This window comes from Ctenopharyngodon idella, chromosome 15, assembly GCF_019924925.1.
Source record: "Ctenopharyngodon idella isolate HZGC_01 chromosome 15, HZGC01, whole genome shotgun sequence".
Classification (NCBI taxonomy): Eukaryota; Metazoa; Chordata; class Actinopteri; order Cypriniformes; family Xenocyprididae; genus Ctenopharyngodon; species Ctenopharyngodon idella.
Window position 1 is genome coordinate 17,548,717 of NC_067234.1, and position 60,948 is coordinate 17,609,664.

The 60,948-nt window shown below is 38.0% G+C and overlaps 4 protein-coding genes across 6 annotated transcripts in view; 1 reads left to right on the forward strand and 3 right to left on the reverse strand.

The window, feature by feature from the left end:
* msi2b (musashi RNA-binding protein 2b) overlaps window positions 1-9,622 on the forward strand; it is a 337,078-nt gene extending 327,456 nt beyond the window's left edge. The window contains exon 12 of one of the 2 annotated variants that reach the window (XM_051861145.1): window positions 8,632-8,652. In XM_051861145.1, the coding sequence (XP_051717105.1) occupies window positions 8,632-8,636 (5 nt within the window). In that variant the 3' untranslated portion in view covers window positions 8,637-8,652. Of the gene's footprint in view, window positions 1-8,631 lie in introns of both variants that reach the window. The other variant, XM_051861147.1, reaches the window with a different exon arrangement.
* Window positions 9,623-24,529: 14,907 nt separating this feature from the next.
* Window positions 24,530-28,487, reverse strand: mrps23 (mitochondrial ribosomal protein S23). 2 transcript variants are annotated; one of them, XM_051861148.1, is made up of 5 exons: window positions 28,240-28,487; window positions 27,808-27,987; window positions 25,320-25,397; window positions 25,114-25,237; window positions 24,530-25,036 (listed from the first exon to the last, which is right to left on the reverse strand). In XM_051861148.1, the coding sequence occupies exons 1-5, from the start codon at window positions 28,281-28,283 to the stop codon at window positions 24,890-24,892; spliced, it is 573 nt and encodes a 190-aa protein (XP_051717108.1). In that variant the 5' UTR covers window positions 28,284-28,487; the 3' UTR covers window positions 24,530-24,889. The 2 variants fall into 2 exon arrangements, with proteins under 2 accessions (XP_051717108.1, XP_051717109.1); XM_051861149.1 differs by having other exon boundaries at window positions 24,530-25,033; window positions 28,240-28,420.
* A 1,733-nt stretch (window positions 28,488-30,220) lies between these two features.
* On the reverse strand, window positions 30,221-41,874 carry nos2b (nitric oxide synthase 2b, inducible). Its single transcript, XM_051861126.1, has 26 exons — window positions 41,691-41,874; window positions 41,438-41,519; window positions 41,257-41,358; window positions 40,917-41,065; window positions 40,548-40,710; window positions 40,376-40,467; window positions 40,134-40,275; window positions 39,400-39,539; window positions 38,552-38,726; window positions 38,356-38,457; window positions 37,108-37,302; window positions 36,907-36,989; window positions 36,596-36,740; window positions 36,317-36,421; window positions 36,077-36,126; window positions 35,817-35,991; window positions 35,598-35,718; window positions 34,383-34,461; window positions 34,004-34,194; window positions 33,757-33,923; window positions 32,283-32,493; window positions 32,063-32,150; window positions 31,832-31,953; window positions 31,604-31,752; window positions 31,220-31,414; window positions 30,221-31,074 (listed from the first exon to the last, which is right to left on the reverse strand). Exons 2-26 carry the CDS (start codon window positions 41,498-41,500, stop codon window positions 31,036-31,038), a joined length of 3,243 nt encoding a protein of 1,080 aa, XP_051717086.1. The 5' UTR covers window positions 41,501-41,519; window positions 41,691-41,874; the 3' UTR covers window positions 30,221-31,035.
* A 2,727-nt stretch (window positions 41,875-44,601) lies between these two features.
* Window positions 44,602-45,538, reverse strand: lyrm9 (LYR motif containing 9). Its single transcript, XM_051861150.1, has 3 exons — window positions 45,200-45,538; window positions 44,973-45,065; window positions 44,602-44,884 (listed from the first exon to the last, which is right to left on the reverse strand). The coding sequence occupies exons 1-3, from the start codon at window positions 45,326-45,328 to the stop codon at window positions 44,867-44,869; spliced, it is 240 nt and encodes a 79-aa protein (XP_051717110.1). The 5' UTR covers window positions 45,329-45,538; the 3' UTR covers window positions 44,602-44,866.
* Between the last annotated feature and the right edge of the window lie 15,410 nt (window positions 45,539-60,948).

The following is a 60,948-nucleotide window of genomic DNA, read 5'->3' on the forward strand; positions in this document are numbered from 1 at the left end:
CACATCCACCCCACCCGCCGCCAAAGCTTCCCGTGGCACCCCCCTCTGTACCCCCGCCTTTGGCTCGCTGCTCTGAAGAGGAGGCCACAGGTGATCATCAAGAGCCAGACGGCCTGCATTACCTTTATGAATAGAATATGAATGCGAAGCTCTGGCTTTGCGGAACAGATGTCTCCGCTTTTCTTCCAGGGGTGACGCTGTGCAACAAGGGTCAGGGGAGTTATCCTAACCCTGATCTGATTTAATTTATAGATTTTGGCTTTGTACAACCAAAATACTGCACTTAAAGTTATTGTGCAATTTAAATTATTGGTAACACTTTACAATGAGGTCTCATTTGTTAACATTAGTTAATACATTTGTTAACTTGAACTATGAGCAATATACACTGCCCGGCCAAAAAAAAAAGTCGCTGTTTGGATTTTAATAGGGAAATACTTCAGAGTCTATGGATGGATCATTATTACAGTGATTATTATGTTTCTAGCATGTTAAATGTTTGGCAACGGTTCTTTTTACCCTTAAAGATGGAGTGTGCAGCTTTTCATTTCTTAAACAAACATGTTTAAAGATGTATCATGACCATAGTCCAGGATGACAATGTCAAGATTCATCAGGCTCAAACTGTGAAAGAATTGTTGGGATTGAGCATGAAGAATCATTTTCACACATGAATTGGCACTGACCTTAACCTCAGTGTAAGTCTTTGGGATGTGCTGGAGGAGACTTTACAGAGTGCTCACCTCTTGCATTGTCAATACAAGATCTTGACCAAAAAATGATGCACCTCTCGATGGAAATAAATGAGGTGATGTTATTTCCATCATTTTTTGGTCAAGATCTTGTATTGACAATGCAAGAGAAGTGCACTCTGTAAAGTCTCCTCCAGCACATCCCAAAGACTTTCAATGAAATTAAGGTCTGGACCCAATTCGTGTGTGAAAATGATTCTTCATGCTCTCTGAACCATTCTTTCACAATTTAACCCTGATGAATATTGGCATTGTCATTCTGGAATATGGCCATGATGTGTCTTCCTACATGGTTGTTTAAGAAATGAAAAGCTACACACTCCATCTTTAAAGGGGACCTATTATGCCCCCTTTTACAAGATGTAAAATAAGTCTCTGATGTCCCCAGAGTGTGTATGTGAAGTTTTAGCTCAAAATACCCCACAGATAATTTTGTTAAAACATGTTAATAAACATGTTAAAATTGCCACTTTTTGGGGTTGAGCAAAAACGCATCGTTTCAGTGTGTGCCCTTTAAATGCAAATGAGCTGCTGCGCTCGGCCTAAGAGGGCGGAGCTTCAAGAGCTGATTCTCCAGTGTCAGGAGTCAGTCAGGACGCACTATAATGTCAGAAACTGTGAATATATGCTGCATGGAGATAGAACAGGTATAGTTTAGTTTAATTACAGTTATAACTTATATTGTCTTCTTGTTTTTATCCACTATATTAGTACAAGCCAGATTACCGATGAGTTTTATGATGTTTATTGTACTTCACACAAAATATGAAGCGTCTGTTTTCACTCTAGAAAATCTCTGTAAGAGCTTAATAAAACACAGTGCAAGTGTGCATTAAAATATTATCCATAAACTCTCTCTCTCTCTCCCTTGCATTATCATCAACATACACAGCGAAGTACACAGAAACACTCGTTACAACTAACAGTAAACAAATATATAAAGACCTTATGCCTTTTTCGGCTGTGCTTAATAAACTGGTAAACTTTATATCCATAAATCAACTCCAATGAACTGTAATAAAGTGCTCTCACCTTCATTACTGCCGTATCCAGTATCACTCTGGAGGCTGTAAGCTGGATCACAAACAGTTTTCTGATCTATCCTTGAGTAATGACTTTTTAGCACAACCTCTGTTTTGCATTGTCCCTTTGTATTGACATTCGTTCACAAAGCAGTCTGGTGTGAAATGATTCACGCAGAATTGAGGGAGAATTTTCTTTAAAAACAAAATGAATCCACCTCGTCTTCAGCGGCTCAGATTTCAGGAGTAAATGGAGAGAGCTATGTGGATTAATCCATCCAGCTACAGAACACCTAAAACTCTCAGGAGACGTTCTCGTCAGTGCAGTAATGGCGGACTGTACAACTCGCTGTGAACTCGCTCAGGGCGGTTCTATGTTAAAACGGCAGTGTCTGTCAACATTCATGGGCGGGGCCTATGGCTAAAGTGACGTCACACTGCCAGGGATCTGGAAACGACTTGTTCTGAGACACTGCTTATGATTTATGGGGATTAAAAAAAAAGGAGTGGTTGGACTTTTATCATTATAAGGTGGTTGTGTACACACACTGCCAACACACATTTATAACCAAACACCCTGCAAAAGTGAATTTTGCATAATAGGTCCCCTTTAAGAGTAAAAAGAACTGTTGCCAAACATATAACATGCTAGAAACATAATCACTGTATTAATGATCCAATCATAGATTCTTAAGTATTTGCCTATTAAAATCCAAACAGTGCTTTTTTTTTTTTTTTTTTTTTTTGGCCAGGCAGTGTATTTTTACATAATCTCTTAACCTTTGTTGATGTTAGTTAAAAGAAAAATACAGTTGTTCATTGTTTGTTCATGTTAGTTCACAGTGCATTAACTAATGTTAACAGATGCAACTTTTGATTTTAATCATGTATTAGAATGCACACTCTAAAAAAAAAAAATGCTGGGTTAAAAACAACCCAAGTTGGGTTGAAAATGGACAAACCCAGCAGCTGGGTTAAAATGTAGTTTTATTTAACTCAACTATTGTTTAAAAATTACTGTATTGCTTGCTTAAAATAAACCCAAAGTATGTTGGAAATTAACATTTATTAATATGTTTGAATGAATAATGAATAATAATTAAACAATAAATATTTATTTAATTGCTTATTAATAAATTTTCACCTTTTGATTATTATTGTTGCCTCTAATTATGTGTCTGATTTTTAATTTCCAACCTATTTTTGGTTCATTTTAAGCGACACTCTAAAAATGCTGGGTTAAAAAACAACACAAGTTGGGTTGAAAATGGACAACCCCAGCAATTGGGTTGTTTTAACCCAGTAAATGTTTGCCCAACATGCTGGGCAGTTTTATTTAACTCAACTATTGTTTAAAAATAACTATATGGCTGTCTTAAAATGAACCCAAAATAGGTTTGAAATTAAAAATCAGACACATAATTAGAGGCAACAATAATAATCAAAAGGGAAACGTTTATTAATAAGCAATTTAATGTTCATTTATTAAACATATTAATAAATGTTAATTTCCAACATACTTTGGGTTTAAGCAAGCAATATAGTAATTTTTAAACAATAGTTGAGTTAAATAAAACTACTTAGCACATTGGGCAAACTTTCAAAACAACCCAGTCGCTGGGTTTGTCCATTTTCAACCCAACTTGGGTTGTTCTTAACCCAGCATGTTTTTAGAGTGTACCATTTTATTTTATTATTTTTAAGCCTGTATTTTCCATATATGCACTTGTTGTGCTCTAACCACTAGGCCATCCATAACTTACACCATACTCTAAGCATTGCATTAAATTTGATATCAAAATATAGTAATTGGATTTTAAAAAGTTTGTATTCTATGTAGTATCCAGATATTTTAGTTATCTTGCATAAAAATAGTGCTGCAGGACATGAAATGATTAAGGTTCAAGCTGCAGATGATTTGAGGACTCAATTACAGTCAGGCTCATTACAGTTAAGAAAATGTCACAGGTACAGAAATTAACATTAAGATTCAGTGAAGTCAAACATGTTCTTCTTTTTGAACAAATACTCCTGCTGTTGCTCCATGGAATTCAAGCCAGAGCCGGACTTAAAAAGGGAAAAATGTATTCCCAGCTCAGCGTAGTGTGTCGGGCAGACACAGGTCAAGCACTCATATTAATAAAACCCAAAGGGCTCTTGGCACCTCTCCTCCCCTACTCCACCCCAAGGCCAGAGCAGCAATGTTCGTGCAAGAGGGAGAGCAGAATATCTTTGCTAAATCTGATCTTGTTAAAGGCCACATTAAATATTGATCAACCCTGAAGATACTCAAGGAGTCTAGTTCTGCAGTCTGCCGGTGTGCTCGTGCCAGAGCCGGCGTGAGTTATGATCGGATATGATGGGCTGGTTTCCGATCCTGCGTGGAAGTCTGAGGAGAGGAATTGCAGTGAAGATAACAGTCAAACCACAATAATGCATGCTGACAACTGGAGACCAACCCTTTCTGGGCCATTTCATGAAGAACACTGTACAGCTTGTGAGTCTTTATTTCAATTTAATGGTTTTGCTTAGTCTTTAATTAATTTCTATATTAAGAATATCTATAAAGGGAATATTCCAGGTTCAATACAAGTTAAGATCAATCAGTGTCATTTGCAGCATAATTAACTGCATAATTACCACAAAAAGACATTTTTGACTTATGCCATGTCATTAAAAAAAGCGCAAATGGAGGTTACGGTGTGTCACTACTGTACAATGTAAGTAAATAGGGTCAATTTGAGAGAATTGGAGAATTTACAAGCATAAATTTGAATCTTTTAATGTTATAAATACATTTATATGAACTGTTCTGTTAAAACATTATTTGAGCTGTAAAACTTCTCATTTTGAGGGGTTATGAGGTAATGACGGCAAAGTTGTAAAATTGGATATAACTTTACACAGATAACTTCAGTACATGATTTTTTAAATTCATGTTAAAATCATGTTAACAGGCATATTGTTTATGTCTTGTGGCTATACTATGAGAGCGAGTATTGTAACGTTTACTGACTCCCTTCACTTCCATTGTAAATGCCTCACTGCATCCCAGATTTTTTCTTTTTTTAAAGAAAAGGAGAGACGATTTTTGTGGTAATCAACATTATATGCCACAAGTGCGGTCAATTGAGCTCTATTTGTATTGAACCCAGAAAATTCCTTTAAGCAATTGTGGTTTTGTAAGCTAGAAGGGAAACTTCTGAGCCTTAAATCAATCCTCCCACTCATAAAAACTTCTTAAAACATGTTTTGCTCAAAGATAAGAAAGAACAAGTTCAAGCTCAGAACTCATTTCCTCCTATAACAATACAGCACACTGATTTTCTTGCTTGTAATATACCATTGAAGCCCAATATATGAATCCAGCCACCCACATATGTATGTAATTTGTCCCATATAGCTGGGTTAGCAGAGTAAGCTCCTCATCAGACTAATGGGAGTCTGGGCCCCTCAAGCACCTCCAAAGAGCAATCAGAGGGAGATGAACACCACACTTTAGCTTCCCTAATGAAGGAAACAATTCTCTCAAGTGAGCCCAAAATTAGTTTATGTTCAGTGTGCAAAAGAGTGTGTTTTTTCCCCGGTTAGCTGAGCGACTCTGTGACCGAACCTGCTTCCACACCTGGTGATAAACACTCGAGACACTAAGAGAAGCATGAGGAGAGTAAGAGAAAGAGTGGAGAAAAGCTCTCTAAAAATACCTGAAAAGTCCTCCTCAAGTTGCAGCTGTGAGTGAGTTTGTCGTGAAGCTGCACATTTTTCCAGACTCATTTATCACAGTCAGCGCTGAGGAAGCGACCGGAGGCCATGTTGTGTCTGCTGTATTAGCAAACACACCCTCGTTTCACACCTTCCCCAGATCGCTTTGTCCTTGTACTTCCTAAATGAGAAAAATATGGTAAAAGACTGAGATCTGGTGCTGTATTCTCTGGTAATATGATGCAACAAGTTCTTTTCATGTCAGTAATGTCAAGTCAAATACACTGTAAAAAGTAATACGCTATATCTACTCCATAAAATTTTGGCAACAGATTACAAGCAATATTATTAATTAAATTCAACAAATAGAATTAATCAAATGAATTCCTTAGATGTCAACCATTTAAAATGAGTAAAATTTAAGTCAAATTTAAACAAAAATAACAGACAGACATTAAAGATGAATTAAGAACTCTTTATTTTTTATTGCCAACATTGAAGACACCTGATGATAACGAGCAGAATCACTGAAGCAAAGAGAAACACAATAATTAACAGAGGTTTAGATGTTGATGTTGATTTGATTGAAAATGTTTGGTCACTATTATGGTGATCAGTGTTTCATTTAGTCGGCTAGTTTGACTCTTTGCTTTTTATGTCAGTTTGTGGGTTTTTGTAATGCTGTTTGCTAATTTTGCACATTTTAAATGGTTGACTTTTAGGGATTTAATTTGATTAATTCTAACTTTTTTTTTATATGTTGAATTTAATTAATAATATTGTTTGTAATCTGTTGCTACAATTTTATTGAGTAGATAGAGCATATTTACAGTGTAGTATTATGTAACGTTTGGCAAACACTACAAATGATCTCATGCAACATTTAAAAAATTTACATTCAAAACATTAATTCTTCTCAATTCATGAATTCACTGAGAATAAATCCCATGACCTTGGTGTTTGCAGCTTTTTTGACCTTATATTAATTGAGACTACATCGAATACTTGTACTTTTGAAAATTCCACTTTAAAATGAGCTATTGAAGACAAAAAAGGTAATTAAAAATGAAAAAAAAAGTTTAATTATACAACTTAAAATGTATACATTTATATTAGTGCTGTCAAATCGATTAATCGTGATTAATTGCATCTAACATAAAAGTTTGTGTGTGTATATATATATATATATATATATATATAATATATGAAACGGTTAGTTGCTGTCCTTGATTCTGATTAGTTAAATCTGTGTTTTATTCATTTATTCATGATAAAACACGGCTATGACCAACCACTAGCAACCACTCTTAGTAACGTAAACTATACGTTCTCAATTGATATTTTCCTTCAGGTCAGTCTTATGTTCATAATAAAAAATCTGTTTAAATGTCCGATGTATTATCCTGTCCTTTTAACAGTTAAGGGGTTTTCCCATGACTGACAGCGCTAGTCAAAGCATTTGTCAGTTGCGTCTTGTTCCGTGTTCACAACAATTCAGTCTTTTCAATGTAAAAGTCTTCTCTACTGACTGACACACTCATAAAGACAGTCTTTGCCGCCATCTAATGGTGTAATAATGTAACTTCTGTTGCTGTTCACGGTCAGGGACTATTTTTTCTGGCAGAAGGAAGGCTTTTAGTGAAACTTTACTTCATGAAAGTTGCATTGATATATATTTTTGGCTTCGTTTTACAAAAGCAATAAGGTACTTGAGGCTAGTGCTGTATCGTGAATAACTCACGGCTGAAGGGCGTTGTTAGGCATGTTAGGTACCTTATTGCTTACATTATATTTATATATATATATATATATATATATATATATATATATATATAAATAAACAAACTTTTATGTTATGCAAATGAGCAGAATTTTGCTAAATTAATATTTTTAGAACCATATTACGGTCATGTACTAGAACTTTTAAACTGCCCACACTGAAACTTAGATTCCTTGGTATTAAAGTACTTGTAATAAGTGTGTGGTATGAAAACTGCTACCAAAAAGCCCTAAAGCTGTTCATCTTCTCTCACACACAAATGTTCCTATTCATCACTCTACTACTTTGCCTGTCCTATCAGGTGGGACACATGTCATTCATCATTTCCATGGCAACTGTCTCTCCGCTGGACAGCTTTGCAATCAGCAACCCATCAGACCTTCAACGTGCCTCGGCCTCTTTTGTCCCCGTCCGCTAGCCATCATAGCGCGATAAGATTATCACAGACAACCTCAACTCTGCACCAGTGCTGAGAAGAGAAAGGAGGAGGCGGATACTCTTTTATTCATTTCTCTTTCATACTTTATCCGTTCTGCCCACGACAAGCCTTTTCCTGTCTTCTTTTGCCCTCCCTGCACTGAAGGCAGAGCGTCTGAACGTGTGATATGTCAAGACAGGGCCGGCTCTTTGACTGCAGACAGTGACAGCCAAATACAAAGGCCTTCCTGCATTATCTGACAATAAATCTGGGAGATTTAAGGCTTGACATCAACAGCACTTAAAGGAGAATTATAACAAAGCGAGGACATAGACGTGAAAAATGGAAAAACACGCCGAGCCAATCTGTACAGAGAGCTTGGAATCACAAAAGTGTTTAAAGGGAAATCTTGTAGATCTGGTCTAACAATGTTCACATCGATTTAAGCCTTGCTGGAAAAAAGCATATTGATTATTATCAGTTCACCTTTAAATCTGTTTTCTTTGTTGGAGCGTTACATATTTAAAGACTCTTTTGTAATAGTCCGAAAATTTTTAGCTAACATGTAGAGGATGTTATTGGCCCAAAATTTGCGAACACCCATGAATGTAACATGAGTCGTCTGCATTTTATTAGCACTTTACAGTATGTGCTAAAAGTTGATTTTGTCAACTTTTAAAAGTACACTAGTATACAGATGACCTCAAAACCTAATAGACATGCGCTCAAAATAATAGGATGCTGGATTTACTCAAGTGAGTCAAGTGATGCTTAATACAATTAAGCTGCATGAACTAAAGTAATTGAAGTAAAACTCTTAGAGTAAATGCAAACTGTTAGGATTTTGTTCGTGTTATGTGTTGTATACATGTTCCTTTCACTTGATGTTATAATGAACTAACAAGAATTCAATATGGATCCACAGGTTTAACAGTTCAACGTTGCTTTTTTTTACAGTATAATCTTATCATCACTATACTGGAGCATTATCCCACACAGTGACAGGATGAGCACCCCCTGCTGGCCTCACTAGCTGAACATGATCAACCCTGCGTAGCTCCAGTGTGAGTGCAGGCCAAAGCTACAGGTTGATAGAAGAAGGTATTGAGTATACCAATACAGCCCAAGCCCACAGACATAAAATAAAACATTATATTAAATCAATATAAAAAAAAAAAAAAAAATTCATGCACTTTTATCAACAGCATTACTATTTATTTGTCACATGTATTGTTCAACTGTAGGGACAATTTGAAGAAGAAAACTAAAACATATTTACCGTGAGATTTCAAGTATTGTACCAAAGTAGAAAATACTGTACAGTTTATCCACATACTTGTACGGAGCCCTTAAAGGGACATGGTGATGGAAAAAAATATCTTTCTCTTGCAGAAACTTTACGTTTGCTCGCAAAGAACTCAAAAGTTTTGCGAGTTTCATGTGGAACGCAAAACATTTGTGAGAGAATGCAAATGCATTGACATATAATTTTTCCTCTCATGTTTTCTTCAATCACCGTGTCCCTTTAGGGGCTCCATAAATTTAAGCACTTTGCAGTGTGTTCCTGTGTTCATGAAAAATGAATTAGGTTGCAAGCCGGTGTTTTTTGCACTGTAGCTTTTGTTAATGTTGTTGTTGTTTGGTAATTTGTTCATTTTCTGCTCAGAATGATGACTGATTGTTGCCATTATTGTGTTTTGTGTACCAAATGTTGGGGCTTGTGTGTGGCTGGGTGTCTTATAATATATTTTATAAACACACTACTGTTCAAATGTTTGGGGTCAGTTAGTTTTTAGTTGTTTTTTTTGTTTTTTTTAATAAAGAAAGTACTTTTATTCAGCTATGTATGACAGTAAAGACATTTATGTTTATATATATTCATAATGTAACATTTATAATGTAAAGATTTCCCCAAAAAAGTATCACACTTTCCACAAAAATATTTAAAAGTTAGTTCACCCAAAAATGAAAATAATGTCATTAATTCCTCACCCTCATGTCGTTCCACACCTGTAAGACCTTCGTTCATCTTCAGAACACAAATTAAGATATTTTTGATGAAAATCCGATGGCTCAGTGAGGCCTGCATTCCCAGCAAGATAATTAACACTTTCAATGCCCAGAAAGCTACTAAAGATATTTAAAACAGTTCATGTGACTACAGTGGTTCAACCTTAATATTATGCAGCAACGAGAATACTTTTTGTGCGCCAAAAAAACAAAATAACGACTTTATTCAACAATATCTAGTGATGCTCTGACCCACCAATTCGAAACAAAAGATTCGTAAAGCTCCGAAGCTTCATGAAGCAGTGTTTTGAAATCGCCGATCACTAGATATTGTTGAATAAAGTCATTATTTTGTTTTTTTGGCACACAAAAAGTATTCTCGTCTCTTCATAACATTAAGGTTGAACCACTGTAGTCACATGATCTGTTTTAAATATGTCTTTAGTAGCTTTCTGGGCGTTTGAAAGTCTAAATTAACTTGCTGTCAATGCAGGCCTCACTGAGCCATCGGATTTCATCAAAAATATCTTAATTTGTGTTCTGAAGATGAACGAAGGTCTTACGGGTGTGGAACGACATGAGGGTGAGGAATTAATGACAGAATTTTCACTTTTGGGTGAACTAACCCTTTAAGTAACACAAATGTTTTCAACATTGATCATCAGAAATGTTTCTTGAGCACCAAATCAGCATATTGAATGATTTCTGAAGGATCATTTGACACTGAAAATTGTAATAATTTCACAAATATTGCTGTTTTTTGATCAAATGAATGCAGCCTTGGCGAGCATAAAATACCTCTTTCAAAAACATAAAAAAATCCCTCTTATTGTCCCTAATATTTTAGTGTACATTATATTAAGGAAAACGGTAATTCCAAGTAATTTTTCCTACTTTTAATCCAGCTGAAATCATTGGGAATTTTCATTCAGTCCAGCACTGAGGTTTTCCGATATTTTCAGCTTCTGATGCTGAGCAAAAAATTGAGAAGATGCCTGCCAATACTTTTTTTTTCTTTTAGAGATTGGTGCATTTTTCAGATCAATTCTGTGGTAATGCCAGGAACAAAAGGAGGAAAAGCACTTCCACTGAAATTCTCAAGCCTCCGGAAGAAAGTGTGTCTCGGCCATCATCCAATCTCCCACTGTCCTTGAAGGATTGATCAGAAGTGCTGAACTGTGGATGAGAGCGAGATGAAGAGGCCGGATGAACGAGCGGAAGAGAATAGATCCAGATGAGGATGCATTATTTATTTAAAGCCATAATTAATACGAGGGGCTTTATCACCGTCCTCCGCTTCGAACGGTTTCCATTTTTAATGTTATTCATGGGGGATGAGAGAGAAAATTTCAAATCTCCTTCCCTTATTACTGCAGCAAGAAAGTGTCACATTACTTAGGGGGGTGATTACACAGCTGCCCGAGCCCAACTGTACGTGAATACTGTATTTGCAAACACTCGAGTTTTGAGAGCCGAGGCCGTAATCGCCTCTTCTGTCAGACGGAGACAAGTGACGGAGTCAAATTACTCCCTCAAGGTTATTTCCCTCTTCCTCTTTAGCGATGCAAACTTTTCACATGAGCACTCAGGTCTCACGGATGGAGAAAATGGAGAAGAGAGAAAGAGAGAGAGAGAAACCGAGAGATGCCACAGGCCCATCAGAAAATAAATAGTATTTTAGCGCATTCGCTAGTTTAGCCCCAAACAATCTCATCTGCAGCGGAGGGAGACAGGGAGACGATATTAAAGATTCTCATTATGCAGCTCTCCGAGTGTCTTCAGTCAATCCTCCACCCCAGACAGCACGAGAATCACTCCTGACAAACATTAATATAGAATGAACATTGAAGGATGCATTCCCGGAAAAAGCCTGCGGAGCCGGGTGGGCCTGAAGATTGGGCGACTGGAGCCTGTTATTGACACCTCCTTACGGGGGCAAAATGTTGCAGAGATTCCAGGGTGGGGGTTGTCATATCAGTTCGACCGCTTTCGTTTTGGCAGGCGGCCGTCAGAGGAAACGATGCCCAGAAAAATAGCATTCACCGCATTCGTCGGGCTCTTTCAACCGTCCCCCTGGGTGAGGATGGTGCCACGGAAAGATGTCCTCTACATTCATACTTGAGCAGGCTAATAGTCAAGACACTGAATACAAATCATTGTTAAGGATGGGTAGAACTTTTCAGGGACGATCGCTGTCGTTCTCCTTGGTGGGTGTAGTAATTGGCGGCTCTCCAAATGGACTAGCCTCAGGTGTTTGTCTATTTTTACCGTACGTTTCTCATGGAAAAGTAGGATTCATTGATATTCAATAAGTCACACTGAAAATTACAAGGGATGACCTTGTAACAGCGGTCAAGATATGACGGATGAGTTACACGTCCACAGGGAAAAGTTTATGTAGAAAACAAGAAGTAATTCAATGAGATTTTGATACTCTCCAAAGGAACCTCACTTTTTTTTACTGAAAAAACAAGAGTTTGTAATGAAGTTAAAAATAACTTAATTCAAGCATGAATTCTACTTTTGAACTTAATTCAAGAATGTAGAAATGAAAGCTCTAAGCTTGATTGTTATATACTGTATATATAGTAACAATCAAGATATATATGACTCTTCAAGTATCTACATTGATTCCAAAGTAGTGTACTTTTCAATGATATTAAATTAAGTAAAATCAGGTGTGTTCGACCGATCGGTGTATGACATCAGACTACAGCGAGAACGGTTAGAGAACAGACGTATGATTTTGAATCGCTTTTGTGGTCAGGGTTGCCAGGTTTTCATAAAAAAAAAACCCACCCAAAACTAGCAATCCCGTGGGGTAAAATCTGCGTTTTTTGGTGGGGTTCCCCTGGTTAAATTATCATTCCAGGGGCTAAATATCACTTTATTGGAGACGCTTAAACCCGCGGACATGAAAAACCACCTGTGGCAACACTGTTAAAGTAGCCCAAATCCATGGGAAAACCGCAGATTTGGCAACATTGTGGTACTTTGATGCCATACATCAATTCTTCTGCGCAGCGCCTCTTCAGGTCAAACACACCTATTTACTTTACAATGAATAATTAATTAGGTTGAATTTTTCAGTTGGGCTGTGTTATTTGCACTGTTGCTTTCGCTGATGTTTTTGACAAGTTTAGTAACTTGTTTTGCGATGCCTGAAGTTAATTTTCGACCCAGAATGATTCGTTTGTGTACCAAAATTAGCCAGCGTTACCGTTATCGTGTTTTGTGCACCAAGCGTTGAGGTCAGTGGATGCAGAAAGGTGTGTTTTCTCCACATACTTTGTCGTCTCACTTTCACTGAGCATCCATTTACAGTTGCAAGAAAAAGTATGTGAACCACTTGCAGAATCTGTGAAAATGTTAATAATTGTAACAAAATAAGAGAGATCATACAAATTGCATGTTATTTTTTATTTAGTACTGTCCTGAGTAAGATATTTTACATAAAAGATGTTTACATATAATTCACAAGACAAAAAAAATAGCTGAATTTATTAAAATAACCCCATTCATAAGTTTGTGAACCACTGATTCTTAATACTGTGTGTGGTTACCTGATGATCCACGACTGTTTTTTTGTTTTGTGATGGTTGTTCATGAGTCTCTTGTTTGTTCTGAGCAGTTAAACTGAGCTCTGTTCTTCAGAAAAATCCTCCAGGTCCTGCAGATTCTCCAGCATTTTTTGCATATTTGAACCCTTTCCAGCAGTGACTGAATGATTTTGAGATCCGTCTTTTCACACTGAGGACAACTGAGGGACTCAAACACAACTATTAAAAAAGGTTCAGACATTCACTGATGCTCCAGAAGAAAACATGATGCATTAATAGATGTGGGGTGAAAACATTTGGAATTTGAAGATCAAGGTCAATTGTATTTAATTTGTCTTCCGGGAAACATGCAAGTATCTTCTGTTGCTTCCGAAGGGCTGTACTAAATGAACAAAAAAAAGATATTCAAGTGAAATAAGAAAAATTTGGACCTCTTCATCCTGTTCAAAAGTTTTCACCCCCCGACTCTTAATGCATCGTGTTTCCTTCTGGAGCATCAGTGAATGTTAACCTTGTTTAATAGTTGTGTTTGAGTCCCTCAGTTGTCCTCGGTGTGAAAAGACGGATCTCAAAATCATTCAGTCACTGTTCTAAAGGGTTCAAATATGCAAAAGATGCTGGAAAACTGAAGAATCTGCAGGACCTGGAGGATTTTTCTGAAGAACAGAGCTCAGTTTAACTGCTCAGAACAAACAAGAGACTCATGAACAACCATCACACAACAAACAAACAGTCGTAGATCATCCAGGTAACCACACACAGTATTAAGAATCAATGGTTCACAAACTTTTGAACTGGGTCATTTTAATAAATTCAGCTATTTTTTTGTCATATGGATTATATGTAAACATCTTTTATGTAAAATATCTTACTCAGGACAGTACTAAATAAGAAATAACATGCATTTTGTATGATCTCTCTTATTTTGTTAAAATTTTGCACATTTTCACAGATTCTGCAAGAGGTTCACATACTTTTTCTTGCAACTGTATATTTGTTGGGTTGTTTAAAATCTAATGTATTTCAGAACTTATTAAATTGACGGTTATTAGGTTATTTTAAGTGCAGCAGATTTGCAAAGATTTATTCCCTCACTTTAATCAATATTGCAATGATAAGTAGACTTAATTTTATACCATTGGATTTTACAACAACAAAAAAACTTGCAAAAGAAATTTTAAGTAAACCGTAAATTGTCTTTTATATAGCTCACCCAAGAACAAAATGCATACTGAGCATAAACAACTCTCTCTGTCTGCAAATACAGAGGGAGAGGAAGTTCTTGATATATGGTACGTTAAAGAACACAAGGTTAAATTTCACCTGGTTTATTTTTAGTAAACAACAGGCTTATGGCAGCAGGTGCTCCCTTACTTCTGCTTATGGCATCAATATAAATGAGGGATAATTACTTTTGTTACAATTAAATTAGACTCAGCAAAACAACATAATGGCGATTTGTTATGCTCTGGTGAGCAATAACAAACCAATCATAATTAACAGCTCTGGTTGCGCGAGCAACTCTCTTTGTGCAACAAACACAATCGGATTCCCTAAACTAAATGGACCAGCCAAAAATTTGAAAGTGAAAGTCTGAAAATTATATCAAAGGATTCAAGCGTAATGATAGTGATTGGTCTCACACATCTAAACGAGTGTGTTAAAGGGTTAGAAAGGTGTGGTGTCAATAACACAAGATGTCCTCTCAGAACTGAGAATGATTCCACAAAAGCAAGCTTCTTTCAGAATTCTCAAGCAGTGATGTTCAATTTTTTGCATTAAAATGTGTAGATGTCACATGCTTTAGTCTCCCATTAGAGCTCTTCCTGTCCTTGAAGGATTAAAAAAAGAAGATAAGAAGGGGAAAAAATGCCTTGAACAGCTCCCGTCAGAGAGAAAAAAGTGCCTGTGTGGCATCAGCTGATGACACCACGCTTGGCGGCAGCCTGTTGAATTCAGTTTCCATTTATCCCTTTACACCTCTTGCCCCTCCAAAGCTCAGCTCAGACTTCATAGCCTGAGGACACGGAATCATGTAAGAGGGCTCGCCCGTGGCTGCGTCTCTGATCTCAGATCAGTCTGGGCTCACCTGCACCTTTGGGGTAGGGTATAGCAGAACTCACAAACCCTGTAGGGGGCTCAAAAACAGGTTGTGAATCACAACCGCAGAAGGCCTCGACCACACCAACCGCTGACTCCTGTGTGGTCTGTTTACGCTGAACGAGTACACTAAACAAGACGATAGTGTAGTGTTTACTTTATAACAATTTTCACTCAGGAACTGCTAGTAAATCCCACAAATAATGTCAAAGAAACAGCAAGTAACATGTGAAATTTTGAAATGGTATTTTCTTGTAGCACATACTCCAATAATCTTGTTTTCACATCAAAAAAAAAAAAAAAAAAAAAGTGTACATTTTCTGAACTGTACAACATCTAAACGGCAAGGATGAGGCAAGTTATGACATGAACACACCACATGGGTGCAATTGCTCTTTAGGCTCCCTTTTATCCTCCGGGCTTTTAATGGTGAGCTTTCGGCTCCGATTTTAAAAAAGCACAGCTTAAGTCAAGACTGTTATATGCAATTTAGGCTTGTTAAAAAACCATTTCACAAGGATTAATTGTCAAGAATTATTTAGAATTGTATCATGTGAAAGGTTAGCTCTAGGTGACGGAAGAGAGGAAACAGACCTGAGGCAATGCAGGCTGCGCGTGTGACCGTGCATTTCAATGCCATGTGAAAATGAACTCGCCCGCAGAGCAAATTGCATTGACCTGGATCGCACGTGTTGACGGGGAAGAGGCAGAACTCCGCGGGAGAGCCTTAACCCTTTGCCTGGTCAACTGAGATGCCTGACAGTTTAAACTGAGGCATTTAGGAGAACTAAACTGGACTAAATACTGTATTTTTCATGTCTTTCTTATGATTTTAGACAGGCTATTGTATATCCCGACAGCACAGCAGTGGTATAAACAGCAGCATGTGAAAGGCAGCACTGGAGTTCTTTTGTGTTTCAATTGGTTAACAGGTTCTTTCATTTCTAAGTTGTTGTTTTTTTTTCTTATTTCCTTTAAAAAGCTCAAAAATGAGATGATCAGTTTTCCCTATTATTACAAGCAATGCGAGACTGTAAATAAAAAAAATCTTTAATGGTGCATACACAGAATTTAGTGTTTCATCATTGTTTTTGAGATGACTGTATGCTTCTTTTTATAGGTTCTACAGATAATTGTTTTGGTTCTTGAGCTCTTTAAAGTGTCAAATGATGATGTTTTGTAAAGAATAGAAAATAAGAATTTTACTGGAGGTTTATATAATGTACTGCAAATGTTTCATAATATCTTATAAGTAGTTTTTATGTTACAGCCATTATAATACATTATATATGCATGGCTACCTATGTAAATACTTAAAATAGTATAATTTCAGCAACACATCATTCGTTATAATGCATTAAAGGTCTAGGTGTCTTATAATGCATTATAAATGTTGTTCATTTTATTTAAAGGGTTAGTTCACCCAAAAATGAATTTTCTGTCATTAATTCCTCACCCTCATGTCGTTCCACACCCATAAGACCTTCGTTCATCTTCAGAACACAAATTAAGATATTTTTGATAAAATCAGATGGCTCAGTGAGGCCTGCATTGACATAGATCACACTCAGATCTAGTGATGGGTGATTTCAAAACACTGCTTCGTGAAGCTTTACGAATCTTTTGTTTCGAATCAGTGGTTCAGAGCTCTGCCAAAGTCACGTGAACCACTGAAATTTCAAAACATTTCGAAACACTTGTGACGTAACGAAGCCTCATTTACTGAAATCACGTGACTTTGGCAGTTTGATACGCGATCTGAACCACTGATTCAAAACAAAAGATTTGTAAAGCTTCAAAGCTTCATGAAGCAGTGTTTTAAAATCGTCCATCACTAGATATTGTTGAATAAAGTCGTTATTTTGTTTTTTTGGCGCACCAAAAATATTCTCATGGCTTTATAATATTAATATTGAACCACTGTACTCACATGAACTGATTTAAATATGTTTTTAGTACATTAATGGATCTTGAGAGAGGAAATGTCATTGCTGGCTATGCAGGCCTCACTGAGCCATCGGATTTCATCAAAAATATCTTAATTTGTGTTCTGAAGATGAACGAAGGTCTTACGGGTGTGGAACGACATGAGGGTGAGGAATTAATGACTGAATTTTCATTTTTGGGTGAACTAACCCTTTATGAAAAGACAAAATACGCTATAATGTACATTATGAACAATTATTATGTGTCTCTATTTAGGTTTTTCTAACTTATATCATTTGACATCAGTCTGTAAAACCCCGGTTTTTAAGAGTGTGAGTGTTTCAAAACTGCCATAAACCATCTTTTTGATTGTGAACTTTGTGAGTAGATGGAATAGGTGAAATGTTTTAAATGCTGTATCTGTGTAGGCCCTTTGGGAGAGCATCATATTTTAGGTTAAGGATTGTGAGCTGCCTGTATTTGTGCAGAGCTCAGCAGAGAGAGGAAGACCAGCTACAGTAATTCAGGTCTCTCAAGTAATATACCAGGCTAATTTAAACCATCAGGCATCTTTATGTAATTAATCAGTAGAGCAGGCCTGCATTGCAAAGCAGATTGAAGTTTTTGCAGGCCACTGAGGCCAAGGATGAGGAAAATGCCCTTGACATATGCAGAGGGGAGAATCCCAGAGTTCCAGTGCTGAATAAACAAACAAATAAATAAATAAAACAACAAACAAGCGGGTCTCAATCGATACCTTGACCAGGGCAACTGGATGGCAGCCTTTCTTCTGAGCGCCATGGCCGTGAAGAAGTAAAACAAACAGTGTTTGTGTAAAGGTCTTCAAACCCCAGCCGGCTCAACCTGCCATTGATTATGGTGATGGAGCACTCAAAGGGTTGTTTGGCCACCAGACAGAAGCAGTAGTGCACATCCAGTGTGTACAAATCATGTCTCATTATCAGCACATGACAAAGAGAAGACATAGCCAGGGACACAGCTTCAAATAAGCCGGTTGTATTCACAGGACATTAAAATTTTAAAAAGTATGTGTAAATGAACCAGATTTTTTCTGAAGTGAGGACGCATTTGTATTCAATAGTTCATGGTTAGTAGACCTAGTAAAGGAATGAGGCTTGTTTTACATATTATTATTTTATAAATATTTGGTTATCATCTGTGTAAAGTCCTGACACATCTAAACTACATTTTCAGTAGTTAAGCTGTTCATAATAGTGTAGCTTTTCTAGTAACAATGCCTTTTCATGCTACAAATCTATATGTGCTGGAACAAGATTGTTTGTGTCACATTATATTCTGTTTGCAGTCTTGCTTCTGAACAAGCTGAAGGAATCATCAAACATGCTCTACTACTATAACGTCTCTCTCTTTTTCTCTCTCAAATAAAGAACCGTTTTGTTTGGACAGTTTCCTTTATCTGGTTCAAAAACATCAATTTACAGTTTTTTTTCAACTGCTTTCACACAAAATGCTTACTTGTCACACAATTTCTGAAACCTGACACTCAAACACCTGGGGCCTCATTTATAAAATGTTGCACAGAAACCGTCCTAAACTTGATCTTACGATCATTTCTCAGATGTGCGTACGAGTGATTCATAGAATGAACGTACACACAGAAAACGAGTGTGAAATCTATAAATCGCAAATGATCTTGAACTTGCGCGCAGCTGAATGGTTTCAGTTCTCTGCGTTGTAAACGACACCTAATTAATGTCATTTACATATAAAAGATCACCAGTCATCGTCTAAATCCTTTCATTTAGAATGGCGAGCTGCAAGAATATCTTAGATTTCCAAAAACCTGCAGTAATCTGAGCAGGAAAAGTGTGTACTTCTGCTCAGACCCTGACGTGCTCTAAACACTTTTCCACGTCAAAGACAGTTTTTATAAATATGAGCGTTGGCGTGGATTTAAGCGTTCACACACTCTAAGATCAGATCTGTGCGTACGCACGCTTTATAAATGAGGCCCCAGAACCACACGCCAAATCTGCAAAACCACACACTAATTCTCTGCCTTTGACTCATTTTTCAATTTCATAAAACACTTTTTGCAAAACACAACACACAATTCTCTATGTAACACACAAAAATCTAACAGGAAGTATCTTGAATTCCTTTTTCCAAACACAACCAATCAAAATGCCACACTAATTCATCAGCGCCTCACATGTGAAAACACTTTACTTAACCAATCATGTCTTTAGAATATGCCTATAAATAGGCCAAAGGTCAAGTTATAGGTTTTGAACAACTTTTCCGTTGTCTACTTGCCTCCATATTCATCATTTCTAAACCCTGTTGAGGATTTTTTCTCCACATGGTGCTGGAAAGTGCATGATCATCGTAGCTGTGTCAACACAACACTTCTCCAGGCAATGGAGGAGGCATGTGGAGACACTGACGCTGCCTTCATCCAAGGTTGGATACGCAAGAGAGAATATAGCATGTGACGTGGAAGTATTGTGGCCGGACCCAGCCAGGAGGAGAGATGGAGCCTAGATACACCCAACCATCTCGCCCACCAACACACACACACATGTTGGGCCTCATTTATAAAGTGTGCGTACGCACAGATCTGATCTTAGAGTGTGTGTACGCTTAAATCCACGCCAACGCTCATATTTATAAAAACTGTCTTTGACGTGGAAAGAGAGTCACATCAGGGTTTGAGCAGACGAACACACTTTTCCTGGTCAGATTACTGGAAATCTAAGCTATTCTTGCAGCTCGCCAAGGATTTGGATGATGACTGGTGATCTTTTATATGTAAATGACATTGATTAGGTGTCATTTACAGCGCGGAGAACTGAAACCATTCAGCTGCGCGCAAGTTCAAGATCATTTGCGATTTATAGATTTCACATCTGTGTGTACGTTCATTCTATGAATCACACGTACGTACATCTGAGGAATGATCATAAGATCAAATTTAGGACGGTTTCTGAGCAACATTTTATAAATGAGGCCCGTTGGGTTTCCATGTTTTATGGGGAGATTCCATAGGCGTAGTGGCTTTTATACTGTACAAACTGTATATTCTGTCCCCATACCGCTAGACCTACCCATGACAGAAAACATTCTGCTATTTTATTTTCAGAAAACATCATTCTGTATGATTATGTTGTTTCCTCATGGGGACTTACAAATGTCCCCACAAAGTCAAAATGCACTGGTATTACTTTACTTGTGGGAACAATACACACATACACACCATTCCTTTGGAATATTTTTTTTGTTGTTGTTCCAACTACACATGGTTGATGTATTTATTTTCTTTCGTACTGTGCAATACTATATTCACAACCACAAATGCTTACAGTAAAAAAAAAAATAAAAAAAAAATCAATCTTGCTTTCATGCTTACCATAAATTTTTCAACATCTCTCTGCCAATTACTTTCAATCTAGTACAGAAATGTACACAGCAGCTCATGAAAGAAGAGCTTTAAGTTTTGAATAACTGTGTGTGTGTAGAATATTATGGCAAATGTGTTTGCAAATGAGATGTGTTTGTGATATTTTGAATGCAGTTTGATTTTGCAAGAGATGTGAGGCATTTTGCATTTTGTGTGTGCAATTCTTGGATTTGTGTGTAAAGTTTTGAAAAAAAGACAAAGTTTTGAAATCGTGTGTAAACTGTAATAATTAATTTCACTCTTGTGTTCCTGAAACTCCCTGCATGACAGTTTAACCTTTTTTGTAGCAAAACTGCTGTCTATCAGTTTTCAGTTATATAAATTTGTATTAATCTAGTATAAATGAATGTTTGTAGCTGTCACCCTAATTAAAATCGTTATTGTTTTGTGCAAGATAAAAATTGCTCTTTTAACTGGTCAAAAGATTGCCTCAAAAGTGATTTCAGCTAGCTTGTAGTGTAGGTTTTGGGTTCACTTCTTTATTTAACTTCTTATAAGTATGTTTGTTTTAAGACACACTTACAAAACCACAACTAGAACTATATAAAAAAAAAAAAACTTAGTTCCTGAAACATAACCTTTGACGTGTCATACTGTTAGCCAAGAGAGAAATTACTATTACAATTCACTGTATTTTTAAGGTAGTAACTATGGCTACCATGGTAATTGTTGGAGGTTTGTTGTGATGGAGCAGGACGGCGGGGATGCGCGTTCACACAGTCGTCACCCTCCAAGCGTCCGTCACGCGCCTCTGCCTTTACTACTTACACGCCTCTCCTTCACTAATTTCAGCTGCATCTGGGTCCTTCACAGCACACACTAAGTACACACATGAAAACACATATAAAAGCCATTAACGCTGACAAAATGACACAAATTGAAATGCAACATCGAAAAAAAAAATTACTTGTGGGTAAAATGTTATCCAAGATGTGTTTTGCGTTATGAACAAACAGCCGACAGAGATCACACTTGAGTCCATAGACATCACATCACTGCCATCTAGCGGTCAACGGTAAAGGACTGTTGAAGCTAGTCACAAAAAGAGAAACAAACCAAATGTTACTGACATAATTACAACCCCTGGCAAACATTATGGAATCACCACACTTAGAGGATGTTCACCCAGATTTTTTACTTTATAGCAAACAAACAAATACCTCGAACAAATCCACTTACATTTTTTTTTTATTATTATTATTAATGGCATGTCTTTTTCCAGAGCAAGTAGAGGAAAAAAGTATGGAATCACTCAATGTTGAGGAGAAAAATATGGAATCATCAACAACCCAATTGTTGCTCCTCCTCTGGCTTTTGACAGCCTGAATTCTTTGAGGACTTCATTAATGAAAAACAATATTCCCCATCAAGCTGGTTTCAACTTTCTCAAATAGCGTTTGACAGATCAGCTTTGCAGGGTGGAGCCTTGTCATGGACCAGTGTTTATAATTTCCACCATAAATTTTCAATTGGCTTGAGATCTGGACATGTCTTTGAGTTGATGTGCCTTTCCTGAAGAAAAGCTTTAACACTCTTTGCTCTGTGGCGAGATGCGTTATCATCCTGAAAAATTATTTCATCTTCACCAAACCTATTTTCTGTCAATGGAATGAGAAAAGTGTCCACAATTTCAATGTACACCAGTGCGTTTACTGTTGAGGTAATGATTGTCATCTCCCCTGGTCCTTTACCTGACATGCACCCCCATATCATAAATGAGTTGTTTTCTTCAGCCAGTCATCTTTATATATTTCGGCACCTGACAAAAGTTCCAGCGTAATCTCCTTGGCTAATGCTGATTCGTGATCCTTCGCTTTCATCCAATCATCCAGAATCCATGATTGTGTCTCTTTATCCCACTGTAACCTTGTTTTCTTTTGTTTAAGTGTTAGTACTCATTTTCATTTGGCGTTTCTATATGTAAGCTCTATAAGTTCAAGCTGGTTTTTTCCAGTTCTGTCCCAAAAATTGGCTCCTGATTCTGTCTGTTTTTCTTTTGTTTTGTTGTGTGTTTTCTATTGTAAAGGCATATTGCTTTGAGATGTCTATCTTGACATCTTCCTTGGTCTGCCCGTATGTCTTGCTTTATAACCTCCTCATTTAGTTTATACTTGCATCAAATTTTAGACACAGCTGACTGGGAGAAACCAACTTCTTTGGCCATACTCCGTATTGAAATTCCTTGTTGAAGGAGGTTTATAATCCGTTCCATTGTTTCAACTGAGAAATATGGAATCCTTTCAATTAGCCAAGTCAAACAACCCATTAAGGTGCAAGCTCTCCCTTTTAACTACTGACTAATTAGCATTTTTAGACTTGTCCCAGTATTTGTTTAAAATGGAAATTAACAGATGGTTCCTTATTTTTTTTCCACAACATTGAGTGATTCCATACTTTTTTCCTCTACTTGCTCTGGAAAAAGAAATGCCATTATTAATAATAACAAAAGTGGATTTGATTGAGGTGTTTCCTGAAGACAGAATGTTAAGCTATTGAACAAAACCTTTTTTGTGTCATATCTGTGATTTGTTTATTTGCTATAAAGTAAAAAATTTGAGTGAACATCCTCAAAGTGTCCATAATGTTTGCCAGGGATTGTATAAATCCATTTACTCTTAGACAGCGATTAAGGACCCGAACCAAAGGTGTTTGCCTGATCCTGAAGTCCTCATCATGTTATACTGGATAAAGTAATCTCTCAAATGTAAAGATGTTAATGCTAATTTACAATACTGTGTAAACACAAAGTCTTTTAAAAATGTGACAAAGGAATAATCAAAATAAGGAAATAGAAAAAGAAAACTTTTTTGTTTATTCATCGTTGAACACAAAATGTGAAATGTATTTGGGTTTCAGTCAGTAGCAAATGTGTACCCACTAATGGGATTTTTGTCTCTAAGTGGTGCTTTTATGAAGTCTGCAGTTTGAAATGTCTTTAGAGACAAAAAAACAAACACTAACAATCAAGTGCATGTCCATTTGATGAGTCATGTCTTCGTTTTCTTTAAATTATTCACATCCTTGAATTTTCACCTTTTTCCTGGTACACGTACACATTTAAACACATTAAAATGGTTGTTCCTGTTAACAAATTCATAATTGATTAACCAGTATGTATTCAAGGACATTCCCACAAATTGATTTATGGGATAGTGAATGTAAAACGTATTGAATAGACAAAAAATAACTACTCAATACTTTGAACATGTTCTTCAGCAGCCGATAAAGCTGTCCAGTTATCTTGAAGCAGAAATGAGGTCTGCTTGAGACACTTCCACGTCCATGTTCTCCCAAATTAGATTGTCTTCAGATCACGCCACAGATTTATTTAATTCACATCTAGGCAATTACAGAATACTAACCTTCAAATCATTTCCTCATCTTTGGGTCATTGTCTAACAACATGTTCCAGTCTTTGTTTATCTGTCTCTAATTATCGTATTATCAGTGATCAAATGTATCTTGTTACATAATGAAATGCTACAAACACAGAAGGTGAGCAAATGTCAGTAACAGTTTAACAAACTCGAGCATTTTCCCTCTTTCAGAGGTAACGACAATGGCATTTGTGAAAGAATTTGAAATCTGTGCAGATCAGCTCTGAGCTCTCCAACAATTTTGTAATGCTGAAACATCACCAAAAACAAAGAAAATACATAAAAACTCATAGTAAATTTCTTTCAGATTGTGCTAAGGATGTATTTGAGTGCACTGTAACAAGGATGCAGTATATATATATATATATATAAAAGTTTAATATCAATAAGAATCATACATTTATAGAGCAACTCTTAAAACTGAAATAAAACACCAAGCATTTACAACACAGATAATTTAATGGACTTCAAAGTACTTTCATTAAACACTCCACATATTTTATTACACAGACATTAGACACTTTCACAGAAATGAAACTGTATTATAAAGTCTTTCACTAAAGCCCAATAACTGCTTGGCTATAAAGATCTCAAGCCAAAACCATTTTGACTGTGCAAACGTGTCTTCAACGTCAGGGGAAAAGACACATGCTGCTCTTCTGGGTTTACATAGTGTCCACAACAGAACAAACAAGATCTGTGTTGCAGTATTTGACGCATCAAAAATGCATGATTGAGCGGCACGTTTGTGTGCTGGAGGCAGGAGCAGTTTATGTTGTCCTAACAGAGAAGTGCCATATTTATGATGATGTCTGGCCGTCAGGGTTCACTGTCTCTGCCTGTGGCTGTTTCTCTGGAACATTCGTCTCCGTGTCTCTTTGCTGCTCTGCCAACATGTCAGTCAACTTCATGTTCAGCAAAGGGTTCCGAGACTCTGGTGCCACCTGCTGGTTATAAAGGAACATGATGGATGACGAAAGAGAAGTAGTCTAAAGAATAATTCAGCTCTCAGACTCGTACTCACCGCAGGTCCTCCTCTCTTTCTTAAATGAACTCCCTCTGCGAGCAGTGCTTTTGCGGTCTCTTCAAACAGCAGCTCAGGTTTGACATCCCCTCGGCTTTCTAATTCACTGTACTTCATCACAAACCTGAACGACGAAGTACACAACTAAATCAAACAGCACAGAAAATTAAAAATAAAAAGATGTTTAATCTCCCATTATAACTTACCTCTGACACGTAGAAACAAAGTTGAGCCTAAGGAGCTCAAAAGCTCTGGGTCCACTACCGTACACCTCGAAGAACTTCCTAAATCACAGATTAAAAGTCATGTAGATTTACTGCACAGGTTCCTGCAAGCACGCAAGATTAATGCAGTTATCATCAACTAATGGGCCACGACACAAAAATGGATTGGAGGTCTTTTCCGAAAGGATCTGACAGCAGTAAAATCTGGGACTAAATTAATGAAATTTTATATAGACTATCATTTGAGTGTTTGGAGTTTGTAAGATTGTTTTTGAAAGTCTTTTAGGCTGCGTTTATCTGATCAAAAATACAGAAATATTGTGAAATATTATAAAGTAACTATTCTATATTTTAAAATGTAATTTATTCCTGTGATGACAAAGCTGAATTTTCAGCAGCCATTACTCACGTGATCTTTCAGAAATCAATCTAATATTCTAATATATTTGGAGAAATTTTCTTATCAATGTTGAAAACAAGCTTGATATTTTTGTGTCCAGGATTCTCTGATGAATATAAAGTTCAAAAGAACAGTGTTTATTTGAAACGGAAATCTTTTGTAACATTATAAATGTCTTTACTGTCACATTTAACGCATCCTTGCTGAAAAAAGTATTCATTTCTTACTGACCCCAAACTTTTAAATAGTAGTGTATACAGCACCAAGACATATCCTCCTGAGACCCAGAGAAAAAAAGGTTTTGAATTTAGTATTTTTTTCACATCATTACATTGTTTAGAGCATAAGAAACAAATGGGGGAAAAAAACATTTCTGAAAAATTATATTTTATTCATATGTTATGCTATTTCCTCTGTAGTGGACAGCAGGACTAAATTGCTTAAAAAATAAAATGACATGAAATGACACGTATAGGCAAAAACAATGGGATTTTTTTTTTTTTTTTTAAATCACCAATCAATTTTTAGGCTTCAGGATTTTTTTTAACCAAACTTTGTATAAAGATAATTCTTAACTATGTTATGAAAGATAGAATCGATATTTTACTTTATGCAATATGTGGGTAAAATGGCCATACATGGGTTTCCCATTCAATACAATGCATCTATACACTATCTAATTTGCATATTAATGTGTTCATGGAGCAACATGCAATGAAAAAAAGAAGTGTAATAATGGGAGTAATAACTGGCAACATTTTCATAATAACATCTAATAAGTAATAGGAATATTGATATATAATTTCTTTCTCTATTCACTTGTTGTGTCTCCTAAAATGCCTGGTAAACATGATTTAAAGGGTTAGTTCACCCAAAAATGAAAATAATGTCATTAATTCCTCACCCTCATGTCGTTCCACACCCTGTAAGACCTTCGTTCATCTTCAGAACACAAATTAAGATATTTTTGATGAAATCCGATGGCTCAGTGAGGCCTGCATAGCCAGCAATGACATTTCCTCTCTCAAGATCCATTAATGTACTAAAAACATATTTAAATCAGTTCATGTGAGTACAGTGGTTCAATATTAATATTATAAAGCCACGAGAATATTTTTGGTGCACCAAAAAAACATCGTTATGAATCTTTTGCGTCGAATCAGCGATTCGGAGCGCCAAAGTCACGTGATTTCAGCAGTTTGGCAGGTTTGACACGCGATCCGAATCATGATTCGACACAAAAGATTCATAACGCTCCGAAGCTTCATGAAGCAGTGTTTTGAAATCGGCCATCACTATATAAGTCGTTATTTTGTTTTTTTGGCGCACCAAAAATATTCTCGAGGCTTTATAATATTAATATTGAACCACTGTACTCACATGAACTGATTTAAATATGTTTTTAGTACATTAATGGATCTTGACAGAGGAAATGTCATTGCTGGCTATGCAGGCCTCACTGAGCCATCGGATTTCATCAAAAATATCTTAATTTGTGTTCTGAAGATGAACGAAGGTCTTACGGGTGTGGAACGACATGAGGGTGAGGAATTAATGACAGAAATTTCATTTTTGGGTGAACTAACCCTTTAAGTCCTGGTGTCCTCTACAGTGGTCATGTATGAAATCAATGCCCTGTTTCGTAACAGAAAGTCATATTTTGATTATAAACCCCATAACATTTACCTGAGATATTGATTTATAACAAACAATTTGAAAATTAATTCGATTTAAATGATAATTACAAAATATTATCATATTTCCATAAGAGTGCCAATTTTGATTTTCAGTCATATTTAAAGACCAAGGAGTTGATGTTGTCGTAGGGAAACCTCTAAAAATGTGGTTTCTCTGCAAAGCCCTGAATGTGCTCTGTACAGGAAACTGACATGTGAAGTCAGAGAAAATCACTCAAATATAATGTCCACTACAGAGGACAGAAGTCTGTTCCTGGGTCCCAGGAGGATATGAAGGGCACACAGATCAATGGCCATGGGGAGAGCGAAACTGCTGAAAGCAAAGATTTTAAATGAAGTTACTAAAGATGATATATTAGCGTTTTGAACTTACGCTCGTATTTCATCCTCCTTGTACAAGATTTCAGGAACATTATCTTCTGCGTGTTTCTTCAGTGGTCTCACAGGTTTCTCGTAGAGAGGCTCTCTCTTCGGAGGAAAAGCAGCATACACATCAAACCAGATGGGCTTTTCCTCCTGCTTGATGACTCCAGCTCGCATTAAATCACGAACCCTTTGAAAACAATCAATCCTTCAGAACTCGAACGAGCAACACATGAAAAACTGCAGCAAAACACTGTATTTACACCATACAAAGTGTCTTTGTTTTATTATTTTAGATTAAATAAGCGTTCTTGGCATTATAGAAGGATTTTACATAGTAATAATACACATTTTATAGTAAACTCTTCTGTTTTTAAACGTAGTATTTTTATCGGTAACCTTGAAATGATCTCAGAAAGCACATGCTGTCACTAATGCTTACCGTGTAAACACAGTCCCGAATTTCTCAATTCGACTTCCAGCCATAATGTCTATATGATAATACAAATTTAAACAGATATCAATATATAAGATAGAAAAGAAAAGAGTTACAAATTCGCTCTCTGCTGCAGCATGGATGCACTACTTCCGGTGTTACTACGGATACCCATCACAGACAAACTACAAGGACGCAAAGAATAAATAAAATTAAAGCTGCAAGCAGCATTTACCGGGGTTCAAGCACTTTGGTGAAAATATCTCATTTTGTTTTGAAGTTATATATACTTACATATGTAAGAGCATAGAAAATGACCCATGAGTGTCTTTGATTGGATTTTTTTGGCACTTCCTATCAAAATTTTGACATTTGGGCTAACACATTTAAATAATCAACTTAGGTCCCGTGTTTTCTACGCTGGTTTCGTCTTGATCAGACTAATGTCTTCAAAGATATTCGCAAAACTTTATTAAGCGCTAAATCACAACGTTGCACAAACAATAAGCCAAAACCTGGCAAGTCTGGTATCGTTGGACTCAGTCGAATAAAATAAGACGACCACACCCACAGATATATATTTTTTCATCTAAAACCATTAAAAACATATGTTTTTTAAAGGTTTTTAACAGTTATAGCGCCACCTATGGTCCGATCTACACAAAAATTGGTGTGCTTCTTTAGAGTCATATGCTGCATGTGCTCACCTTTTTTCGTGAAGTTCTGAGTTTTCGTTTAGGCTTTACAGGCTTTTGGGTATATTTAGCTACGCCCATTTTCTAAATGACCCTGTTATAGCAGCCCAAAGGGTAAAGTTAAACTTTTTTTTTTGTTAATTATTGATCTAGAGAGTCCAGAGAATTGTCCTGCACTGGTTTCGTTCCGATCAGGCGATAAAACCTCGGACTAGTTTGCAAAAGTAGGTTTTTCATGTATTTGCGAATAATTAATGAACGATTTGATTGACAGCATTAGTTCTTGAGGCAAAGTTGTTCAGCATGAGGAGATCTTTCAAATGATATGCATATTGTGTGGATCTGTGAAACACCACCTGATTACTGAGGCGTAAAACTCGTTAGCACCAACTAGTGGCCGATTTCTTTCAAAATTCTTACAGACCTCTAGGACCATGAGTCGAACATGCCCACCAAGTTTCGTTCCGATCGGCCTCCGTTAACCTTGTCTAATAGGTGCTCAAACTTCATTGGCCGATGGCGACCATGTTTTTTGAGATACGTCAATGTCCTCATAGACTATCGTGCCCCCTTTGGACCAAGACACTGCATACCAAATTTCAAGTCGATCGGACAAACTGTTGCATAGTTACAGCTGTTTTCAAGGTTTTTTTAAGTTATAGCACCACCTAGAGTCCAATTGACACGATTTTTTTTATCGTGACCAAAGATTGAGCCCGTACACATGTGTACTGAGTTTGGTGCAAATATCTAATTTCGTTCTCGAGTTATAGGCATTTTAGTAAAAGTGGCTCCGCCCTAATCGTATGTTTTGGCGCTCCTTAGCGAACGTGAATCAAAGTTTCTACTTTTTTTTTAATAATTATTGATATTCAGACTCCAGAGAACATTTCTGCACTGGTTTGGTTGCGATCCGGTGAAAAACCTAGGACTAGTTCGCAAAAGTAGGTTTTGGATAAAATTCAAAATGGCGAAATATTTTTCCAGGCGGAAATGAAATCAGAGATATACATTTTGTCCATCTTGAGCCAAGGATTCCAATGGTCTAGGAGTTATAAGCGATTTTCAAATTTTGATCACTGTAGCGCCACCTATTGGCCAATTTGGACGAGTCCGGGTATCTGAGTAGCGAGCAAGACAACTACCATCTGACAAAGTTTCAAGTCTCTCGGCCTTAAGGCTCGGGCTGCCCGATCAGTTTTAGGGAAGAAGAAAAATAATAAAAATCCTTACAATTACAACAGGGTTTCAGCACTTCGTGCTCGAACCCCTAAAAAACGACATGTACCGTATTTTTGATAGTACCAAGGCTTTATTATAAAATGCAGTATTTACCAAAAACATCCATTTACAGATTTATATAACACTTATAAATAACACTATGAGAGGTAATTACATAAGAAAAGTATAAGCCACATGAGAGTATAAACACTGAACTGAATGTAGCCTCATGGTTTGGCATGTAAACTGAGAGAACATATAGTGTAGTACGATCTAAAAGATCTGAAAATGTGGCATTCAAAGTTAAGCACAGACATAAACAGAAAGTTAAAGCCAAGAAAAATAAACCTTTCTGTTTTTTTTAGTATGTTGCACAATTTGTAGGTCATTAATTAAATAATGTCAACTTTTTGTTCAAAAGGTCAGATGTTCTTGTGACTTTTGAAGTCCACAGATAGAGGTGATTCCTGTCGTGTCCTTGAGCATGGCAACTACTGATTGCTTCAAAAGAATTTCTCCTGCAATTAGTTAGCCATAAAAAGCACTACTCTATATATAACAAAGTGCAGGTCAACCTTCCCAAAAATACATACATTTTAAACAATAAAAACACTGTTTATTTACAAGCAGGACATAAAATGTTCTTTATCATTAGAGCTGTACATTCCATAAGTTACTGATGATGGCAATTTAATAAATAGCTGCTGCTGGGTGGAGTTTCATTGCGGTGTATATTTGTGATTTATGTGACAGATTCTGTCCTCTTAGGTAAGAGAGGTTTTGGCATTATTTTAGAAGCTGTATGAATACTGTATAAATAAGAATATTAAATTTTCCCCCTTTTTGGATAGCGAAAAGATCAAGATGGTTAATTGATCTCGATCCACTAGGATCCGAAGATGTCCTCATGGTACCGCTTTTCATTCTGTGAGCAAAAAGCATAACTAAAATTATTGACCATTCGGTATATCATTACAGACTGTAAACAGTTCACCATTTCATAGGAACATAAATGCTGTAAGATATCATCTAAAGCAGCTATAAAGTGTGTCAATATGCTGAAGGTTCACCTTGAGCCTTGACAGATATTCCTCAGCCTGAGTAAGAGTGATTCCCAGCCGGCTGACTAAGATTTCCTGGATAGTGGCGGCCACATCATGGGCCATGCTCATGCCTCCACAGATGTACAGATGTCCTGAATTATGGTGCAGGACCTTGAAGACCTCATCCTTCATTTGCTCTCGCAAGATATCTTGGACGTAAACCTGGACCAACAGTCCAAAAACAAATGCATAGTAAGAATGTCTACAAGCAATGACTCGGTGACCTCCAGAGAGTGTTAACAGCCATTTAGAATCATTTTTAGATAAGACTAGAAGTAATTATTCATATTTTTTACATTTTATTCACATATATATATATATATTTATAGATATTACTACAGCTGAGTTTACCTTGGGTTGTCCAGGCTGCCTAGAGTAAGCTGTCATGATACTGCTTAGAGTGCCATCATCTCTCATGTCCAGAGTCTCTTCTTTGTAAAGATGATCAGTGTCTGAATCACGACAGCCGAACACAAGTGTCATCGGATTCCCTTTCAGACCTGGGAGAAATAACACAACTTGAGGCAAGCCCATTTCAGTGAACAGTTTGAAATGACTTTAAGGGCTAAAATTTAATACCTGTTTTTTTCTTGTCATGGAATCGCTGTTGCCAAAAGCCACGGAAGGGAGCAATGCCACTCCCGACTCCCACAAGTATACAGGGAGCGCTAGGGTCGGATGGAAGGTGGAACCCGTCAGATCTGGAATTGTTGCAAAAAATGAACAAGTTAGTTATTTATGATCAAAAACAAAAATCTTGCATTGCATTTCTCTGTCAGGAACATCTTGAGAATGTGAAATGAAGGATACCTATGGAGGAAACATGGCACCGTGTCTCCTTCTTTGATGGAATTGAGCCAGGTACTACAGAGACCAAAATGCAACTGACCTTTTCCCTCTAAACAGAGCAGAACAAAAGATACATTTCTTCAATGATTCTAGAAGTTTACGTCAGGTAGAAAGTTCCAGTGTTCAGGTATCAACTAATAAATGATCACAGTGTCTTTGGGAATAATATGGTTTGCTCTACCCTGTGTGTGATAGCTGACCACTGCCACAGTGAGGTGGATCTCCTGAGGGTGGAGGTCTGGGGAGGAGCTGATGGAGTAGAGCCGTGGCTTCAGCAGAGGCAGCTGGCTGAGGAGAAAGGCTGCAGAAAGTTCCAGAGAGGAAAACTCCTCTAGCAGCTCAAGGAAGGTGGGTTTGTGGAACTCCTTCCATGTTGTGTAAACCTGGAGGTCCTGTAGCAGAGTATGTATTTAGCTAATAAACTACTTCATGAACACATACTAAATGTACAGCCTTTTATTATCAATAACACTTTTAGCATATTCACTACTTTTTTGACTAGTAGGTTCTTTTTAGCAAAACAAAAACACTCAACAGAACCAGTGTGGTTCGATTCCTGCATTAATAATTAAAATGAGTAGGTTCATTTTTTTAGTGAATCAAACATATAAAGCATGACCAGTATAGTCCGAAGCTTTAACGAATTATTCAAATGAGTCGGTTGTTTTTTAGTGAATCAAAAACATACAGCGCAACCAGTATAGTCCGATTCCTGGAACCAGGTTCGTTTTACTCAAAACATACAACGCAAACGTTTCTCAAAGCTTTTAGAATCATTCATTCAGGAATCACAATGAATGATTCTGATGAGTCAGTTCATTCTATGACTGAGAAAAGTCTGTGTAAATATTCCTTTTATAAGAATTAAATATATACATACACTACCGGTCAAAAGTTTGGAAACATTACTATTTTTAATGTTTTTGAAGGAAGTTTCTTATGCTCATTAAGGCTGCATTTATTTCATAATAAATACAGAAAAAACAATAATATTGTGAAATATTATTACAATTTAAAATGATGGTTTTCTATTTTAATATACTTTAAAATATAATTTATTCCTGTGATCAAAGCTGAATTTTCAGCATCATTACTCCAGTCTTCAGTGTCACATGATCCTTCAGAAATCATTATAATATACTGATTTATTATCAATGTTGGAAACAGTTGTGCTGCTTAATATTATTTTATAACCTGTGATACTTTTTCAGGATTCTTTGATGAATAAAAAGTTAAAAAATATCAGCATTTGTTTAAAATAGAAATCTTTTGTAACAATATACACGACCGTTCAAAAGTTTGGGGTCAGTCATTTTTTTTGAAAGAAATTAATACTTTTATTCAGCACAGATGTGTTAAACTGATAAAAAGTGATAGTAAAGATTTATATTGTTAGAAAAGATTTATATTTTGAATAAATGCTGTTCTTTTTAACCTTTTATGTATATATATATATATATATATATATATATATATATATATATATATATGATTAAAAATACATCATCATTTGGCAATGGGAAATGCATTTCTTTCCTTTATATTTATCCCCTAAAGTTACTAAAAGATTCTCAAAGTTAACAAATTGTTAAATTCTGTGCAATTCTCATCCTTAGTTCTGAAAGATCCGCTACTGTCAAAAAACAAAGACTTACAGTTGCTAGTGCCAACAGGCGCTGTTTGTGATCTTCCTGCCATGCCATCTTTGAGAGTTTGCGAAGGAGGCTTTGTGAGGGTGGGCTGGTGACATCAAGATAGTAGGTAAGAGCTTGGGCAAGAGGACACGGTGGTATTCGTTCATCTCTCTGCCACCTGTCACCATCTGCAAGACAACATTATTAGGTATCATTATGTTATTATGTGTAGACTTCCATTATGTAATTAGGTTAGATGGTTCAGTACCAGGGTAGGAATCACTGAGGAATTCTAAGTGAAGGCTCTGGTTGATCGGCGGGGCGTTGGGCAGGTGCTTTAGGATGCCAGCTACTAATTCAGGTGAGTTCCCTGGGAAAATCCCCACATGGTCTCCAGGGGCAAAGTTTAATGTCTCAGTGTTCCCATCCATCTCCAGCTCTAACAATATTGTAGAACGACTGAGATCACATTAAAAAAAAAAAAAAAAAATACTGTTAAAATATTGTTTTCTGAGAAAACAACAAGGCACCTAACATTCAGAAAAAATAAAAGCTTAGAATAATAATATAATAAATATTAATAAATGTAATAAAATGTAAAAATATTTATCATTATTAGTAAAAACAGATGCATGAAGAGAGCAAACCTTGACTCTGGGCTCTGTAGATTCTGCCTTCTCTTCAGCTTCATGGGAACCACAGTTTTAGAATGGAGATCTGACAGAGCTGTAAATCCAAGCCAAATAATAATCTTATAATAACATGACTCTTGAATACTCATCTCTGATTGATAAATACTCATTATAATGATTGCTAAATGGCATATCTGAATCTAAAATTTCAAAATGTCACTAAGCATTTCCATATTTCTATATAATTTATAACATCGCACTGTATTATAATCGTTGTGCAAGATTTTTTTTAAAAATGAGAAACGGCAAGAATATTCTCAAATATAGCTTTGCATTTTGATCACTTCTACAGTTTTCATCAAACTTTGACCATAATTTTTCCTTAAAGGGTTAGTTCACCCAAAAATGAAAATTATGTCATTTATTACTCCCCCTCATGTCGTTCCACACCTGTAAGACCTTCATTCATCTTCAGAACACAAATTAAGATATTTTTGATGAAATCCGATGGCTCAGTGAGGCCTGCATTGACGCAAGATAATTTACACTTTCAGATGCCCAGAAAGCTACTAAAGACATATATAAATCAGTTCATGTGACTAGTGGTTCAACCTTAATATTATAAAGCGACGAGAATACTTTTTGTGTGCTTAAAAAAAAACAAAATAATGACTTTATTCAACAATATCTAGTGATAGGCGATTTCAAAACACTGCTTCATGAAGCTTCGAAGCTTTACAAATCTTTTGTTTTGAATCAGTGGTTTGGAGCGTGTATCAAACTGCCAAAGTCACGTGATTTCAGTAAATGAGGCTCCGTTACATCGTAAGTGTTTCAAAATTTCAATAGTTCACGTGACTTTGCCAGTGCTCTGAACCACTGATTCAAAACAAAAGATTCGTAAAGCTTCGAAGCTTCATGAAGCAGTGTTTTGAAATCACCCATCACTAGATATTGTTGAATAAAGTCATTACTCTGTTTTTTTTTGGCGCACAAAAAGTATTCTCGTCACCTCATAACATTAAGGTTGAACCACTGTAGTCACATGAACTGTTTTTTAATATGTCTTTAGTTCCTTTCTGGACCTCACTGAGCCATCGGATTTCATCAAAAATACCTTAATTTGTGTTCCGAAGAGGGTGAGGAATAAATGACAGAAATTTCATTTTTGGGTGAACTAACCCTTTAAGGACGTGATTTTTCAAGGAAATAAAATGATATTAAATGTACCTGTGATTTGGTCAAGTGTACAGCTGTCATTCTGAACTCTGTGCCTCTGCGGATCCCAGGAATCTGTCAGACCATCATTGCCTGGAAGCTGCCCTTGAATGTTAAACTCCTTGCAGGCATCCTTTACATACAGAAAACATGATTAATTTTACCGTTCATTAAAGTATTGAAAACAGTGGATGTTTATTACTTATATATTTATATTTCTTTTATTTAGACCTTAAAGGCATTGGAAGCCCAGGCTAAGAAAGCTTCCTCCTGTCCGTTCAACTCATCTCCCTCTCCTGTGGAGGACACGCGGACGGCTCCCAGTGCTGCAAACTTATCGTCCACTGCGTGAGCGAACGCACAGAAGTTTGGGTACATTCGAGAGCCGAGACCAAACACACAGAACCTGTGTGGGGGAAAGAAACAATTCGAACAATATATTCTATACAGGAGTGGAGAGAAAATAAATGAAGAGGATTTTAAATACTGACCTAACTTTGTTTCTGAGGCTTTTCAGACTGAGAAGCTGCTTCTTGAAACTCTGAGAGGAGAAGAAAGAATCATTTTCTAGTTAACAAACACCTTTTGTGGTTATTGTACAAAGAATCATTCCAAAAGCAAATCACGTCTTCTTGAAGACCTTTTCATTTGGACATACTGTAATTCTGCATTTATTATTTTGATGATAACGGTCTTTCATTAAACTACAGTATGCATGAATATATCCACACCTCTCCATTTCCTGGACAGTCTCCATTGCCGAAGGTGCTGGTGACAACAATTACGAGACTTTCCTTCTCAAGTTCACTGAAGTTGTAGTCCTCCATGCAAACAACCTGTATAAATAACATAATGTATGTGTTAACTAAAAGGACACAGCTCCTTAATGTCAAAATTGTCCAGTTTTACTTTTTTATCGAATGGGATATGTGCCACATGTGCCACAAGTGTTGGTAAAGATGCGCAATTTGAGTCTTAGCAGAATGATAAGTGGGTGATGGTCCTCTTACCTTGGAGCTGAAGGCACAGTTCATCATGGCATTTAGTTTCTTAGCAAAAATCTGAGATCTTCCCGTTTCTGTGGCGTAGAGAATGGTACAACGCACCCTCTTGGCCAGGACTGATTTAATGAGTGTCTGAGAGAAGAGCACTACTCTAAAAGAGAGAAAAGAAAACAAGATTTTTAGTTATACTAGGCTGCTCACCAAATATTCGCAGCTAACCTTTCAAATATTTATTACATTGTTGCAGACAGATCTCTTCTGAGAGAACAGCGCTGCGTTGTTCTAGTTGAGGAAGTGTGAATATGATATTGTGGTACCTGATCAATCCTTTGAAGCTGATTGTGCGCCTCTTCTCTTTTCTCTTCTTGTTCTTCCACTTGTGTGTCAACCACGGATCAGGCTTTAGATGGAAACACACGTGACACATTAAGGCAAGAACATCCCAAAACTTCATACCACTAGACTTGAGAATATTACAGCAAAGCAGATTTTCTGATGAATGCACAATAGGATGATACCTGATAGTAGAAAAAGGGTGACAGGATGTAGTTCAGCATTTCCTGGTGAAACACGGGAGTTAGGGATCCAGACATTGGCGGCACCAGCCAGACCCAATCGGCTGGACAGCCTCCGCGCAGACGCACTTCCATCTCCATGTGCTGAATGAAGGACTCTGATGCAGTATGATGGTCAGTAATGGTGACCTTATTTTTCTGTATGTCAGTTAGACAAAAAGGTGTAAAAACTTTAACAAGAGGTCAAATTTCATCTTAACCCATATATTGATTTTCCAGTGAACTTTATGATGTGCATACATTTGAATAATGTTACGACAATATAAATATATTCATTGAATGTTTTTTAATAAATATTTAATACAAAAATCATATATTAGAATGTTATGCAACTCCGAATTACATGACAAAAATTGTAGTTTCTTAATGTAATCCATTTACATTACTACTTTTTGATGACTTTTAGATTACTCCTGAACTAACTTGTTTATTACATTGATTTGAATAGGATAATCCTAACTTATTAACTTAAAATCACAGGGGGTATTTCAGGTCTACTTTAGGTCAAAGAGGTTCAGCTGACAAAAAATTTGGGCAATCCCTACATTGCATGTACACATATTTTAATGTACAACACATTTTAATGTATTTGAAAGACAAAAACTTTCCAAAGACAGTGACACATGGTTAAATGACTCAGTGAGTGATAATTAGAATAATAATTAATGTGTTCGTCAGGAGTTGATTATATATGTAATGTTGCAATGTTGAGAAAACACTTGTTAAAAGTGAAACGATTTCAGTTTTCAGTGATCAGCACATGATTAGTCTGTGTGTGAACCCGGAAGAGCTTCTGAACTGCATATAAACAGTATGCTGTTTTAGAAAGGAAAATTTAAAAGATAAAAAAGTAGTAGTAGCATTATGAATAATTTACTTTCATGTAATCAATAAAAAAGTAACTGTAGTCTGATTATGTAATCCAGATTACATGTAATCAGTTACTACACAGCACTGCAAATTTGGTGGCTAAATTGTATAAATTCAATACAATCAAATTTTTTTGTACGATCTGCTTATGCCCCACTGATAGTCAGGTTTACGGGGTTTTAAAAAGTTTCCACACAAGTTAATACGAAACCACCACCATGTAAAATAGTTCACATGAAAAAAACATTAATATACTGATACAAAATCCTCAATCTCTCACAAAAGTGTTTTACACTTATTTGCTTTGTAAGTCCATTTTACCTGAAAACTATGCATCACTGCGACATTGATGGCCACCAGGGCCTGGTCCTTCCATAGCGAGGACAGTTTTTGTGTCTCCAAGCCCATTCGGCGGCCAACCCGCTGTAGGACATAACAAAATGAAAGAAAATCAGTATCCTCGAAACTCTCTCTTCTCTACTGTAAATATTTTAAGCAGTACGAAATATTGTAGCACCTCAAGAACATTGTAGCGTTGGGTATCACAGAAGTCCCTCACTCCAATCTCAGTGCCCATGTACCAACCATTAAAAGGACATGCTGGGAATTCAAGACCACCGATCTCCAGCAGCATGTTGGTCACCGCAGGCAATGCATACCATCGGAGTTTCAAATCCTTAAACCACTCGTATCTGAAGAAGTGAATGAAACCATCCAATTTTATTGGCATGCAAAGACATTGGCATGTATTTAGCTACCAGTTCCAACAGACCATTGACCATGTCACTAAATGCAATATTTCAGTCTTTTCAACCACTTTGCTGATGCAAATCCATAACACTTCTAGGTCTGCATGGTTGGCTCCATCAACCAGCACTTCAGGCAAATTCACAGAGTATTTATCTAAACTAATTAGGTAGCTGCTTTCCAGCGTGAAGTGTTAGAGTGAGTCTGCTTTGACTTTTGGCCTCACTGGTTAAACTCATTTGTTAGGTCTGGATGGAAGAATGTGGCACAGAGACAGGCTGTCTTGGGTTTGAATGGCTCTGCCACTCTAGCCTGATCTTTAAGTGCCTAAGAGCGTTTGATTTTAAATACGAGCTCTTAAAAGGAAAAGCCTAGAATAATTTTCTGTTCAAGAAGCAAACAGATTTACTGCACAATCAAGTGGAATGCAAGTCATCTCAGAAATCTGAGCGCCTGAGTCAAGAGCTCATGGGACATGGGACTCAAAATCACACAAGCTACAAGACTGAATGTCTTTGTACTAGAAGCCCTGATACACAGTGATGTAACGCAACAGTTTAGAGTCTTATCAATCAATTAGCGACGAGCATGTTTTCCCAGCCGGCTGGTGTCACTTACTGTGGGTGCTCCATGTGAACTTCCAAAATTAAATGTTGGGGAATTTCAAAAACTTGAGGGTCCTCTCCATTAGCTTGTAACACCAGTGGAAGTACATCAAATAGACCGTACTTTGGGGTCCAACCAAGCTGGATGCACATCTGTGTACATATGGGTAGTTGACAAAGCATTAATGCAGGAATCTTTTATAACAAAGTTTTATGACCTCATATTAAATCAAAGACTCAAAAGAATATTTGTATTGTATTTGGTTGTATTCACACCACATGACCTCTTAAAAACAAAACAAGAGCAATTTAGAGAAATATTTATATATACAGTCAAACCAAAGTGTATTCAGACACCTTGAACATTTCATTCATTAGTACAGTTTATTCATTATAGTTTAAAAAAATGGTAATAAAATATGACAAGATCTCATAGTTAAACTGTGTCAGAAAATATTAATCTTAATTATGTCAGAAAACACTTAAGCAAAACATGGCAATGATTTTTGGTTCCAGTTTTACTGGTAGTCCACTGTATGAAGAATTTTTGGGTATAATATTTACTTTATTTCGCTATCCTCACTTACATAAATGAACTATAGTGTCCTGCACCCACTAGTAAAAATATATCAAAAATATCTGAATAATTTTTGGTTTGACTGCATATAAATAAACTAAAAAATTATTATACACAAACTAACCAAAAAGACAAAATATCTATTATAAAGAAAATAGACTGGTATCTACCTCTGTGAAGTCAACACTGGCGGGATCTCCTATTACTGTACCATCTGCCATCTTGTAGCCAGCGTATCGTACGAGCTGACTGTTCCAAACACGGAAATCATGTTGAACATCAGTTCTTTGAGGAAACACCGTGATGGCAGACCTGTAAAAATAAATATCTTTACTGTGACAGCATCACGTCAAGTTTGCAATCAAACGGATGTTTTTTTAAAAAAATCTCAAATAACACATTCTTGGTTTACCTCAGGTTGCCTCCATTGGTAGCAAACTCAATATGACTGCACAACATCTGAAACATATCTTCGGCAGTTCTGCAGTTACGTGCATCAAACAGCTGCACAGGAAAACGTGACATGATGTAAATATAACTACAGTATACCACTGCACACTTAATACACGTTTTAGAGAAACTACCTGCAATTTAGCCCACTGAATTCTGCCAATGCATCTTGGCGCATTTCTCCAAGCTTGCTTAGCCCCAAATTCCAGTTCTTTTGTGGTGAGCTGATATGACCCAGTGGCATCTATTTCTTTAGCGACTTCCTCCACACGAGACAGGTGCTCCTCGATTTTTGAGCTGAATAACAGATATAATTCAGTCATATAGTCTACCCTTTACAGTCTTCAGAATTAAGCAAGTTTATTTAGGCATTAAAATATAGTAAAACACAATAATCTAACCACTTATTCAGGATTAGAGGGGACTCTTTTAAAACCCATATTGATCTACCAAAAATGTATATATTTGGATACCTTACAATGTCTATAAAAGGTTCTTCTTACTTTTTAATTGACTTGTAGTACTGATTGATAAAGTCAATAGCTTGCATGAGGAGGTCATTGGAGCTTGGCACGGTGGAGGAGGGACAGCGTGTCATAGCCTTTGGAGTCATAATAGAGCCTTCACAGACCGTAGACATGCAGATCGGGCTCTGAAAGATAAGGGGGAAAAGTTGATATTGATCATGTATTACTCATCATGCCATGCAGCTGCCAATATAACTTATTTTAAGACGAGACTGTATAAAAGCAGACAGTGAGAAACTTTACACATATACATAGAGTAAAAAATAGAACTAGTCATTAAATGATCTCAGTGGGACACGCTCAAAAATCTGCTCACCTTAACTGCTCTGTGATGTAATGTATCCTGATGACACGAACCATCCTGGTAGTTCTTCACTTGCATGGAAAATGGGCATCGATTTACCTTGTTCTCCCATTGCTGGACATACCAACAGAGCTTAAGAATATTGCATTTCATTTATGACATTGCATTTCAAGTCAGTGAAAGTTTTGCTCACCGTATTCGGCTTAACCTGGTGGAGTACAACATTCTTCTTGTCTTTAGTGGCCTGGTTCCCCATATTGTCCTGAAATACTGAACTGAACATCAGTTTAATGAAATGTTGAAGTTGTTGTAATTATTAAAGCAATATATTGTATATAACAATTGCTATATAGACATTGTAAAACATAAATGAAAATAGAAATTATTTTTATGAATTAAAATATCTGTTATTGTATGACATTTCTTGAACAACATGAGTTTCTTACCTTCGTGCCAGGTGCAAGGACTGGAGGCAGCCCTTTTCTCAGTCTGCAATGGTGGCTTTCCCACTTTAACATGCTTATATACTCATAGAGAGCCTGTTGGCAAGGGCAGGTCAAGAGTTGTGCTGGTCGTGCTATTGTGCCTCGAGGAGGGTGGGACGGTTTCAGCAGTCCAATTACAGTCTGACCACAGTTCCTATCAAATGTCATAATCTCACACCCACACTGGAATCTTCAAACTGCAATGCCGGTAAAACCCTGACTGTCTGATGAATCGAAAAGAAACCATAACCACACCTGACAGGTTATCAGGACAGGTCTGATAAAGCCAAATCTGTGATTATTATTACTCCTTGACAAAATTCTCAATGAATGGATGGATGGATGAACAAAATAATAAGAATATATTTGTACATTACAGATTTTATTCCAATTAACTCATAATAAATGCATAATTATTGCATTTGTGAATGTTTTGTTTTTACAGTTTACATTCCACTCATGTATTTACTGTACATAAGTTGTAGAACTTGAATTAGATTTTAAGATGCATGTTTGCCTAATATGGTATAGTCTTTATTTTTGCAGAAACGTGTCTCCAGGAAGTGTATCTTAGAAATTCGGAAAAAAACAGTCAGCTCTTCTATTTTTACACTGCTCATAGGACTTCCATGACTTCCACACAGGGAATACAAAATCTTCCTTCTTTCATTTTGAAAGCTCTTCAATGTGAGTGAAACATCAAACTCAAAATTACATTTAGACATGGTGTGCATTCTAAGAAAATCACATATTTATTTGATTGTTTCCTATAATTAAAGCTGCCGGTTTTAACTGCAAAAGCATTATAATCATAGCGCAATTAAGTGGATTCCCGTCATCCGTCCTCAGTCTATTATCACTTTCATTTTGCACAGCTCTGCTAAAAGGAACAATGCCACAATATATTGCACCTCGAGTCACACAATCCGTCACACAGCTGAGGTCATTGTTATTAACACTATGATCTAACTATGTTCAATTTTGAAAGTTTCCATCCATTTAAGCAACTATCAAAAGTCACACACCGCAACCACGTTGCAGGATTTCACAACTAAGTGTGCAGTGCAGGTCATGTTTCTTGATCAACATACCTTTAAATACATTAAACACAGTAACATACCGAAGAATAGTTGATTTTATAATGCAGTCACCTTAAGAAAATGAAAAATAAAATCATAAGGCTATTTTTTTCTGTTGCATTTACTTTTACTTTTACTTTACATTGACTGTAAGCAAATGATGTTATGATGATAACAGAATGGTTTAGTATGAAATTATTGGTACCTGGCACATTTGACCTGTCATAAACATGAATTTTTACAGGCAAGCTTTCTTGTCGCTAGCAATAAAGTCAATGATTTCTGAGAATTACAGCAGTGGTTATTATTTGTCTGGGAAGGAGAGATTAAATGTATTCTGGACAATGACTTACATTACATAATATATTATACACACTTTGATATGAGTTATTCTAATTCTTCCTCATTACCTACAATCACAGAACAGTTCACAGAGCCAGGTGTCACAGAACAGATGATAATGTTCATAAAAAGATTACCTGCTTTATCACGAGAACATGAAAATGATTTTCTTTATATTGAAGTATGGCTATACATCACACATACTCAGAATTTGTTCTCTGCATTTCACTCATTCAAGTGCGCACACACACACACACACACACACACACACACACACACACACACACACCAGTGAGTACTGAACAGAAAGGGGCAGAATTTCACAGAATTCAGACTGATCAGTTAGTAAATTGTTACTATAGTAATAGTTAGTAAGTTGTTCAGTTGCTTTGAAAGGGTTTGCCAATAGTTATCTCACACTAATTTTTGGTGAATAAAAAAATCTAAATAGACAATTAGTAACAAATGCATTTATTAACACAAAATACAATATTAAGTTAACTTCAATTACAATGTACAAAATAAAAATGAAATGTAAAGTGCAAGCATATGACTTTTATGTGCATCAGTAATTTTAAAGGGTTGGTTCACCCAAAAATGAAAATAATTTGATTAATTCCTCACCCTCATGCCGTTCCACACCCGTAAGACCTTCATTCATCTTCAGAACACAAATTAAGATATTTTTAATGAAATCCGATGGCTCAGTGAGGCCTGCATAGCCAGCAATGACATTTCCTCTCTCAAGATCCATTAATGTACTAAAAACATATTTAAATCAGTTCATGTGAGTACAGTGGTTCAATATTAATATTATAAAGCGACGAGAATATTTTTGGTGCGCCAAAAAAACAAAATAACGACTTATATAGTGATGGCCGATTTCAAAACACTGCTTCATGAAGCTTCGGAGCGTTATGAATCTTTTGTGTCGAATCATGATTCGGATCGTGTGTCAAACCGCTGAAATCATGTGACTTTGGCGCTCCGAACCGCTGATTCGACACAAAAGATTCATAACGCTCCGAAGCTTCCTGAAGCAGTGTTTTGAAATCGGCCATCACTATATAAGTCATTATATTTTGGCGCACTAAAAATATTCTCATCGCTTTATAATATTAATATTGAATCACTGTACTCACATGAACTGATTTAAATATGTTTTTAGTACATTAATGGATCTTGAGAGAGGAAATGTCATTGCTGGCTATGCAGGCCTCACTGAGCCATCGGATTTCATCAAAAATATCTTAATTTGCGTTCTGAAGATTAACGAAGGTCTTATGGGTGTGGAACGACATGAAGGGTGAGGAATTAATGACATTATTTTCATTTTTGGGTGAACTAACCCTTTAATGGCTTTGCAAAGGAAGCATATAATCCAAAGACCCAGAATCTGCCCTACCTAAATTTACGGTCAGGAGCCACTATTGATTCAAAGTGAATTAAAATGCCAATCTAAGGGTGTGGGCCTTGTTTTATTGTCTTTATTTTAAACATTAGGTTTACAGAAACATAACCGGATTCTTTTAAAGACTCATATGAAAACTTATCAAGTAAAAACTAGCAGATTGTAATACTTGTAAAAGTTTATATTCAGTGTTTGGTGATCTACAATCTGATTTCAGTTTCACTTTGCTGTGTTGAGAAGCAAACATCTGCACACGACCTTTGCAGTTCTGAGTTAGCTTCACGCTGAATATTTTTCCATGGTGGTCACTTCTTTTTAGTGTACTAGGAAGGAAGATATATAAAAAAATAATAATCAAATGCCAATCAAATAATGACAATTAGTATTTTCTCTGGTGCCAAAGAAGCTCACTTTAGTTAATATCCAGTCAGCATCGGATATAGCTCTTTGAATGATCATCTGAATCCGTTCTGGATCGTCCTCATCCGCATGACTGTTGTAGCTCTGAAAGAAAAAAGTCACACTTGACACCTGACAGCGGAACAGGTGTGAATCTACACAGGCAGAAAGTGTCTTAAGTTATATTCTCCACTATTGCAGTCATTTTGAAAGCACTTAGTTTCACGTATATAAAGTACCTGTCTGATGGCGTGTTGGTAGTGTTTTCGCATGGCTGCTGATGGCAGGAGTTTGCAGCAGCGCAGCAGATATCGGTACAGCTGCACCGGCGTGCGGATCAGTTCAGCGCCCGCCACCGCAGCAGGCATGAGGGTCTGTCTTCTGCTGTCACTTTCACTGAAAGCCTCACCTTTCCAATTGTGATTGCAAAGTCTAAGCACTATAGTAATGTTGAGTATTTCCGGCCTATTTCGAGTTGTAACTAATAATAAGACACTCGTCACATGCACATACTTTGAAAGGTAAAGGTGAAGGAAGGATAACAGAGGAACCACTTCCTTATTGACCACTAACGTAAAGCTGTTATTTCATAATAAAAGTCCTCGCTCTTCTTTGAAGAGTAAATCATTGGCCCTGTCCCAAATGGCACACTTATATGCACTTTCGGTCTTGTGGACTTACAATGGCTGTAAGTCCACAAGACCGTAGGGTATCCCGTTTGTCAGTTTTAGGGTTCAGAAGCGTGCTCGCGAGCGCCCCCTTTGCGGCCGATATGCGCCCTCGATGCGCACTTTTGCTGAGCCCGCACTGGTGTGAGCTCCGCGTTAGAATTCTTCCCGACAGTCAAAGCGACGTTACGTCACGAAAGTGCGGACTCGTAGGGTGCCATTTGGGACAGGGCCATTATAGTCTGTTTAGTTAAAGGGTTAGTTCACCCAAAAATTAAAATTATATCATTAATTACTCACCTTCATGTCGTTCCACACCCGTAAGACTTTCGGTCATCTTCCGAACACAAATTAAGATATTTTAATGAAATCCGATGGCTCAGTGAGGCCTCTATTGACAGCAAGATAATTAACACTTTCAGATTCCCAGAAAGCTACTAAAACACATTTAAAACATGTGACTACAGTGGTTTAATCTTAATGTTATAAAGCGACAAGAATATTTTTTGTGCGCCAAAAAAAACAAACAAACAAACAAAAAAACTTTATTCAACAATATCTAGTGATGGCCGATTTCAATACACAAGCTTTATGAATCTTTTGTTTCGAATCAGTGGTTCGGAGCGCCAAAGTCATGTGATTTCAGTAAATGAGGCTTCCTTACATCATAAGTGTTTTGAAATTTCAATTGTTCATGTGACTTTGGCAGTTCGATATGCGATCCGAACCACTGATTCGAAACTAAATATTCGTAAAGCTTCCAAGCAGTGTTTTGAAATCGCCCATCACTAGATATTGTTGAAAAGTCGTTATTTGTTTTTTTTGGCGCACAAAAAATATTCTCGTTGCTTCATAACATTAACACCATGTCCTAACCAGATACGACGTGACGCCGCGACAAGTGATAAAAGGTATCTTTTCCATGTTAATCAGAGTTTTTGTCCTAACCAGCCACGGCGGCAACACGCAAATATTCTATTTTAGAAACGGTTTCTATTTCTCCGCGACGTCACGGCTGAAACAGCAACACAATGTATGGCAATGATATTATCAGGTACTGTTTATGTGCTTTATTTAATGTTAAAAGCATCTAATGTGAGTTTGAATATCATTCTGTGTTCCCAGCTTTTTAGCTGTAATGAAAACAACACTGGCTAATTCACCTCAGATCTTGAAAATAAATAAATGGGCACAAGAACGTTCAAACTGTCAACTCAATGCGAACAAACAAGTGTATTCTATGACAAAGATCAGTTCAATCACTCCGTATGTACTTTAAATAATGTTTAAATGGTGTAATATTTATGAATTTTATTAAGTACTTGCCCATTTCATTGTGTCTGCTGTGCTCTTGCCGAGAGAGCCCGCCCACACTCTCTTCTGATTGGCTGTGGTTTTTGATTGTTTTTTTTTCGCTTCTCATTTTGGCGTCGCGTCTAGTGCGGACAGTCAAATTGCTCGTTGATGGAATCTTATCGCATCGCGTCTGGTTAGGACATGGCGTTAGGTTGAACCACTGTAGTCACATGAACTGTTTTAAATATGTTTTTAGTAACTTTCTGGGAATCTGAAAGTGTTAATTATCTTGCTGGCAATGCAGGCCTCACTGAGCCATCCGATTTCATCAAAAATATCTTAATTTGTGTTCTGAAGATGAACGAAGGTCTTACGGGTGTGGAACAACATGAGGGTGAGGAATTAATGACAGAATTTTAATTTTTGGGTGAACTAACCCTTTAAATGCTGATTATTTTCAAACATTTCTAGGTAGCAGTAATTGATTACATGTAATCTGGGTTACATAATCAGATTCCAAAAATGAAGTACTTGTAATTAGACATAATCAGACTACAGTTACTTTTTTATTAATTACATGATTACATATTATTCAAACAATGGCAGTAAATCATTCATAATTTATTAAACCCACTGCAGTTCCCGAACCCCAGTTTGGGAAACCCTGAATGTAATGTAATGTTTAATGCACTTCATGTTGTTTATAAATGGCATATATTTTCTTTCTCTTTGTATTTTTACATCAATATGGTACAATAAGTTATCCTATTCAATTCAATGTTATAAATGCATTAGGTCAAAAGCAATCTAAAAATTATCAAAAACAGTCAGATTATACTACCTAAAATGTGTAATGCTCCTGTCTGCCTCGCTGCTCAGAGTGGTTTGCGTCTGTAACTCCGTATAGCTTTGTTTTGAATCTCTTACTTTCATTCATTGTTGCTTATATTATCATTACCTTATATCTAATATATCTAATATTGCCTACCACATTAATCTGAAGTCGCTAGCTTTTAATCTTTTAATCTAAATCGCTATTACAACGCGTTTGCATCTCGCTAGCTTGTTAACTTGTCATGAGTCTCTCGCACGCTCCTTTTTCTACACGGTCATCAAACGGCTGTGTTAAGTTGGATCAGTCTACAAACACGGCGAGTCATGTCATCCTCTCCTAGTATTGTATCGTGTTCTGTTTGTCACATGTTCAGTATAGCTTTCTCTGTCAGCGACGAGGGATTTACATGTCATAAATGTAGGGAAATAGTCAGGCTGACAGAGAAAATCTCAGAATTAGAGACACGCATCCAAACCTTAATCGAGGATAGTAAGAATGCAAGCGCTTCAGATACTGTTTTGGATGTGACTAGCTTAGTGAACTCTGTACATTGTTCAGTTCCGGCTGTAGAGCCCGCGCAGCAGGGCACTTGGGTGACAGTGAGGCGGCATAGCCGCGGAAAACACCACTCTTCCGTTCCAATAAGAACATCAAACAGGTTCTCCCCACTCAGTGATACACCCACTGAGAATCCTGTTGAAAGTGCCCTAGTTATTGGTGATTCTATTACACGGAACGTGAAAATAGAGACACCAGCCACCATAGTCACATGTTTGCCGGGATCCAGAGCACCTGACATCAAAGCAAATTTAAAAGTGCTGGCTATTGCTAATCATAAATACTCTAAGATTATTATTCACGTTGGCACTAATGATGTTCGACTTTGCCAGTCGGAGATCACTAAAATTAACATTAAAGAGGTGTGTGAACTCGCAAGTACGATGTCAGGAAAAGTAATTTGCTCTGGTCCCCTTCCTGTTCGTCGGAGTGATGAGATAGTTAGCAGATTATCATCACTCAATGGCTGGCTGTCTAAGTGGTGTCCGCAGAATAATATAGGTTTCTTAGACAATTGGAAAAGTTTTTGGGGCAGACCTGACCTGTTGAAAAGAGATGGTATTCATCCCTCCTGGAATGGTGCTGCTCTTCTCTCTAGTAATATGGCACATAGTCTTAGAGCTGAAACATGACAAACTGGGGCCCAGGTCAGGAAGCAGCAGACAAACTGGCTAAACCGACCGTCTGCTAGCTGCCTCACGTTACAGAAGTCAGATAATTCCCAACACATAGAAACTCTTACACCTAGATATTATCACATAGAGACTGTGTCTGTACCCCAAATTAGTACAAACAAAAAACTTCCAAACCCATTTAAGGGTAAAAATTTAATTAATGTTCAACAAATAAAAAATAGAGATAATACTGATAAACAAATGATAAAGCTTGGGTTGTTAAATATTAGATCCCTTTCTTCAAAAGCACTTATTGTAAAGGATATTATCACAGACAATAATCTAGATGTGCTGTGTTTGACAGAAACTTGGCTAAAATCAGACGATTACATTACTTTAAATGAGTCTAGCCCTCAAGGTTACGATTATCGACACAATCCTCATCAGAAAGGCAAAGGGGGAGGTGTTGCTGTAATTTATAGTAATATCTTCAGTATTAGTCAAAAGTCTTTCAAATATAATTCCTTTGAAGTGATGGTGCTTTATGTAACGTTATGTAAGTTGACATTTGTGCTGGCTACTGTATACAGGCCACCAGGGCACCATACAGACTTTATCAAAGAATTTGCTGATTTGCTATCAGAGTTAGTATTAGCTGCAGATAAAGTCCTTGTTGTTGGTGACTTTAATATCCATGTAGATAATGATAAAGACGCATTGGGATTGGCATTTACAGACATTCTATACTCTATTGGAGTTAGACAACACGTGTCAGGACCCACTCACTGTCGTAATCATACTTTAGATCTAATATTGTCACATGGAATCGATATGGATGCCGTTGAAATTCTGCAGCAGAGTGACGACATCTCAGATCATTATCTAGTCTCGTGTATACTTAATTTAGTCAAGGCTGCAAAACCGCCACCTAGCCATAAATATGGTAGAACCATCACTTCAACCACTAAATATCGCTTTATAAATAATCTTCCAGATCAGTTTCATTGCCTTAGCATACCAGACAGCTTAGAAGACCTCGATGTTGCAACAGAAACTATTGCCTCTGTCTTTTCCAGCACATTAGACTCAGTTGCTCCTTTGCGCTTAAAAAAGATTAAGGAAATTAATCCAACACCGTGGTACAATGAGCTCACTCGGGCCCTTAAGAGAGCAGCCAGAAAAATGGAGCGCAGCTGGAAGAAAACAAAACTAGAAGTTTTCGCATTTCGTGGAGAGAGAGAATAATTGAGTACAGAAAGGCCTTAAAAACTGCTAGATCTGCCTATTTTTCAAATCTTTTAGAAGAAAATAAACACAACCCTAGGTATTTATTTGATACAGTGGCTAAATTAACAAGAAATAAAGCTTCAACTTCTGATGTTTCCAAACAGCACAGCAGTAATGACTTTATGAACTTCTTTACTTGCAAGATTGACAATATTAGAGAGAAAATTATAACCATGCAACCATCTACTACACTACAGAATCGCGTCAGACAGTGCACTGTAGTGTCCCAGAGGAAAAATTAAATTCATTCGTTGCTTTAGGAGAGGAAGAATTGTCTAAACTTGTTAAATCATCAAAATCAACAACATGTATGTTAGACCCTATACCGACTAAGCTATTGAAAGAAATGCTTCCAGAGGTTATAGATCCTCTTCTTAATATCGTTAATTCATCTTTATCACTAGGATACGTACCAAAAAGTTTTAAGCTGGCTATTATTAAACCTCTTATTAAAAAACGTCTCGGGTTACTTGTGTAACCCTGGTTCCCTGAATAGGGAATGAGACGCTACGTCATATGACGTTATGGGAACCTTCTGCGTGATTGCGTCGTGAAGCACTCTTGTATCTAACCAATGATGAGACGAGACGTCGGAGGCGGGTGACGTCACGGACCAGGAAACTATAAAGCATACCCAGAACAAAGAACGCTAGCTTCTGGATTATGGCTGAAGCAAGACGCTCACAGGTATGCCAGGGATACGGCAACGCGACGTAGCGTCTCGTTCCCTATTCAGGGAACCAGGGTTACACAAGTAACCCGAGACGTTCCCTTTCATGGGAACTGTCGACGCTACGTCATATGACGTTATGGGAACACTGTCCCAACTACGCCGTAGAACCAAGTACCTGTCTGTTATCTTGTAGACAGAACTGACGACCCCGGAGTGGAGCCTATATCCAGGTTATAAAACCTGATAAATGTGTGCTGGGATGACCATCCAGCTGAATCACATGTGTCATTAATGGATACTCCTGACATTAAGGCCTTTGAGGCCGCCATACCCCTAGTAGAGTGGACACGGACAGCTAATGGAGATGGCTGTCCGGTCGCCTCATAAGCAAGTGAGATAGCCTCGACCACCCACTTGCACATTCTCTGCTTAGATGCTGGGCCTCCTTTCTTAGGAGATCCGTAACACACAAACAATTGATCTTTTTTACTCCACAGGGCAGCTCTGTGGACATATGCATCTAAAGCCCTCACTGGGCAGAGCAGATTGAGTTTCTCCTGATCCGAAGTTGTAAATGTAGGAGGATAGAAGGCCTGAAGTACGATGGGACCCGGGTCGTTGGTGGGGACCTAAGCACATAGCCTGGTCTAGTGTGCAGGAACGCTTTGACCATTCCAGGTGCGAATTCCAAACACAAAGGAGCAACTGAAAGTGCTTGAAGATCTCCTATTCTTTTAAGAGATGAAATAGCCAGTAGAAATATGGTATTTAGGGTGAGGAGTTTCTCTGAAACTTCCTCTAGTGGTTCGAAGGGAGCCTCAGCTAACCCTTCTAATACCACGGCCAAGTCCCAGGCCGGAGTCCTTGTACGTACTGAAGGCCTCAGCCTCAGAGTACCACGGAGGAAGCGTATAAAAAAGGGGGGTCTCGACCTACCGAGGAATCCCCCAGAGGAGCATGGCCGAAATGGTAGCAACATAAACCTTCAAGGTTGAAGGGGATAAAAACATCTGAGAAATTGTCTTGGAGAAATTGAAGCACAAGGCTAATAGAAGAGTGGACAGGGTCCACATTGCTTTGTCTACACCAAGTAGAGAACAGTTTTCATTTATACGCATACAACTTCCTCGTGGAGGGAGCTCTGGAGTGGAGTATGGTCTCCACAACCTCAGTTGGGAGACCAGCATCTATGAGCCTGGCCCCCTCAGAGGCCAGGCCCACAGTCTCCGTAGTTCTGGGCGTGGATGAATTATCATGCCGCCCGCTTGAGACAGGAGGTCCTGCCTGAGAGGAAGCTCCATCAGGGAGCCATCTAGAAGTGACAGTAGGTCTGAGAACCATATTTTGGTTGGCCAGTATGGGGCTATCAATATTAGACTGACCCCTTCCTGGCGTACTTTCTCCAGAACTCCCGGGAGCAGAGCGAACAGGGAAATGCATACAGACGCAGCCTCGGCCACGTCTATACCATGGCATCCAGACCCAATGGTGCTGGATGAGATAGGGAGAACCACAGTGGACACTGGGTTGATTCCCCTGAAGCAAATAGGTCGACTTCCGCTCGACCAAAGTTTTCCAAAGTGAGCTCCACCACCTCAGGGTGGAGTCTCCATTCCCCGGGCCTCGGCCCCTGCCTCGACAGGGCGTCTGCTCCCACGTTTGATGCCCTGGGATATAAGCTGCTCTCAGTGAGAGGAGCTTCCCATGGGCCCACAGGAGGATCCAACGGGCCAATTGCATAGTTGGCGAGACCGCAGACCCCCCTGATGGTTGATATGAGACCACCGACATGTTGTCCGTGTGGACCAACATGTGATGGGCCCTCAGGTCTGGGAGGAAGTATTTTACTGCAAGAAATACCGCCATCATTTCCAGCCGATTTATGTGCCAGGAACTCTGATGGTCCTCCCAGAGACCCTGAGCTGAGCAACCACTCATGATCGCCCCCCAGCCCGTGAGGGAAGCATCCGTCGTAAGCATTACGCGACGACAAGGAACCACCAACACAGGTACCTGGGACAGGAACCAAGGCTTTTTCCACACGACCAGAGCACGAAGGCATCGCCGCGTGACTTTGATCGTGCAAAAAGGATTTCCCCTCGGAGAAACCCCTTGGTCCTGAGCCACCACTGCAAGGGTCTCATGTGCAGCAGGCCAAAAGGTATCCCGTTGGACGCAGCTGCCATGAGACCCAACAGTCTTTGAAACTGTTTAACAGTGAGTGACTGGCCTAGTTTCACCCCATTCACGGCATTAAGAATGGAACTCACACGAGCAGGAGACAGATGTGCCTGCATCGTGGTGGAGTCCCAAACTACCCCTAAGTAGTTGGTAATTTGAGCCGGAACCAGCACACTTTTCTTGGCATTGAGCCTCAGCACAAGCCTCTTCATGTGTGACAGAACAACATCTCGATGTTGAACTGCCAGATGTTCTGTTTGAGCTATAATCAACCAGTCGTCGATATAGTTCAGTACGCGGATGCCCTGGAGTCTCAGTGGAGCCAGAGCTGCATCCACGCACTTCGTAAATGTGCGGGGTGATAAGGCCAAAGGGAAGAACCCTGTACAGGTAAGCTTTGTCCCCGAAAGCAAACCTGAGGAACTTCCTGTGTTGAGGATGGATGGATACATGAATGTAAGCATCTTTCAGGTCTATCGCAACAAACCAGTCCTCGGACCTGATCTGTGGGATAACCCTCCATCCTTCTTTGGAACAATGAAGCACTGGTTGTAAAACCCTGACAGCTTGCTGGGAGGAGAACCCCTTCTATAGCTCCTTTTTGCAAGAGCGTCATAACCTCCTGTTCCATTACCAGAGACTGCTCGGGGGCCACCACTGTGGGAAGGACCCCAATAAACTGGGGCGGGCGAGACCCGAATTTGTAACCCTTTTCTATTGTGAGCAGCACCCATTTTGAAATATTTGGGAGAAGTTTCCATTCTGCCAGAAAATTTACTAAGGGAACCAGTCTCTCGAGACTGGCCTCTGGTGTTTTTTGAGCACTTAATTCGGCGCCCTGAAACGGCGGACCGGCAAGGAACAGCCGAATCAAGTGATGACCGGCCCTCCTCGGAGGGTCAGTGGAGACCGCTGCGCCCTGAAGCACACTGGGTGGCAGGGTTAGCAGAACGGCCCCCTGAGGGCGCCAAAGAGGGATGGGTACCAAGTATTTTAATACCTGACCCTCTCTGGAGGGGGCTGCCCTCCAATGTCCCTCGCCACTGGCATCAGGACCTCTTCGAAGCCTTCTTGGTGATAATTACAGTCCGCAGATCTGTGTTACCCCACAAAGACTTCAGCTGTGTCGCCTGTCCCTGTCCCCAAGCTTTCTGCGGGGGAGCACGGGTGGCGACACTTTCTTTGGATGAACGGTCAGACCAGTGCCCTGAAACGGCGAGCCGGCAGGGAACATCTGAACTGACCGCTCTACAGCCCTCCTCTTTCTTGAAGGAACACTGGAAACCACTGCGCCCTGAAGCACACGAGGTGGCAGGGTTGGCAGAACGGTCTCCTTTATTTTCTTTTAAATTCCTCAGAATTTAATGCATTTTAATGTATTCAATATTTCATCTAATCCTCAAATTAAATGCAGCCAGATTTTTAGAATACGAAAGAATTATAGCTCGTAATAATTCGCAAGGTATTTTAGGGAAAGAGAGAAAGGGAAACTCCCGTCTACTCAGTTCCCTCCAAATATAAATACATATATATATATATATATATATATATATATATAAGATTACGGACACGTGATCTATGCGCAGCCTCGGCAAACGCGAGACCCGAGCCGTATATTCTCTCTTGCAGACTTAATCTACGCGCTGCCTCGGCAACGCGAGATCCGAGCTATAAATTCTTTAATGAAAACTCAATCCACGCGCTGCCTCGGCAACGCGAGATCCGAGCCTTGCGTTAGACTTTTATTCCCTCGAGAATAAAGCCAACAGGAGTGGAGCTAAAAAACTCCCGCTAGTGCATGCTTCTCTTCGGGACATTTTTTTATGAACGAACACTGCTCACTGTCAGTTGTGAGCTGACGTGCATGCTCCACTCCCAGCAAACAACACATAAACCGCGTGTATCCCCACTCGCTTTATAATGTAGCACAGGGGGAAACGCGATTCAAACTGCTGTTCACTATTGATTTGTTATAAACGTGTGATTTTGAAACACGATATGTGTATGAGGTGGCGAGTCCTCAGATCGATATCACAATATCCACCTCCTCAGAGCTGGACATGTGAAATACCGGTGCCTCAATCCGGGGGAAGAAACCGCAGAGCGTGCTTCCACCTGGGAGACGGCACTGAACCTGGCAGGTAAGGGCAGAGAAAGGGCGGCGCCCGTCTCTAACCCCTCTGTCAGATCCAATTGTGAACCCCACGAATGGAGCCTCCGCTCTGCCTCAGCAGAAGCGGGACCCGATCCGCGGGGAACACAGGAACACAGTGTCCTGAGAGTGAGTTTTTTACAATGCGCACAGACAGCTCCCTCAAGAGCTGCCTGGGCATGCTCAACTCCCATTCAACTGCTGTTTTTCGCCATAATACGTGTCTTTTTTATATATAAATATATGGATTGGTGTGAGATACTCTTGTCCTCAGACGAAGAGATTGTGACTTGTTTATGTAATAAGACAAACAACACCAAATAAGACACACGATAACACAGAGCGCTTGCTGAAGACAACAGAAGCTAGCGTTCTTTGTTCTGGGTATGCTTTATAGTTTCCTGGTCCGTGACGTCACCCGCCTCCGACGTCTCGTCTCATCATTGGTTAGATACAAGAGTGCTTCACGACGCAATCACGCAGAAGGTTCCCATAACGTCATATGACGTAGCGTCGACAGTTCCCATGAAAGGGAACCACAACTTGATCCTAGAGAATTAGTCAATTACAGGCCAATCTCAAATCTCGCTTTTCTGTCAAAAATACTGTTACGCTGATGATACTCAGCTCTATATTTCTTCGCGCCCTGACGAAACTTACCAATTCACAAAATTAACAGACTGCATAGCTGATATAAAAAATTGGATGACCAGTATTTTCCTACTACTAAATTCAGAAAAAACAGAGATTCTAATTTTTGGACCAAAAACTTCTTCACGTAATAACCTAGAATACTGTCTAACACTTGATGGCTGCTCTGTTAAGTCTTCGTCGTCAGTTAGGAACCTGGGTGTGCTCTTTGATACCAGTCTCTCATTTGAAGGCCATGTTACTAGCATCTGTAAAACTGCATTCTTCCATCTTAAAAACATATCTAAACTACGACATATGCTCTCAATATCAAATGCGTAACAGTTAGTTCATGCGTTCATGACCTCAAGGCTAGATTACTGTAACGCTCTACTGGGTGGTTGTTCTGCTCGCCTGATAAATAAACTACAGCTGGTCCAAAACGCAGCAGCTAGAGTTCTTACTAGAACCAGGAAGTATGACCATATTAGCCCGGTTCTGTCAACACTGCATTGGCTTCCTGTTAAACATTGTATAGATTTTAAAATCTTGCTAATTACTTACAAAGCACTAAATGGTTTAGCTCCCCAGTACCTGAGAGAGCTCTTAATGCATTATAGTCCTTCACGTCTATTGCGATCTCAGAATTCAGGCCAGTTGATAATACCTAGAATATCAAAATCAACTGCAGGTGGTAGATCCTTCTCCTATTTAGCACCTAAACCTCGGAACAATCTTCCTATCACTGTTCGGGAAGCAGACACACTCTGTCAGTTTAAGTCTAGATTAAAAACACATCTGTTTAAACTTGCATACACATAAACCATTATCTACTTCTATAATTCAAATCATGTAAATTGTTAGGCTGCATAGATTAGGTCAGCCGGAACCGGGAACACTTCCCATAACACCTGATGTACTCGCTACATCAGAAGAAGAATGGCATCTACGCTAATATTAGTCTCTCTGTTTATCCCGAGGTTTACCGTAGTCAACCGGATCCGGGCCGTATTCAGGTGAGATTGAGGACCTGCGCCTTGAAATAACCACAATGCAGCTCTGAAGTGTCAGCAGAGATTGAATCAACTAGATCATCCATTGTGAAGGCCTCATCGACACGACAGCCAGTGGCACAGTTCCTCAACAACCGTCCATACCGGCGTGATGAATACGATCCTCAGCTGGATTGAACTGGAATAAATACTTTGAATGTTGCGATCCCATGGGACTTATGATAGCTACCTGAATCGTAACAAAGCACTGTTCACCAGAGGAGAACTGGCCCCCCAACTAAGCCTGGTTTCTGCCAAGGTTTTTTTCTCCATTTTAACACCTATTTGCCACCTGTTTGCCACCTGATGTCACCTGATGGAGTTTGGGTTCCTTGCCGCTGTCTCCTTTGGCTTGCTTAGTTGGGGACACTTGACATTTGATATTCAACAGTGCTTTGCATCCGCCTGCATTGACACCATTTTCTTTAAGAGCTGCTGTGCAGCCAAAATTATATACCAATTATCACTGTAAAGCTGCTTTGCAATCTGCATTGTAAAAAGCGCTATATAAATAAAGGTGACTTGACTAATGTAATGGATTACGTTCCTAACTACAATTTTTGTAATTAATTTGGTATAATAGGTTACAATGTTCACCTTTCTGCTTGCCTCCGGAGATCTTTCAATTTTTGTGCCATGCACACAAAATTGATGAGAGGCTTCATTAAATATTTTTGTGTTTCCATTTGCACAAATAGCAAAAGAGAAACTCCACAATAATGTTTTCACAACTTTCAAAAATAGGATAAAATAGAGTGATTGATAACGGCAGTCAGAAGAGAGAAAGATGTCATTTTTACCATCACTCCCATAGCTGCTATATTAGAAACACCCTCACAGCAGCGTTAACTAATTTTTTGTAATTTGATGCAACGGTAATGTAATATTAGGTATAGTGTAGGGCTGTCACAATATCAGATTTTTCACACCATGGTTATTGTGGCCAAAAGAATTCACGATATTAATATATCGCGATATCTATTGAAACCTTGAAAAAAAAAACTAATGTTATCAGTCAAATTCATCTTTATTTTGTCTTTTTCATTCTTTTTTTTTAAGTCAATGAATCACACCATTGCATACAACAACTACACTTAAGGGTAATCAGATACTGATAACAACTGATAAACAAACAACTGATAACCTCCTGATACCTCCTGAAGACAAACATAAATGAAGAAGAAAGTCAAATTATTAAATGTAATGGATGTATATTTACTGAGTAATCCACTATTTTGTAGAGTGGGGTCAGAATTACAATTTTCACCTGAGATTTGGAGTCAGATTACAAGGGGGTAAAAATAAAATGACTTTAGAACAACATATTTTACACAGAGATTGGTAGGCCTGTTAGTTAAATCTGTTGATGTCAGCAGATATATGAGGAACACAGAGGTAAGTGATGTAAACAACAGCAGGTTTATTAGAAAGCAGACGATTGATCAACACATGAGAGAAAGCAGTCCAGGTAAGTGGTTGTGGTATAGTGAAGTCTTGGTACAGCTTATCGGATACTGATGTAATCTTTGTTTCCTTTCCAGGTGATCCAGCAAACAACGGGTCCAGAAGCAACAGAGAGCAGGGACTAAGGAGAGCCAGGACGGTACGGGAACCACAGGTGAGTAGCACAGGTAAGACGATCTGGGAACACAACTAGGTAAGGTTGAGACCAGACAGTGAGTGATCGGGTGAAGTGCAGTATATATGGGACTGGGGCTGATTGATGACAGGTGGAGGGAATCAGTAATCAGGTGACTGTGATCTGGTGAACGTGGTGATTGATGACAGTGGTGACTGAGTGCGTGACTGAGTTGACTCCCTGACAGTTGACTTTAGCAATCTTTGTTGCATTATATGCCAACAGTTCAAAAACGGCAAAAAGTACTTGTGTTTTTCGCCCACAGTTTGCATTTCTGTAACTCATATTACAGATATCTTAATATCCTTTTAGATTCTAATTCTTTACAAACTTTTCTTTTCTTAATTTTTAAGGCCCAATATGGCTAATTTCCAGAGATAGGGATCTCAATGCGCCTCCAGGAGTAAATTGGTACACATTTTCAATGATCGCACATAATGTTGAAACTAGAAATGTATCTCATTTTTTTCTATTAACACAATTGAACGTTCCTGTCTGAGTGCCATAAATAGTATTTTTCCAAAGTTTGTGTGCCTGTAATTCTAAAAGTATTAAAGATATCTCAATATCCATCTATATTCTCATTCTCAAACTTTTCTTTCGTAATCTTCATTTTAAAAGCCTAATCCCATAGATATAATGTGGCTTCATGTTCAAATTTTTGAATTTTATCCATTTTCTATATATATAGCTACACCAATACATATTAAACATCAACCTCTATTAAAAACCATAATTAAAAAAAATGTCAGGAAGATAGGCCTACATAGATGGCATAAAATTTGAAAGCATAATAACTGAACAACTTTCAATTAAAGAGAAGTAGAGAACTGAGAATTAGCCTAGTATGGGCTGCTTTTGGTGCTTGACACTTTATTATTTTGTGTTTCAATAATGAGGTCCAAGAATAGCCTAGGGCATAACATGTTTTTTTCTCTATTTCACAACTTTAGCAATAGTGACTTCCCTTTTTGATCACGTCTTCCCTCAGGGAGATTGCATGTTTTCTTGCGTAGCTGAATGTTGCTGAAATCAAAATGTGAACAGTGAAAGGGATTTCTCATTAGCGCGAGACCCGCTCGCTGTGAAGCAGGAGCGACCACCCGGTCTGCTTGGTCTTAAAGCCTTCCGCAGATGGCTATGTTCACAAATTTGTCTCAAAGGAATGATTAATTCTCAATTTAGAGCGTATGCCTGAGAATACAAGACAAACTGCGTTCTGTATGCCTTTCATACAGAACGCTTCATTGATGCCTTAAAGGGTTAGTTCACCCAAAAATGAAAATAATGTCATTTATTACTCTCCCTCATGTCGTTCCACACCCATAAGACCTTCGTTCATCTTCAGAACACAAATTAAGATATTTTTGATGAAATCCGATGGCTCAGTGAGGCCTGCATAGCCAGCAATGACATTTCCTCTCTCAAGATCCATTAATGTACTAAAAACATATTTAAATCAGTTCATGTGAGTACAGTGATTCAATATTAATATTATAAAGCCACGAGAATATTTTTGGTGCGCCAAAAAAACAAAATAACGACTTATATAGTGATGGCCGATTTCAAAACACTGCTTCATGAAGCTTCGGAGCGTTATGAATCTTTTGTGGCGAATCATGATTCGGATCGCGTGTCAAACCACCAAACTGCTGAAATCACATGACTTTGGCGCTCCGAACCGCTGATTCGACACGCTGATTCATAACGCTCCGAAGCTTCATGAAGCGGTGTTTTGAAATCGGCCATCACTATATAAGTCGTTATTTTGTTTTTTTGGCGCACCAAAAATATTCTCGTGGCTTTATAATATTAATATTGAATCACTGTACTCACATGAACTGATTTAAATATGTTTTTAGTACATTAATGGATCTTAAAAGAGGAAATGTCATTGCTGGCTATGGAGGCCTCACTGAGCCATCGGATTTAAACAAAAATATCTCAATTTGTGTTCTGAAGATGAACGAAGGTCTTACGGGTGTGGAACGACATGAGGGGGAGTAATAAATTACATTATTTTCATTTTTGGGTGAACTAACCCTTTAATTTCACAAAAGTAGCAATGTCTGTTGTGGTGGTTATGGTTTCTCTACAAAAAAAAAAAATGATGTAATGATAAAACACAATAGAACATCCTGTATGATTGTATGATTTTCTTTTTTTAAGTGGAGTAGGATACAGAGCCTGGGAATTTGTGCAAGCAGCTGTGACATTTCAAGATAACGACATTTTGGATAATCCACTGTTACAATGTAAGCTACTACATTCAGACTCATAATTCATAAAAATAGAGGTGGAGGTTCCTCTTTGATACTCTTTCAGTCTTACTGTGACTCATGACCCTAGCTGTCAAAGACCAACAAGCACACACGTAGCATTGAAAATACACTGCACCTCCTT

Bases quoted from the DNA above. Each gene is read 5' to 3' on its own strand.
- lyrm9 (XM_051861150.1), bottom strand. From the start codon at position 45,328: ATGCCTGCTGCGGTGGCGGGCGCTGAACTGATCCGCACGCCGGTGCAG. The intron at 45,066-45,199 runs GTACTTTATATA...TTTTTCTTTCAG, and splicing joins ACCAACACGCCATCAGACAG to AGCTACAACAGTCATGCGGA.
- mrps23 (XM_051861148.1), bottom strand. From the start codon at position 28,283: ATGGCTGGAAGTCGAATTGAGAAATTCGGGACTGTGTTTACACG. The intron at 27,988-28,239 runs GTAAGCATTAGT...TTGTTTTCAAAG, and splicing joins TTCGGGACTGTGTTTACACG to GGTTCGTGATTTAATGCGAG. The intron at 25,238-25,319 runs GTAAGTTATAAT...TTCGTCGTTCAG, and splicing joins TTTGTTTCTACGTGTCAGAG to GTTTGTGATGAAGTACAGTG.
- nos2b (XM_051861126.1), bottom strand. From the start codon at position 41,500: ATGGGGAACCAGGCCACTAAAGACAAGAAGAATGTTGTACTCCACCAG. The intron at 39,540-40,133 runs GTAGATACCAGT...ATATGTACACAG, and splicing joins CCAGTGTTGACTTCACAGAG to ATGTGCATCCAGCTTGGTTG. The intron at 38,458-38,551 runs GTGCTACAATAT...TATGTCCTACAG, and splicing joins AACGCTACAATGTTCTTGAG to CGGGTTGGCCGCCGAATGGG.